The following is a 70751-nucleotide window of genomic DNA, read 5'->3' as shown; positions in this document are numbered from 1 at the left end:
CTCTTGGGTAAAATTCAGAGGTTACTATTATGAAAAGTATTTCAAAATGACTTCTAACTTAAAGCACATTTCCATGGGAAACAAGAGTTTGGATGTCAGAGAAATGCAAACGTGGTCTCTACTCCATCATTTGTTTCGTGTTTGGACATCTGCTTAACCTCGGGATGAACCAGCACTCCTGAGGGTACTGAGCATGAGAGCTGAGCAGCTGGTATAGAGCAGCCAATACAGCATTTTAGTTATCGCGTACTCAATAAATACGTATGCTTCAGGCTTTTTGTTTGCTACTTAGTACAGAGCCTTATCTTCACAATCAATAGAAGACCAACACCAGAACTAGAGTGAAACAGGGAAATGTGGGCTTTTCAAGAGCCAATCAGAGACGAACAGAAATAGTGATAAACAGCATTGTAATTCAGGAAATAAATTGGCCACTGAAGGAAGACACTCTGTCTCCCTCATGCCATTCCCATCACAGTTCTGTGATGGTGGCACACACTGGAACGTCCCAAGTCCAGTTGGTTTCTGTGGTGGCATTATGCAATGATGGGATTAAGAAACTTCTGGTTAGTTGGGTGGTGGTGGTGGAGGCGCACACCTTTAATCCCAGCACTTAGAAGGTAGAGACAGGCAGATCTCTGTGAGTTTGAGGCAACCTGGTCTACAGAGCAAGTTCTAGGACAGCCAAGGTTACACAGAGAAACCCTGTCTCGAGAAAGCAAAATAAAATAAATAGGCTGTTGAAAATTATGATACCCAACTCTACAACTCTGATTCCTTGATTCTGCAAGGCCTTTGTAGTGGGCTAGTACCTAGAATGAAGGAGAAACGTCAAAGGAAAACGCACATTTCAGTTGTACATACCCTCTCCCTCCTTTCCCACATAATCTCAATGCCCCAGCTCTGGGCAGTACTTAGAATAGGGTACACTCATGTCTTACTGAACCCCCACTTTCACATGTCCGAGTTCTTCCACTTTGACATTCCTGCACACAGTTCCAACTCTTGCTATTTTCTTTTAGTTGTTTATTTTTAAAACAAAATACAGCTTTATTTAAAAGATACATATTTAAACTTGGCACTCCATCTTTTATCAAAGGACGAATTAGACAGCCTAGAAGAAGAGCAAATTCACATGTAGAACAGGGAAGGTGGGTGCCAAGTCTTCTATATTTATGGGTACATGAGTGTGAGCTCTATGGTTAAGTTCCTTAGGCTCCAGTTTGAGCTGAAGTCCAAAGTGGCCCAGCTCCCCAAAGACCTGAGGGCCTTATTTTGTTCCAGGAGACAATACCATAGCAATAACATGTTTGCTTGGTTACAAGGACTTCCACAGAGGCCAACAAGGTCTAGCAGGCACTGAATTTGAAAGTACCTAGTATATCTGTAATTTGAGTCTGAGCATTCTTATTTTATAAATCAAATACATGCAGTATGTCTATTATGTGGGTAAGAAGTATCTATTTGACCTCTTTTTCAAAGTCCTAGATAGATTATATTTGGGCCCAAAGTAAAATCATTGCTTCTAGGATAGAAAACTCATTGCTTAAAACTTACAAGCTAAATATATTTGATTATAAACATGTGGTATGCACAGCTTATTCATGTTGCTCTCATTTGACACCCAAGATATAATTTTATAAAGAAGGAATGCTATAGCCTCTACATGATAGGAGCATTATAAACTATAATGGGTCCAGGAAAATGAAAAATTGCAAGCTTTGGAGATGTGTGGGAGCTGGTTCTTCTCAATGAAAACATTAACACCTGACCAGGGCAACTGTAACTTCCTGAGTCAGGTATGGAAACCACGACCCAGCAGAAGCGCTGCGAATGCTTATTGGGATGGCCAAGTGTAACTGCACACGAATATGCCATAAACAGGACGTGCCATTTGCTAGATGTTCCATGTGTCTGAAGATGGTTAAAACTGACCTGGCTAGATTCCTGAAAGCGTGGAGAGGAACGACCAGGTGAGTTTCTTGGAGCACAAAGGTGTCAAAGAATAATGAAAAGAAACTGGAGAGCACCAAGTTCTGCCCAAGGTAAAGCAAGCTACAACCAGCTCATGGAAGTGTGGAGTAGACTTGTCTGGGATGGAAAGTGAATCCCAATGAGATACTTTAAGGCATCTGGAAGGCTCCAGGCTCTTTGATAGGAATGAATAAACTGGTGTTAATAAAAGGACACAGGTCCTTGTGTGTTCCTGAATGGAAATCTCTCTTCATAGAGATTCCATGCCTGTCTCTTAAACAGAGGTGGGCTTAAGTCAATCCTCCCAACTAGCGGCTCTGTGCTGATTTATTTCACACAGGTTTCAGGAGGACATGGTGGCAGTTTCCGATCTTAAAGTTAGAGTGAGCAGTTAAGGTCAACAGCTCTGGGAACTATTACCTCGTGTGATGCTCCTGTTGACTCCTTTCTCTTCTTACTAGACGTGGAAAAGAATTGTCTCTCAACAACGCTAAGCCTCTCTAACAGGGTGGGTTTGTGTGCTGGCAGCATGTACAGAATGAGAATGTCAACATGGTTCCTGTGTATGTATATTAATTTGACATTAAATTGAAGTTGAAGATATATGGTCAAAGAACACAGCACTCTGGAGGAATTTTTCAGGTCATCAGTGGTTCAAGAACTTCAGGACCAAGAATCAATGGACATTGTAGAAGTCTTTCCTGAACCCCAAAAGGAATAGATAGTTAGCTAAAGAAAGGAGATGAAGTCAAGAATTGTCTGCTTTTGCCAGTAGGAAATATGAACACATTTGATCCACAGCACAGACAAAAGTATTTGCACTGAGGCTGTCTCTATTTCATCTCTATATTGTCTCAAGTAACTCTCAAATTTCACGATTCCTCAAACTTTGTACTAGATGTTGAGCCAGAAACAAGAGCAGGCTAAGCAGGCCCTGTTCTCTACAGAACCTCATCACCATGTTCCGTCACTCCCTCTTCCTGGCCTCCCTTCTCTATCATTGGTCATCCTTTCTTCTTGTCATTTTCATGCCGGTGTCACCTGTGAACAGGGCACAATGTCACATAGCCAGACCAACCCATAAAGGTGGGATGGGGCTCTCTCAAATTGAAGTGAATATTTACATTGTATAGGTTTTAAAAAGCAGGGGTTCTGATGTATTGGGACAGATTTACATGATGGCATTCCCCCTTAAATATGTGGTCTTCTTTATATTTACTCCTCTGCTAAAAGCTCCTAGAGAAGGCAGTGTCTTTGTGAAGAGGAGGGGTCAGCGGAGGGTGTGGCCTTGCTGGAGCTAAGGAAGGTGATGAGAAACAGGGGTGCAGAGGGACAATACTTTCTTCTCTAGAAATAGCAGGGAACTAAACCTTCAGTACCATCAGTGTGTGTGTGTGTGTGTGTGTGTGTGTGTGTGTGTGTGTGTGTTGAGTGGAGGAGCTGATGCTTGCCTTATACCCAATAATCAGTAGAGAAATTCTCCCATCAAGGGTCAAGGAAAGTATGTTTGGGAGGATGGTGGAGCATCTATTTGATCATCCTCTTTTCTCTGAAGATTTTAAAGTGGAAACCATGAGGCTCAGTGTTGTGTGCTGTCAGGAGGTACAGTGGAAGTGAAGAACAGGACAGTGTAGGGCATTAAGAACAAGGAAGGAGAAGCAGAGCCCCACAGATGTCAATCAAAAGAGGAAGGAAAGAAGGCACACAGGAAGAGAGGGAGATCTAAAGTAGGCGACCTCGAACTGCAGGTCTTAGTGACGACAACCGATGACAAACTAGAGTAACTGGTTAAAGGTTATCCCAGAGTCTGGTGTCTGAAATGGAGTTTTCGCGTATGAAACCACTTCAGATGATAACAGATTCCAGGGTGTGCCAGCCGCGGGAGTGAGTAGAGGGAAGGAGCTATGAAACATTTCCACGAGTGGTGATTCAGACAAGGAAAGGAGCTTAAATCATCAAGCGTGGATGACGTCGTTCTGGAGATGTCAGTGGATAGAAAGGAGTGCTGTGGGGGTGCCACATTCTTTCAGGGTCAGGGAATAGCCCTGGCACAGAGATCAGCTGCTGACAGCAATCCCAAGTTGTAGAACGTTAGTGCTTAATGTAACTCTTTCTAGAAATGCTTCAATGAGAGGATGGAGGAGGATGGCTTTAGATTTATAGGGAACAAACATTAAGTTTTTATGCACTGATAGAACCACAGAATTAGCAGAGCTGGGTTGTTATTCTTTTTTAATATAATTTTAAATGGGAAATGAGTTTGCATCTTATATAAATGGTAGGTATATTTTCTCTCACTTTACATGTTTTCTTTAAGCCATGCTTTCTGCCCTTGATTTTCTACGAGTTTTATGCTTTCAGTTCTTCTTTGTGTCTGTATAGCCTACATAATATATTTACTATTATGATACATCATATACAACACCCAGATCTTGTGACTCATAGTTCCTAGGAAAACTGAAAGACATTTAATTACTGACTGCAAGCTATATGACTGATGCCCATAATGGGACAAAGTACAGAGCCTTTGGAGTACTCAGCCTTAAATGAGCCGCCTTTATCAAACTCTTCCCTCAAGAGTCCTCGCTCAAGGACCAACACATACCAGGAAGCAGAAAGACTGTAAATCTAAGTGGTGCATGACTAAGGAAATAACATTCCCTAGACACAATAGGACTGAACCACATGTGAACTCACAGAAACTGTGACAGCATGTACAACTTACACAGGTTTAAACCAGACAAAATTCCAGCACTGAGAAGGGGAAGTGGGCACAAAGTCCTACCCCTAGCCAAGAAGTAAGCTGTTTCCACTTGAGAGCTGGCAGGAGAGGGAAATCAGTTTTCTTCAATGGCGTGACTCCGGCCCCATGCCCGACAATAGGTAGCCAATCCCAAAGGGACCCCATCAGATTGATCTGTGGGCATATCTGTGAGATATCTACTAATTCATAGACTTCGGTACATGGGTATGGGGGAGGATCTGGGAGCAATTGGGATGGGGGAAAGAATGTGATTTAAAAAGGGTGTATAAAATAGTGAAAAATAAAGTTCTGTGAATTTTTAATTTTCTGGTTTCATTTTTATAGAGCCATGAGTACATATCCCTAAGGTCAAGACAGTCAATGAAAAAGCCTCAGATTAAGCTAAATATCTCTCTATCCAGGTAGCTTTTACCCATTCATTCTTGTGTTTATTGAGCATATTTTATATGTCACACATTGTATTAGCTGTCGAGATTAAAAAAAGATTAAACTCTAATCTTTGTTCTTGAAAGGCTATGGTCTGATGATAACATAAAGTACATACCATTGCTGTAACAGAACACTGCCTATTGTATAAAAGCCACATAAGGAGTCATTGTTGGTTTTAGTCAACTTGGCACAAACCTAGACATATCTGGGAAGAGAGAATCTCTGTTGAGAAATGGCCTCCATCAGATTGGTTTGTGGGCACATCAATTAATTCTAATTGATGAAGGAGGTCCCAGTATACCATAGGTGGTCTGGGTGGTCTTATCCCTGGTAAGGTGGGCTAGGGCTGTAATAGAAAGACACTTGACCATGAGGTTGGAAGGAAGCCAGCAAGCCCTGTTTCTCTATGGTCTTTGCTTTGGCTCCTCTATCTCGGCTCTGGGAGCTCCTGTTGTGGCTGCTCTCAATGATGAGATGTAACGTATAAGCTAAAGCAAACCCTTCGCCTCCCAAGTGGCTTTTGTTCAATGTCTTATTACAGCAACTAGGACAGCAGACTTCCCAGAGATACCTATGGCTAATTTGCTTCCTGAAATAAGAGAAGTCAGGCAGATATGTGTTAGGAAGGCATCTAACAGGTAAGGGGGGGGGGGCAGAATAAAGAAGAGAAGAAGTGCCACGGGGCAGGGTATGTGGAAGGAAGAAGTGGGGGGCGCATGAGAAAGCAGACAGGGAGTGGATCTGAAGACATCACAACAAGGGTTTAGATTCTAACATAAGAGTTAAATCTACATAAGATAGGAAATATTTTTTTAAAAAAACTGTAATGTTAATGACATGAATTGGAACGAACTTGGGTGAAGGCAGGGAGATTTTAAGATCAGTTTACTCCAATGATGATTTTAGAGACTGAGAAAGAAAAGCACTGGTGTTGAGATAAAAAGGAGGTGTTTAGAAGGTCAAATATAGAACTGCTGACTGGAAAACAGACTGAAGGGGTCTCTGCCCACCTGCGCCATTCCCACACTCTCAGGCCTAGCTTGGATCACATGACTTGAGAGTGCCCAGGTCTCTGCCTGCCTACATTATCCAACTAGGAGTCACTTTGGCATTCTTTCTCAGTAACCACTGAATTAAAATTACCTCCATCTCTCCAATAAAAATGAAAATGTTCTCTGAAGAACTGACTGAGTTCACCTGCCCAGGTCACATTCCCAAACATCAACAATATCAACTGTCAGGGCAGTATGTCCACCTCCCAAACCATATAGATGTTCTCAAATGAGAATTGTCTAGATGAACCCAGGACACAGAACTTGAAAGAATAATCACTAAGATGATCAAAGAATTCAAGGGGTTTAAAGAGAACACAAGCAGCAAACACCTTAAGGATAATAAGAATTAATTCCCAAGTGCAGTTCAAGAAAACACCAATATGAAGCTGGATGAAATGCCAAAGGTAATTCAAGATTTCAAAAGTAAATTCAATAAAGAGATAGAAGTACTGAACAAAATCCAAACAGGAATGAAGATGGAAGTGAAAAACTCTAACCCAATTTAAAAACACAAAGGAAAATCTTACTTATAGAATGGATCAAGTAGAAGATAGAAAATCAGAGATTGAACCACTCAATTAAAGAATAGCATAATTAAAAGAAAAACTCAAAAGGAAAATGCAGGAACTCTGAGACACCATGAAAAATCCAAATCTATGAATTATAGGCATAGAAGCAGGTGACTTCCAGGTAAATTGTATAGACCATATCTTAAATACCATCAAAGAGGAAGTCTCTCCCTAAATTAAAGGACGACTTGTCTATACAAACACAAAAGGCACACAGCACCAAATAGACAAGAACAGAACACTCCAAAGGCATGTTATAATTAAAACACTAAGTATACAGAATAAAGATACTTTGTTAAAAGCTATAAGTGGGAAAAAAAATCACAAGTCACATATAAAGAAAAATGCATAATAATAACAATTTAGCTCTTAAAGGAAACTTTATAAGCCAGAAGAGTTTAGCAGTGCTTCCCAACCTTCCCAGTTCTGTGACCCTTTAATACAGTTTCTCATATTATGGTGACCCCCAAACATAAAATTATTTTTATTGCTACTTCATAACTACAATATTGCTACTGCTTTGAGTCATAATGTAAATATATGTGTTTTCTAATGGTCTTAGTCAACCCCTGGGAAAGGATCGTTCAACACCCAAAGGGATCGTGACCCACAGGTTGAGACCCACTGGCTTAGAGTAATGCTATTTGCATTCTAAGAGACCATCCTAAAGTCCATATGAACATAAAAGCCTATACTACTCCCAGCAAAACTATACGTGGCAGTTCAAGGAAAAAGGAAGACTTTTTGTGACATAAACAGGCTAAAGAAATTCATGTCTACTAAACCATCTCTGCTAAGAACATTGGAAGCAAGGCTTCAAACTAAAGAAAGGCATGAACATAACCAAGAAACTCTAGAAAGAAAACAAATGAAATTATAATTACTAAGATACAAAAGAGAAACAAGCACATAAACAGAAAAGAAAAAGAAAATGACAATTTACACGAGCCTTTCAATAGCAACTGTAAATATTAATGGCCTCAAGTCCCAAACCAAATGGTTCAGGCTAGCTGAATGGAGTAATAAACAACATCCATCTTTTTGTTATCTACAAGAAACTCATCTTACCTTCAAAGATAGACACATTAAAGTGGAAGGATAGAAAAAAGTTTAGAAGCAAATGGGACCAGGAAGCAAGCATCACTATCGATATATCTGACAAAATAGATCTCAGACTAAAATCAGTCAGAAGAAATAAAGAAGAATACTTCATTACAATAAAGGGAATGGTTAACCAAGAAGATATTACAATCCTGATAAATGCACTAAACTCTTGAACACTCAATTTCATTAAAATCATGCTATAAGACTTCAAAACACATATTATCTCCAACTCAGTAATAGTAGGTGATTCCAGTACCTTACTTTCTCCAATAAACAGGCCATCTCAACAAAAAAGTAATAGAGAAACATTAAAATTAAATGACATCACACATCAAATGATCCCACCCAGTATCTATGTAATCCAAACATCAAAGAATAAATACTCTTCTTAGAAGCCCATGTAAATGAGAGGCTGCTACCAAGACAATGGGTTGCTCTTCCCAAACTGGGAAGGTCCATTGCTGAAGACAACACCACACAACTCACTGAACATGGAGAGGGTGAGCTGGTGCCTACATAGAACCTTGACCCCTACATTTTACTGTCTTTGGCATGGGAAGGTACTCTGCAGGCTACCAAAAGAGAAACATAAACACCAACCCAGCCACAAAACCATTGATCTGCAGTCTGTCTTGTCTACAAAATGTGCTAGGGCAGTGGTGGCACAAAGCTTGGGAGCATAACCAACCAATATCTGATTTGATGGAATGTATATCTGACACTGCTTGGATGACCAAGACCCAGAGACTCGATAGCCCAGGGATCTAAGGGAAAACGAGACACTACTGGTCAAAAAAGGGGAGAGGTCACTAAAAGGACTCGTAATGGTTTTCCACTCTACTCATAGAGCAGTGTCTTATTCAGCCATCATCAGAGAAGGTTCCAGCAGCAGATGGGAACAAGGCAGAGACCACAGCCAGACATTATGTGGAGAGAGAATCTAAATGGGTTGTTGTAATCAAATCCCTCCCCTTAGAGCTTAGGGAACCCCTTGGAAGAGGAGGCAGAAAGAGTGTAAGAGCCAGGGGGGATGGAAGACACCAGTAGAACAAAGACCTCTAAATCAACTAGGCAAAGCTCATAGAACTCACAGAGACTTAAGCAGCAAACACAGGGCCATCATGGCTCTGCACCAGGTCCTCTGTGTATATGTTATGACTTTCAGTTTAGTATTTTTATGGGACTCCTGAATGTGTGAATGAGTGGATCTCTAGTTCTTGTGACTTTCTTAGGGCTCTTTTCCTTCTTTTGGTTTACCTTATCCAACTTTGATTTTATTTTATAATATTTGGTTGAAATCTTAGAAACCTGTTCTGATCTAATGAGAGATAGAAAGACGGAGTGGGTCTGGATAGGAAGAGAGGTGGGGTGGAATTGGGAGGAGTAGAGGGAAGGGAAATTGTAATTAGGTTAGACTATATGAGAAAACAATCTATTTCTAATAAAGGAGAGAAAAAGAAAATGAAATAATGTTCAGTCAGTAAGAAAATTAATTCAAAGAAATAGATTTTATTGTTTCTCATACTATTTCACCAAAAACCACTCCAACTGTGGTTAACATATGAGTTAGACAATTCTCTTTTATTTTAGTTAACAAAAGAGGAACATGATAGCTGCTTCCTATTTTTTAAAATAAAATCAGTTAATTTTTACTAGGCGTGTTAAGTACCTTAATTTTACCTTTCCAATCTGAAATAATAAAGTTGAAGTATGCCTTCAAAATAAAAAATAAGAGAAGCCCCATGTAATACTATAAAACAGAGCATTTACTCAGACACAAAACAAATCTCAAAGAATAAATAACAATTTATATAACTGAATATCTTATCTGACCACAATCCAATAAAGTCTGAAATAAACAGAAAAGAATCTCTAGGACTTATATAAACTTGTGGAGATTAAATAGCAGACTACTGCAAGGTGAATTAGTCTAGAAGAAATCAAAATGGATATAAACATTCCTGGAAATAAAGGAAGATAAAGTAACAACATACCAAACCTCTGGGAAACATTAGTGGCAGTCATAAGACAGACATTTATAGCTCTAAGTGCATACATTAAAACATTAGGAAGAATATCATTGAGTGACTTGATGGTGCAGCTAAAGTACTTAGGAGAAGAATAACAAACTAATCCAAAGTCCAGGAGATGAGAAGAAACCATAAAAGCCAGGGTAGAAACTAAATAAACAGAAGCAAACAAACAGTATAAAGAATCAACAAGGGGGTTGGAGAGATGGCTCAGTGGTTAAGAGCACTGCCTGCTCTTCCAAAGGTCCCGAGTTCAATTCCCGGCAACCACATGGTGGCTCACAAACCATCTGTAATGAGGTCTGGTGCCCGCTTCTGGCGTGCAGACATACACACAGACAGAATATTGTATATATAATAATAAANAAAAGATAGCCAAGTTCAACAGAGCTGAGTTAACACAGAGAAAGAGACAATCCAAATAATAAATAAAATTAGAGATGAAGAGAGAAACACCGTAATAGACACCAAAGAAATTCAGAATGTCCTAATGAAATATCTTAAAAACCTATACTCCATTAAGTGAGAAAATCTAAAAGAAATGGGTGAATTTCCAGAGTGATCCAGTCACCAAATCCAGCCAAGGAGATTTCAGTGACCTAAACACACCCAAAACAACAACAAAGACAGAAACAGCAGTCACAAACCTTCTGCCTAAAAAGATCAAGGCCCAGAGAGATTCACAGTAGAATTCTACCAGATTTTCAAAGAACAACAACCAACACTTCTAAAATTATTCAAAAATAAAGAAAAAGAAATAGAAGGTCTGCTTCCAATGCCATCTACAAAGTCACCATTACTCTAAAACAAAAAGTAGGGAAACACAAGAAAACAACATCCCTGATGCAAATAGATGCAAAAATTCTCAATAAAATATTTGCTAACTAAATATAGGCACATATCAGAAAGATCACCTACCATGATAAAATTGGCATTAGACATAGGTATAGGGATGGTACATTATATGCTAGTCAATAAATATAATATATAAATGGACTTAAAGACAAAAATCACATGATCATTTCAATAGATCCATAAACGGACTTTGATAAAATCCAATATGCCTTTTATCCAACTGAAAAAAGTTCTAGACAGAATAGGATTAGAGGAAAACAACTCAGCATAATAAGGGTGTATATGACAAAGCCACAGCCAACAAGATTCTAAGTGGAGGAAAATTTCAGAGCAATCCCATTAAAATCAAGAACGAGACAGGACTGTTCAATATCCCCACACCTTGTCAACATAGTGCATGAGGCCCTAGACAGAGCATTAGGGCAAAAGAAGGAAATTAAAGGAATTCATGTATGATAAACGTAAAATTATCCCTATTTGAGATGATATAGTATCATATTTAAGAGAGCTCCCAAAAATCTACCATATGTCTTCTAAATGGTCAACGCCTTAAGCCAAGTAGAATACAAAATTAACTCATAAAATCCTTCTGTAAAGCCGGGCGATGGTGGCACACGCCTTTAATCCCAGCACTCAGGAGGCAGAGGCAGGCAGATCTCTGTGAGTTCGAGACCAGCCTGGTCTACAGAGCTAGTTCCAGAACAGGTTCCAAAGCCACAGAGAAACCCTGTCTCAGAAAACAAAACAAAACAAAAAAAATCCTTCTGTAAACCAACAACAAAGACTCCCTTTCACAATTATGGCCTCAATAAAGGGAAAGCATCTGGGAATACACCTACCCAAGGAAGTGGAAGACCTCTACAGGGAAAACTTCACATCTCTGAAGAGAGAAAGTGAGGAAGACATTAGAAGATGGAAAGGACTCCCAAGCTCATGGACAGAATTAATATTGTCAACATGATCATCCTACTAAGCAATTTGTAAATTCCATGAAAATTCAATGTAATTCCAATCAAAATATCTATGACATTCTTCATAGAAATAGAAAAAAAAATCTTAAAATTCACAGTGAAGCACCAAAGATCCCAGATAGCCAAAGCAACCCTGAGCAAAAGGAACAATGCTGGAGGATTACCATGAGAGATTCCATGCTTTATTACAGCATTGGAGTAATAAAAACAGCATGGTCCTGGCACAAAAGCAGGCATAGAGACTCAGATATTAATTCACATAATTAGAGCCATGAGGCATTTGCTAAAGATGCCTGTATTACACACTGGCAGAAAGAGAGCATTCAAACAAAAGGTACTGGGAAAATAGGATGCCCATATATGGAAAAATGAAATTAGACGCAAGTCCAACACCCTGCACAAAAATCAACTCTAATGAGTTTAATGACTTTAAAGTCATTTTAAGCCTGCGACTCTGAAACTCCTGGAAGAAAATGTAAGGCTACCCTACAGCATGTAGGTAGAAGGAGGGGTTTCAGAATAGGATTGATTCTATTTGCTCAGGAACCAAGGTCAACAACTAACAAACAGGACCTCACAAAACTTAAAATGTCTTTCCAGCAAAGAAAAGGAAGCCGCAGAGTGAGAAAGAATCTTTGCTAGCTACATATACAATAAGGGGTTAGTATCTAAACCATAGAAATAACTCAAAAAACAAAGAATTAGGAAAATAAAGGGCCCAGTTTAAAAATGGGCTGCAGATTTAAGCAGAACGTTCTCAAAAGAAGAATAAAAATGGCTAGAAATAACTTTAAAAGGGTTCAGTGTCCTTAGCAAGCAGGGAAATGTCAATTACAATTACTTTAAGAATTCATCTTCCCCCAGTCAGGATGGCTGAGATCAAGAAAGCAACTGAACACAAGTGCTGGCGAGGTGGAAGAAGGAGCAGAAAGACTATTAGTGCCAGAGGACAGGGACTCCTGCTGCTAAACAGTGTCTTCTAGATGTGACAGGCATGTTGCACTGTGGGTTTAGGAATATGTAGAATATAGATAGAAATTACAATGGTTTAGGAGAATGCCAGCCATAGGCTTTCCACTAGAGTCAGTGACTTCTCCAGTCCTGAAATCTAAACAATATGCTTAGCTAAACAACCCCGGTTGACATAACAATGGGTATGGAGAAAGTTTCAAAAATCCCCACCCTAGGTGAGCATTATAGGTAACTGATTTCTAACTGAGAGAAGGAGAATCAGTTTTCTTCATGGATAAGCTCCATGATAGGTTAGGTAATCCCAGGCTATCATTCCTAAACATGTACACATATAGACAACACAATTTAACTCAGTATGGTGTGTGTGTGTGTGTGTGTGTGTAACGATAATAATTTTTAAAAGGAGGCCATAAATTTGAGAGAGGTTGGGGCAAAAGAAGGAAGAGTCAGGGATGGACATGATGTAACTATAGTACTCATGAAGGAAATATTCAAATAAACCAATAAAAGTATGTTGGGAAGGAGGAAGTTCATCTTTAATTCACAAGATGTCTTGTGATGTTACTAATTACAAACGCAGGAGAGAAAACAGCGGAAGAGGCCAGAGTGGCTGTTTAGGGAGCAGGAAGAAAATGCCACTTTGGCAGGATGGACCTGAGAGAGCTGAGAACTCTCAGTGGTGGTCTTTGGTAGTAAGTTGGCCTCTGAGTTTGAAAACCAACAGAGTTCAATAAAAGTACAATTTGTATCAGCATTGAGGGGTCTACCAAGGCCACAGGAGCAGCATACCTAGAGGAGAAGAAAATCCAGCACAAATGCTCAGCCTAGAAGGACCAGGAGAGATGAACTTCAGAGTCCCCATAACACATACACACAAAGAAATTTCATTCCCGCAGAACATAAAGGTAGAACCACCATATGACCCAGCCGTCCATTCTTGGGCATATACCCAGAGAACTCCAAATCCTGCCACAGGGATAGATGCACATCCATGTTAATTGCTTCTCGGCTCGCACTAGCAAGGAAATGGACTAACCTAGATGTCCATCAACAAATGGGCAATGGAAGTGAAGTACATATGCAAAACAGAATTATTACTGAGTTGTAAAGAAAAGTAAAATATCCAGTTCCCTCGCGTTCTCCTCACCTCTCCTCTTCCCCCTTTTCGCCCTCCCTTCTCCCCCTACTCCTGTGATCCCAATTTTGTCAGGAGATATCATCTATTTCCCCTTCCCAGGGGGAATCTATAAATGTTTCTCTTAGGATTCACCTTGTTACTTAGCTTCTCTAGGATCATGGACTGTAGACTCATTATCTTTTGCTTTACAGCTAGTATCCACTTATGAGTGAGTATATACCATGTTCATCTTTCTGGGTCACCTCACTCAGGATGTTTTGTTCTAGATCCATCCACTTGCATGCAAATTACCACAGACTAGTACTCCATTGTGTAAATGTACTACATTTCCTTTATCTATTCTTTGGTTGAGGGGCATTTAGGTTGTGTTCCAGGTTCTGGCTATTATAAATAATGTTGCTATGAACATAGTTAAACAAATGTCTTTGTAGTATGATTGAACATGTTTTGGATAGTTTAGATAAAGGAAGGACAGGGACAGAGAGTAAGGAAAAAGATATTTTGATTGAGGGAGTCATTATGGGGCTAGCAAGAAATCAGGCACTAGAGAAATTCTCAACAATCCACGAATGATTCCAGTCAAGACCCTAAGCAATAGTGGAGATGGTGCCCGAACCGGCCATGCCCTGTAGTCAGATTGATGACTCTCTTAAATGTCACCATAGAACCTTCATCCAGCAACTGATGGAGAGAGGGGCAGAGACCCACAGTGGAGTACTGACCAGTGGCAGGAGTGAGAATCCTAGCAAAGAGGTCAAGACCATGATGGGGACACCCACTGAAACAGCTTACCTGAGCTAATGGGAGCTCAACCAACTCCAGCTGTACATGGAAGGAACCAGTATGGGACCAAGCTAGACTCTCTGAATGTGGGTCACAGTTGTATGGCTGGGGCAGACTGTGGGGCGACTGGCAATGGCACCAGGATTTGCCCCTGCTGTTTGTACTGGCTTTTTATCCATTCTCTTTGGATATTCGGATACCTTGCTCAGCCTAGATATAGTAGCAAGGAGGCCTTGGTCCTTCCTTGACGCAATGTGTCTTGCCTTCTCTGGGGAGTGGATGTTGGGTTGGGTTGGGGTGAGGGTGGAGGGAATGGGTGGAGTGGAGGGAGCGGATTGGTATGGAAAATGAAAAAAAGATTGGGTGTTTTCTTTATTAAAAAAGGAAAAGAAAAAAGTAAAATAGTGATGAATTTAGAATTATATAAAGCAATGTCACCCAAACTCAAAAAAATACATACATATGCTGTATAAATGTTATATATAAAAACATCTGTATGTGTATATAGTATAATATTTAAGAAGGAGACCAAGAAAGGGTGACATTAAGTGAAAAGGAGGGACAGAATGCAGGCAAAAGGACACACGCGCCACAAGAGGATATAAAGTAATTGTCTTTCTGGTTTCAACTGTATCATAGCATTTGGATTCTGTGTGGGGCAAGGCAAAGTGCATACAAACGGAACTGATAGTGACAGGAGACGACCCAGTGGGAAGCTTCAGACGGCGATTCCAACAGAAGTTCATGGAAGACGGCAGAGTTCGGGAACGCACACGGGCTGGCTTGAGTGGCTTTCTCAACCCAGCTGCATGATGATTTTATTGTTGGCCTCAGTATAATAAAGCGATTTTAAAAAGTAAAACAGTTTGTTACCTTTGTGGAAAGGAGTAGGTGTTGTTTCCTTATCAACAGACACAGAACCAGACTGGAAGTCACGCAGAGTTGGGTCAAATGCAGTCAGCATGGGGAGAACAACAGGAAGTGATGGAGAGCATCAGGCGGAAACAGCCCCTCAGCCTGCCCAGATGACCGCTAGCCCGAGAAGATCCCCAGTGTTGCCAAATTTCCCGATATTTTAGGAGGAAATACAAGCATGTTGTCTGATAGAAACCTTTCTGGTTATAAAATCCCTGTGTATGGACTCAATAAGGCAATAACATTCATTGAGCACAAATACATATAAGACACTAATGTTGAAATATGGAGCGGCAGCGGGGCTGCGTCCCCAACACCCCGGCCGCTTGGCTAGCTCATGCCCAAAATAACAACACACAAACTGTATTCATTTAAAGAACTGCTTGGCCCATGAACTCTAGCCCTTACAGGCTAATTCTCGCACCTGGACTAGCCCATTCCTAATAATGCGTGTAAGCACCCCAAGGTGCGCTTACCGGGAAGATTCTAGCCTCTGTCCAACCTGGGAGAGCTGAGCATGGCGTCTCTGCTCCAGCAGAGCTGTCGGGTCTCTCCGGGAGCAGAGCAGAGTCTGACCTCACTTCCTCTTCCGCCCAGAATTCTATTCTGTTTACTCCTCCCATCTATGCTCCAAGCCATGAGGCCAAGCAGCTGGTTTATTATAACTTAACCAATGAAATCAACAGATTGATATATGACACTCCCACATCACACTAATCTAGGAGTTTAGGATTTTGCATTTGATACAAGAGACAAAAAGACTTTCTGTGGATGAAGTTCACACTCAATTGCTGAGTACAAACAACAAACGAAAAAAAGTTTTGTATTGAAGCAAGCACTGAAGGAATACAGGGTAGGTATTTGATCTATAATTTTGGAAATTATTTCTATATCAAACAAAATGGCATAAATGGGCCTTACCAAAGCATTTAAATAAAAGGCCTTGGGGGATGTAAAGAGAGCCACATAGACATCTGTTTTCAGGTTCACTGTCTCTGAGTGGGACCTTTGCTCAGCCTGGGACTCTGTTCAGTGAGCTCAAAGGCCAAGAGAGGGAACGGGGTTAATCATGGGCAGGGAGTCTGGGGAGATGAGGGCTGAGAAGGAAGAGAGAATGGGACCACAAGGAGCTGGTCAGTGATTGGGTCCAAGTTTGTGTCATGGGAAGCAAGGAAGTCAGGACACATTAGGAGCTGCAGAGTAACCTGTCCTCAGAATTTAAGAGTAAAAGGAGGGGCAGATACTTCCCAGAGGGTCTCTGCAGTGGCCCAGGCAAGAAAGGAAGGCTGCTTACATAAGATTGCCGTGTGAGAAAGGGGAAGCCTGTCGAATTCGAGCTGTAATTTGAAGGGAGGGAGGACAGTAGAATATTTGTTAGATTTCTAGGTGGGGTATAAAACAAATGGAGGTAGGCAGGAAAGATGACTGCAGGGAGCTTGACCTAAACTGGATGGAGAATGGACGGCCATTCGCCATAGTGGGGATACGGGTGTGCCAAGAAATGGTAAAAAATCCTTTTTCTTCTTTTTCCCCTCCCCCAGCTTTAAAACATCTTTCGGATCTCCAAGAAGAGTTGTCATTTAAGCAACCAGTCCTATGCATTTTCAAAAGTGGTCCAGACCAAACATATGTCCTGAAAATTCAAAGTCTTTGATGCTGTAAGAAAGGATGTCTGGTTGTCCTGCAGGTAACATCTGAGGACCAGTCCCTTCACATGCTCCCGTAGGTCACAGATGGGGTAAGATGCTAGGGTGGGTCAACCCAAGGCCCTGAATGGGAGTGGGGGGGCAAATTGAGATAGTCAGAACTGGCCTCTGGGGCCACCCCTCTCAGGCAGGTGGCACACCTGTATCCCCACTTTGGCAAACTCTTTTATGTGACTTGGAATAATGTAAAGCTTGTGAGACAGGAGCTAACCACAAGCCAGCTCCAACTGGAACCAAGCCTAAGGCAGGCTTTGATCTAAGTAATGAACCAACTCCAGTGTGGCACAGGGCACTGGTGTTATTGAACCAGCCCTAACTGAACAATGATGGCACAAAACTTATAGGCCCAATAGAATAAAACAAAAATTGGACATTTGCAGGAGACCCTAGAAGAGCAAGGTATGGCTGGCACCTTAAGCCTCTGAGATGATATCCATCCACAGGGGACTTTGAGACTGGCCACCTTGTGGCACTGGCTTCAGCGATCATGCATTTCTGGTACATTGCCTTGCTTGCGCATGCCCACTGTCAGCGCTAGCCTCTGGCTAACCCTCTCAAGTAGCTTCTGGGACCTCCCACAATGCCATCTTCCTAGCCTGCCACAGTTGAAGGCTGAAGAACCTCGTGGTGGATGTGGGTCGAGTCTATGCTCCTGAACCAATCTTACCAGAGAGGATTCCCCAATGGAACATTGTAGTATTATCTGCCTAAAAATCATTCCCCTCTTGGTGAGATGTTTGTTTACCTAAGATTACTGCAGCTCTTACAATAGTGTGGAATAGAAATAATAGAAAGGAATGTTTATGGAACTAAACCGAGAATTTTCAAAAGGCAAATCTCATGTGTGACCATCCTAATTGTGAGGGTGTGGATGGCACTCACAGCAAACTGGCCATATTCACTGCAGAAGGAAAGAAAGATTCCTTGATTCCACAATCTTCCTACTTTACCCACGAGAAGAGCTGGTCACACAGCCTAAGGCCCTTCTTCAGGTACAGAGTACAGGCATGATCAATGGTGACTAGATTAAGGAAAACAGTTATTTTGATCAGGGCCATTACCATCCCCATCAAGGCCTAGACTTGAGTTAGCATTTTCCAGTTCATTAAGAAACAGGTAGATCCTGTGTATTTTCCTTTATACTTCACAAGTTAACTGGCTCTCCGAAGAGGTGCCCTGACTGTTTTTAAGGCGGCATTGTAAGAGCCCTCTCACCTTCTGTATAACATGGGAGAGCTAAGAATCATTTGCTTTACATTCTGTGCACTCCCATCATTAGGACAGGAGATTCTTTTCCAAGTTATGACTGTTTTTTTTCCCCCTCTTTGTTCTTTGGCTCTTTGAGGGGCCCACCACTCAGTTCAGATTTCCTCTTTCTTATGAATGCCTGGCCTTAGCTTGGCTTATTTCTAGCCAGCTTTTCTTAAGTCATCCTGTCTATCATTTTCCGCTGGGCTTCGACCTTCCTCTATTTCTGTATATCTTTTCTATCTTACTCCATTGCCGGTTGTGTAGCTGGGTGGCTGGTCCCTGATGTCTTCTTCTCCTTCTCCTTTTCTTGCTCCTTGGTCTCCCAGATTTACTCTCCTATTTATTCTCTCTGCCTGCCAGCCCTGCCTATCCTTTCTCTGCCTGCCAGCCCTATCAGCTGTTCAGCTTCTTATTAGACCAATCAGGTGTTTCAGACAGGCAAAGTAACACAGATTCAGAGTTAAACAAATGCAAGAAAAACCAATGCAACACATCTTGGCATCATTAAAACAAATGTTCCATAGCATAAACAAATGTAACACATCTTAAAATAATATTCTACAACCTATGACTTCATTTGTAAAGTTTTGATTGACGTAACCACTTATGTCAAAATCTCTAGTCAGATGCTAAATAGTGACTGATAAAGGACTCTGTAGTCAAGGTGACAATCTAGAATCTTCTATGCAATGGTTAAGCAATAAACACATCTGCTTCTAGCTTAAAATGGTTAACTGATTGTTTATACATATTTGTGTTCCTTTAAAAAAATGCCTCTCACTAAATGACAGTAAAGGGGCGTCTTAAAGGCACAAAAACACAGGCGAGGAGATGCCAGCCAGACCTGTGTTGAAGGGCGTACTGAGTTAGGGCAGAAGGGAAAGCTAAAATGTTACAGTCTGCAACCAACCACTCATGGTGCAGGATGTTAAGGCCCCAGGAAGAGGATGAGGGATGCAACTGAAACTAGGATCACCTGAAAGTGTATTTAGAGTGCACAGATCCAAAGGACCCTCCTCCAATGCAGTGTGTGAGTGACCTTTCTGTCTCAACGGGGTAGGGAACATGAAAGGGGAAAAAAAGACTCAGAAACACTGAAACTAGAAAACAGAGGGGAAAAGAAAAGAAATAGAAGTGGTGGATGTTGAATGCCAAGGTCTTGATCATTTTGTTTTAGGATCCAGGATTGTTGGCATATACTTACTTCTCTGTTCACTTAGACAGGACTTTGGGAATTCTGTTTCTAGAGAAGTGAGTCTGAGTTAAAATGTTTTTATATGATTATATACACAGTCAGATTTCCGGCCCTAATAGCCCTGCACTTCGGCTCATCAGGGAGCCAGTCTTAACCACATAGCCAGCACTTCCCACCAGCTTTCTGGATAGTCAGTTACTTTTTCATAGACAGCAAATCATGGAGTGTTAGACACCTGAGGAAGGTCCAGCTTGAAAACAAAGGGCCAAGCTAACAACTGCAGACCCAAAGGAACCCAGAAAATAGATGACACAGAAAGGAAAGATAACACCCGACTACCAAAAGATATAATTAATCAGAGGTAAGATAAGACATTTTGTATATTCTAAGGACAAATGTAAATGATTGCATCTCCAGTCAGGAGCTGTGCAGGGCCACACCTGTTCCTTTTAGAACAGTCGTGCAGGAGAAGCATAAGGCATCAGGAGATGAGGGTGGTAGTTACAGAGGCTCCAAAACCTCCAGATATCGTCTCCCTGGGAACAAGCCTAACATAGGAAACCCGAGTCCAGGAGGGGCATGCAAATGACACCCAAACCACAATACAGAGTCAGCATTACCAAAGCTGAGGTGCTAAGTTAGGAAGCAGGGGAAATTGGTTTTGGTTGTGCCGTTCCTGACAGAATGATACAGCAATTGTAAAATCTGTGTACAAAGACTGCAGCGCTGTGATGGCTAACCAGGCAAGGTCCCAAGCTAGAAGGGCACACGGCGCCCTTACCAGTGTTTCTCACTTCTCTCTTCACCCTGTCCTCTTGAGACAGCATGGAGGTCTGCTTCTTAGATTGCAAGAGCAGAAATTAGGGCAAATACACTACAGCTGGGCTGACTGGGACATTGAGAAAGAGCCCAGCGATTCAACAGTTTTGAATATTTGCACAAATGACCTAAATAATAATCTTTGCCAGAGAATAAATTCTACTGGGGTGGAGAAAGAATGAGGACAACTGGATTACATCAGCACCATTTGCCTCTCTTTGGAAAATCTGAGTTTTAACAGGTTTATTCGGTCTATGTCTTGACAGATCATGGGACCATGGGCAGGTCCCACTTGGTATCTGAAATGTTTATGTCAGACACTGCCAGTGATGACTGCCTATGAATTATGGGGTATTTACTCTAAGTTAAGCAAAGAACCAGATGCTTGATGCCTCTTATTTCTTTTGGTCTTCACAACACTGTGAGATCGGGACTATGCTCCTGCCTATTTTATACCCAGAGTGGCAGACAATGGGCCACACAGAAGGCAAAGGAAGTGTCGGTGTTAGAGCCTGTGCTTTTCTGAATCTCAGAACTCTGCCCTGTGCTGCATTGTCTTTTATCATGGGTGTGTGTGTGCACACATACATGCACGCACACACACTTACTCCCTACTCTCTTTCACACATACACACTCACCCCTCCCCGCCTCTCTCTCTCCTCTCTCTCTCTCTCTCTCTCTCTCTCTCTCTCTCTCTCTCTCTCTCTCTCTCTCTCCCACACACACACACACACACACACACACACCTTCCCCCTCCCCCCACAGACTTGAATTTTCTTGCCCTTCTCTGTCTCTGCTTTGGCAGGGACAATCCACTAGAGTCTCATAAAACCAGGCCCATTGAAGAAGCATTTGCTCATGCAAGGTCAACATTACACTCCCACTTGCCTGGAGACTCTCTCCCCAAGCATACCAGATGCAGGCTGAAGTGGTTCTGCCAGGTGGACATGTTACATCTTATTGGCTGTGCTAACCAAATAGTGCTGAACCTGAACCTAGTGAAAAATAAACAAATCAGCCCCGAACTTCTGTAGCATGCTCACACCTTAATTAGTAAATTCTTGGTAAATAAAACTAAAAGCTGATGAATTTGGATACTGAAATGGCATATTATTTATGCAATGATATATTAGTCAGCTGTTAAGGAAAACATAATTATGAAATTCGCAGGAAAATGGATGAAGTTATAAACAGTTCCCAAGTGAGGTAACCCAGACCCTGAAAGACAAACACTATATTTCTCTTAAATGAACATGTTAGTGTTAGCAATGTGTGTTTTATTTAGAATATTCACAGGGGTTAGGTAGCTAATAAGGGACCAGGAAGGAAGAAGGGGTTTTCCAAGGAAGGAGAAATAGAGTGTTTTAAAGGGATAAACAGAAAATCAGAATAGGAGGATTAAATGGTGTGTGTGTGTGTGTGTGTGTGTGTGTGTGTGTGTGTGTGTGTGTGTTGGTAAAGCAGGGAATACGGAGAGGGACAACCCACACTAAAGGTCTTTTGAAAAGCCAGATGGAAAGATGGAAACCTACTACTGTGGAAGTTCCCCTTGTGTCATCCTTACTCTTCTGGCTTTTTGAGGGGTCCATCACCCAGCTTCCAAATAAATCACCCATCGAGGCTTATTCTTAGTTAAGAATGACCAGCCTTAGCTTGGCTTGTTTTTGCCAGCTTTTCTAACTTATATTATCTCAAATGCCTTTTGCCTCTGGGCTTTTTCCTTTACTTATGTCTATATATCTCACTTCCTTCTCACTGTGGTTGGGTGGCTAAGCCCCACCTTTTTTGTTCTCTTGATTTCCCCCACACACACACTCCTTGTCTTCTACTTCTATTTATTCTGCCTGCCAGCCCCACCTGTCCTTGCTCCTGCCTTGCTATTGGTCATCCAGCTCTTTATTAGACCATCATGAGTTCTACACAAGCAAAGAATCACAGCTTTACGGGGTTAAACAAATGCAGCATAAACAAAAGCAACAATCTTTACATTATTAAACAAATGTTCCATAGCATAAACAAAACTTGCACACCTTAAAATAATATATATTATATATACACCATATGATATATATATATATCACATACAGACACACACACATATAATTTTAATGGAGTTACCATATGATGGGAGAGACAATGCTTCAACTGGACATCCTATGATACCTAATAAAACCCCCACTCTCAGGACCGCATTTACATCTTTTGAGTTGTTAGACAAAGGAGTCCTATAGAGTCCTTCAAATTCACAGGCATTGCCGATGCTATTAGGTTGCCCTCCACAACCTGAGATTAGGACCTGACTCTTGAAGATACCACATTCATGGAGACATTGAGCATCACCCCTACTGGTTAGCATTCATAGTGTCGAAAGGTACTATACACGCTACTGTAGAAGAAAACACAATCATTGATCCCATCCAACTATGAACCTCCTTTGAGCTACAATAGCAACCTGCCTACTGGACCAATAGTGGCACAAATGTTATGGGAGAATGAGGCCAAGAACCGGAGACTGGACAAGGGAAGACCTACTATAATTATTCTGCTAAATCAGTGGTTCTCAACCTCCCTAATGCTGCAACCCCTTAAATACAGTTCCTCATGTTGTGGTGATGCTCCCAACCATAAAATTATTTCTGTTGCTTCTTCATAACTGCAATTTTGCTACTGTTATAAATTGTAATGTAAATATCTGATATGCAGGATATCTGACATGGAACTCCTGTGAATGGGTCCTTTGCATACACACACACATACATTTGTTTTCTTTTCTTTTCTTTTCTTTCTTTTTTAGAAAAGAGAAACACTATGAAATGAGGATATAAGTGGAGGGTTCTAGAGGAGTTGGGGAAAGGGAAAGAACATGACCAAAATATATTGCATGAAAATTTAAAAAGTAATTACAAAAATAAAAACTCCTCTCTTCGTCTTACCATCTTTTGCTTGTATATTATGAATTCCAACTTTGTGGGTTTTTGGGGGTGTATGTGTCTGTTTCTTGTTTTTTTTTTTTTTTCTTCCTTTTTATTTTGGTTGTTGCTGTTGTTTTTGTTTGTTTTCCTGTTGGTTTTCTGGAAGAAGAGAGGGTGTAGAGTCAGGTGGTTGAGGAGGGTGGGGAATCCACGATCAGATGTATGGAATGTTTCTTCAATAAACAAGAAGCAGGTGTGCTCATCTGTTTCTATTAACTTCTAGAAAACATGCCTCACTTCATTTGCAGTGCAGAGCAGCCTAGAATTGCAGCTGTGTGACAAAAAAAAAAAAAAAAAAACTCAGCCCAAAGGTCTCGTTTTTGTTGGCTGCTTTCAGATTCATGAGGGAATACTGAAGGCCACTAGGAAGACACAGAGAAGGTTCCTAGGAGGGACTGAGAGATGCGCACGTGTGTGTGTGTGTGTGTGTGTGTGTGTGTGTGTGTGTGTGTGTGTAGGACAGAAATTGGCAAAGTACTCCATTGTGACCTTTGACCTGGGAGACTTCCTGGAAGAGAGAGGAGAGGGTGGAATGTCCTGAGACCTTCAGGCTCTAAGCTGTTTAAGTGGTTTAAATTTCTCAACACCTTTGAATGCCAGTGGCCTCCTTCACCTACAGAATGACTGAATCCAGCTGACCCTAAGGCAGCCTTGTCTTTCAGGAAATTGTAATATCCTCTTCCGTTTTACACCCGCTCCCGGTACTGTTGATTCTAAGGTGTGACTTCAAGACTTCCCTCTGAGTTTCTGTTTGCCCTCTCCCTGGATAGCCCCCCCCCACCCCCTTAAGATGGGTCTCTCTAGCTCCAGCAATGTCTCCTACACTTCAACTCATGCTGTGCATTTCCTTAAACATGCTGCTGACACTTTTCATAACTGTTGGCAGAAAGCCAAACTGGTGATTTCGTCCCTCAGTTGCCTCCCGGGGTTTGGAATAAGGGTCCTTTTACAGCTGCCTCTTCACCTTACACATGCTTGAATTTTAGAGCCACCTTTCAGATTGTTTAGCTTCTGTTCAGTTGTCAAATTCTGTGGACTCCTCCTTCAAAATGCCTTTGGTCTAAGCAAGAACGGAAACCCAAGGGTTTGTAATAATAATGTGAGGTCGTCTTTTTAAAGAATATCAGGTTTACTTCTTTAATATAGATTCATCATTTAAATATCTGAAATTAAGACATTTCTGTTCCCTGGTGTTGACCTCTGAACTATGGTGCTGTTGGAGTTGCTCCATTTCCAGAATCTGTGCAAAACTTCCAATTACCCAGTGCTTCCCTGCAATAGCTCAACAGTCTGCTAACTCTCACGAGCAGCTTGTACACACGAGCTCCTCAGATCTTCTAGCCTGACTCTCAGTCCTGCCCTTTCTGCGAGCTGGTCCTGTTTGGTAGAATCAGTGCAGCCCTCACAGGAGCAGACTGTAGGACTCTCACCCCCTTTTCTCAAGGGGTTGAGAAGAAATTTCCTAGCAGAATCTGGTCACTGTAATATTAAGTTGGAAGTGTCACCCCAGTCCCTGGCTTGGGAGCTGCCTTGGGCCGAACTCCATCTCCAGGAAAGCCCACCAAACGCTGACCCCTTGCCCGGAAAAGCCAGGACCACTCACACAGGCTATTTATGCTCCTGCCTGAAAAAGGAACATGTGGTTGGGTTTTGCATGGTCTCTATATATCGAACTCCCCCATTCCCCCATGCTCTCTACCACCAGGGAGGGCTGCATTTATTAAACGGGGGCATCTTTGATTTGGTCTAATCTGGTCTGATTGGAGTGATTATGTGTCAGCAGAGAGGCTCATCTTAAGATTTTTCCTAACAGTCAATTCTTAACTGTACAGATTTTGGTAGAAATAACTATTTTGTTCTCTAACCTGTGAAATATTGATATCATTTCTGCTTTCTGAAGCTGTGCTGGTGAAACGGTACACACATAAAGCAACAGGAATACAGCATTTAAAATAAAATACACTAAGTTATAAATTTGAAGGTTTTGTTCCTTTCATAGTCATGCTTACATTTTAGTGCATGGCTTTTTCAAATTAAGTAAGTGAGTCATGTGATACTCTTAATTCTTTCCCTCCAGAGAGTTGTAATTATTTGGGTATTGACAAGCATTACTTAAGGGTCCAGCCATTATTTCTTCTACTTGCTCCTTTCAAAAGAACTTATTCCTGAGAACAACCTACTTTAGAAAGTGAATGCTTAGAGTAATCGGTGTTGCTCTAAGCTGGGTCATGAACATATTTTTTGACACTTTGCTGAGCCCATTGTTCTATCTAGAAAGAAAGCTACAGTGTTCATTTAACACACATTTAGAGAACTCTTTCAAAGATTTCCCAGAGCTCCCAACCTGGTTTTGACTCAATCTACCTATGGTGTGGAGGCCAAAACTGCAGGTCCATGTCCACCTTTGTCTGATATCAGAGAGTTTGGAGATTGACAAGCAGAATTGCCAGTCCCAACTCAGGATGTGACTGCTTGGTTCTTTTGAAATTAAGATAGCTTGAAGCCATCCTGACAGGTGGGCAGGATACTTCTGCTCCATCTTTTGTGACTATGAGGTCACCTAGGGAGGCACAGTCTTCAGAATCCATGGCCTATAGCAGTTTTGCTACCTAGACAACACAATACTAATGATTTGATGTGTCAGAGTGATAAAAGGTTTGACTGTGTGAGTTAACCTTAGTATCATGTTAATAAAGTCTTTTGTTGCCCCCCCTCCCTTTAGTTGGGCATAAAAGCTGTGGAAACATAAACATGGGAGATTTCAGTAATCACTGGAATGAGCTCCTGGTATTATTCTGTGTTTTCTCTCTTATTATTTTTATGTGTCTTCATATTTTTTACTTATATTTCTTCAATTCCCACACCCTGACCCTGGCAAGAGGTGATTTTGCCAAGGCCGGTCCTTGACACTACGGCCTGGCAGAATAAAAGTGTAGAATGACATCACAGAAAGCTCTGAGGAAAGACATGAAGGCCCCACTGATACCGCTTCTCAGTCTCTGCTGGGCCCTTACATAGTTAAGGAATGGCACACTTTTTACCATTGAGTATCAGAAACATACTTGATGGCTTTAAAGCACACCACATTTGTAAGATTTTTAAATTTTAGGATGTTTTTGTTTGTTTTTGAGAAATGATCAGTTATACAGACCATGTTAACTTGGAACTTTTAAGCCTTGAGCCCTAAACCTCTTGCTCAACCTTCCAAGTTTACAGGCGTGAGTCACTACAGAATGATGTCAACTCCAGAACGTTTAAATACTGTTAGATTTCAACAAGCGCCTATAGGAGACCCTTTCCTATAATCTCTGCATTGGGCAACATGGTGTTTGGTGAACTAAGTAAGCATGAATCAAAGGATTTTCAACAAATTAAACAGTTGCGGAAAACAAGATTCCTCTTCAGAAGCTCACACTACCCTATAAGGAACCATGAGCAAACTTCAGGAAAAACTATCAGCATAGGGTGTAACAAACTCTCACAGCTGGCCCACCATCAAAGACAGAATTTCAGCTGAGGGGCTTCGCCAGCCAGGTACAGCAGCTATGGGAGCAGATAGTTCAGACCAGGACTCTGCTAACCAGAGCCAGACACACAGTAAAACTTCAGAGCTCTTCACTTGAGGAACTGCAACTTCTCTCTCTCTCTCTCTCTCTCTCTCTCTCTCTCTCTCTCTCTCTCTCTCTCTCTCTCTCTCTCTCTCTCTCTCTCTGTGGTATCACCTGGATCAGGGGCTTCACAAACCAGGTTGCACAGTGACACACCTTAAATAATCCTAATTCCTAGAGCTGTTCTCAAAGATGTTCAGCTTGTCCTGCCACAGCTTCACCCCCCGGATTATTGTTATTATTTTCAATGACTTCAGGTGATTCCAATGTGCGGATCACTTATCATTGGCTATTTTGCACAGCCCGAAACAAATCTTTGTCTTAGGGTCTACTACATATTTCTGAATTTCACTTTATAGCAGGACTAAATCCTAAAGTTAGAATTCAAAACGGGTCCTTGGTACATGACCTGAATAAGGACTAAGAAAGCAACTCTTCACCCAGTCAAGATCTAAGAGCGATCAGTCAGGCTCCCTACCTCTGTTGTTTGAGAGGGCTCTGCCAGACTGGCCTCCAGCTCTCTTTTAGTCTAGTCTCGTCTTCTTGGCTCATCTCTTACTTTCCGTTTTGACACCAAGGAGAGGCCATGAAGACAACATTCTTGTGTCACCGGTTCCCACCCTTCATCTGACATCTTGCAGCGCAGCTGAAGCCACAGAGGACCTGGGTGTGCCCTGTTTCTCCGCTCCCACCAGCCCAGAAATTCCACCGCGCCTACCCCTGCTTTAGAAGGCACATAGTCCCTCTCCAGACGTAACTCCTAGCGGGTCCACCCCAAGGCTGGGTCCCCAGGGTGACGCTCAAGTCCCGGCCCGCCCACGCCAGGGAGGGAACGCCCTCTGCACGAGGCCCGCCCCACCCATGGTCACAAGAGCCCCGCCCAACCCCGCCACAGACGCTCAATTAACCGCGGCGCGAAACAGGTCCAGCCGCAGTCGGACTCTCTCTCACTCTTACCTGGGGCAATGGGCTCAGGGACTCGGTCCTCACCACTGCCGCCGTCACCGCTGCTGCTGTCCCTGCTGCCGCTGCTGCTGCTGTCCCCCACCGTGCGGGGTGAGTGGCCCAGAGCTGGCAAAGACTGAGCCTTGGCCGGCCAGGCGCGCGCATGCTCATCAGGCATTGTTCCCCGTAACCGGGGGACCCCGCGAGCAGGTGCCCTTGGCCGGCCGGAGGGATGGGTGTGGAGTGCTGGACTGTCGGGGCTGCGACTGGATCCCTCTACCCGAGACCAGGAGAAAATTAAAAGAAAGAGCTGTGTGCGAATCTCCAGCCCTGTTTCGGGTTCTTTAATTCTTAAGGTGGAGGGCAGATGGCGGACGGACCATCTGTGCCCATGAGAGTCCAGCGGCGAGCAGCGTCTGGCAACACACACTCTGGTGTCTGAACTTGCTAGCCACGGTATCGGCGTGGATTTTGAGGACATTCTGAACCTCTTCTTTAGGGGGACGAAATATTTACTCTTCATTTAATTTTGTGTTGTGTTGATGAGAGCCTAGGCGTTGCAAGTTCCTGTTGGGAAGGTTGAGCAAGGGGAGGAAGTAAAGAGTCATTGCTGCTTTCCTTATTCCAGGTGTGGGGAAAGAAAATCTCGGGGGGTGGGGAGTTGTCTACTTTACCTCTGCTCTCATCTTCCTAGGTGACTGCGGCCCACCTCCAGAAATACCTAACGCCACGCCAGAGGTGGATGGAAAAACCAGTTTTCCCCAACAAAGTTTTGTGGTATATTCATGCAATAAAGACTACCAAAAAATTCCAGGCAAGCAAGACACAGTGTTCTGTCTTGAAAATGGTCAGTGGTCGAGCCCGGACACATTCTGTAATAGTAAGTTCTTCATTTCTTTGTAGAAATGGGATGGACTGTGTATCTCGTTGAGGTTATTTCTACTCCTCTTTAGAGTGACTGGTAATTGATAGTTTTCTGGCATTATTAACCCCCTGAGTGTATGTGTTGGCAGTTCACACTCCAGCTAATTGAAGGCGGTACTTCCTATAGTAGGTTCTGCTTCTTCATTAAGAGTTTTTCTTTCTATGGCACAGGCTAATAGAGAAAATAAATGATAGGTCCTGTTCAGGGAGTAAATTATATGTGAATATATTTGGCAAGTACCTTGAGACACACACCCAGGTGATCTGCCTTCTTCAACTTCATTTTGTTACGTAGAGAGTACAACTCTTGGGAGACATTTTAAGATCTTACTTTTAAAAGATCTGTTGTACATATATAGCCCTGTGTTAGCTTTAAGATACAGTGTGTAGGTGATTCTGGCGTATCTGAACACAGTGCAGGGATTCAGAACTGGGTGGTGTCTGCCCACCCGGGTTCCCTGGTGTTGCCTGCTGCCTGTTCTCTCTCTATAAGCCTGTGTAGCGTGTTCCTCTGCTAATTGCATTGGCATTTGTAGCTCATTAGTCAGGGAGAGAGGAGTGGCCCTCAGGGCTTAAGGTATTAGTGCCCACTACTTAGGCTTTACAGACACTGTACATCGAGACTATGCTAATTTTCTTTAAAAAGTAATCTACTAGCATTAGTTTTTTTTAACCATATTTTTTTATTTTTTGTTTGACTGTATTTTGTTCAGGCTGACCTGAACTCATGGACTCTCAAAATCCTCCTGTCTCAGCCTCTCAAGTGTCTGTAATTATCACCAACCTGGCTCCCCCCCCCCTTTCTTCTTTTTACACTATAAAATAACAATAAAAATAAAAGTATAGTCTGATAAGAAGAGGACTAGCAACCTACACACTTCCTACCAAACATTATCTACCCTGGGTGTTTAGATGTGCTCCACCCTCATGAATTTCATGGACCCCGGTTGCTAACCCCAGCACCAGTGCAAACATGTTAGTAAGAAATTACATTAGGATGGCTGCAGTGTTGCTAGGCAACAGGAATAGTTAGCTCCATTACATACCTGCAGGAACCACATTTATGTATGTGGCCCATCATGGATCAGAATTTCATTCTGTGGATGCAGAAAAGTAAAGATAAAAGACTGGATTGCTGCCCTTGAGCGACCTGAATTGGGAGAAGCTACAGTAAATTCAGAATCATTCAAAACGAACTCTTGAACCCATACGTGAAAGAGACTTTGCAGTTGTATTTTCAGCCGCTATGGAAGGCAAGAAAGCATCAGCCTTTACCACGCTTTAGAGTTCGTAACTCTCCCTCAGTATTGCTTCACCTAAACCTTCAAGTCACCCCATGAATTATGGATGTGGGGACTCTTCTCAGTTTCAAAGTTGAGGAAATCTTCTACCAGAAGGTAAATAATATGCACAGGACCAGAATTTCTTATACCAAAAAGCCAGGCTTCAAGCTTGGGCCTCGGGACATCTGAGCCACCGTTTCTTACTCTTTGCCTTGCTAGAGCTCATTGCTCCAGCTGATTACACTTGGTGCACACTTGATGTACAGCTGGTTCATCTGTTCCTCGCTCCCAAGGGCTGCTGTAATATTCAATGAGTAAGTTTGTGTAGAACACTTAGGAATATTCAATAAATATAAGATGTTTTTATTCCTATTATTATTAACATTTAACGGGGAAATGAAGACATACATGTGAATACACTTGTATACTGCAAATACCACAGTGATATTTATTTAAAAACGAATATATAAAGAGGTAAGGATCCATACCAAAATATAAGTAAATAGCTAAATGAAACTGGGCTGGTTTAACTTCCAGATATTATGAGATGTCGATTATTTTATAGTCTGTGTTGTTCGTCTTTCTGACACTTTGTTATTCCTTTTAGAAAGCTGTAATGCTCCAACAAGAGTGACTTTTGCATCCCTCAAAATGGATTATATCAATTTGAATTATTTCCCGATTGGTATCACTGTGGAATATGAGTGTCGGCCAGGATATCGAAGAGTAACTTCACTGTCAGGCAGTTCAACTTGTCTTGATAATTTAGAATGGTCCACAGTTGCTGAATTTTGTAAAAGTGAGTATAATTTGAATAACTAATCCCAATCATCTGTGTTTGTGGAAAATCTCTTCCATTTGTGCTGGAAATATATGTATGTATACATGTGTGTACATATATATGTATACCTATATGTACACAGGTGCATATATTCACATATATACACATACATATTGTATGTTTGTGTTGGAAATACACACACACATATATATTATTTATATATAAATGATTCTTCAAATAATCATGTTTTGTTTTTTTTTGTTTTTTTTTTTTTTTTTTTTTTTTTTTTTGTCTTTCAAGACAGGGTTTCTTTGTGTAGCTTTGGCTGTACTGGAACTTTCTCTGTTGACCAGACTGGCCTTGAACTCTGAGGTCTGCCTGTCTCTGCCTCCAGAGTGCTGAGATTAAAGGTGTGCACCACCACTGCCCAGCTGAGTGGTTTTTTTTAATTAGACAAATGTTTACATAATAGGAATACTTACAGATTTCATGTTTACTTAAGATTACCTCAAATGACGATACACTCTAAGTATGTTGCTTTTTTGAAGCCACAAATTGAATATAAAATAAAAAAATGTAAGGGTTAGAAATATCAGTGGCTTAGAGAATGATTTTGGGTATGTCTCTCATATTTCTTTTTTCCCGCTGTCCTAAGTTATAATTAGCAAGTAAAAATCATGTAAATTCAAGGTGCAGATTATTTCATAAAAATATCTTTATTATTTGTGTGTGTATGTTTTTCATGCATGCATGTATGTGTTCATAAGTAGGCGCTACATAGCCCATGCTGTCCTCTCCCTCCCTCCCCGCTGACTTTTAAAAGGGTTCTGTCTCCCTCTTATCATCCCTGAGAATACAGGGGTGTGTCACTGTGTCCAGCTGTTTACGTGGATTCTGGTGACCCAAACAATAAGCAAGCACTTCATTTGCTGAGACATTTCCCCAGGCCCTTAATGTTCTTTTGTATTTGCTTCTGTGTGTACAGGTTTCTTTTTGCTTGTGTGTGTGTGTGGGTGTGTGTGTGTGTGTATACACACTTTTATACCAAAGGACAACCTTGGATGTCATTCTTCAGGTACTGTTCACCTTATATCTAGACAGGATCTGTCATTGGCCTGGGGCTTGCCATGGAGGCCTGACTGGCTGCACAGTGAACCCCAGGGCTCTGCCTGGCTCTGTCTTCCAAGTGCTTGATACCATGGCCAGCTTTTTATGTGTTTCCCGGGGATCAAAGTCAGGTGCTCGCCCTTACATGGAAAGAACATTACCAGTCCAGCCTTCTCTCTACTTCCTCCCCCATTTAAATTGTGTTTAAGTTCAGATGGAACTCATGTGTTTCTCTGCGGTATTCTCATACCTTGTCTTATTCCGCTCTCACTGTCTCCCACCTTCCTGCTGGTTCCTGACCCCGGGTCTCCTGTCTTCTGCTGTCACGTTCCATGTAGACCTTTCCTTTTCCTCATCGCTGCTCCCTTAGGACCGCGTCTTCCCCACTCACTGTTAGCCTTGTGTGTGTGTACACGGATACATGATTTCTGTTACCACTTACCCCATTAACATAGTCAGTACAGTTAGACTTGTGTTTTACTTATGTCTAGTAATTGAATGAAAAAAAATGTTCTTTTTCTTTTTAGAAAAATCATGTCCTAATCCTGGAGAATTGCAAAATGGCAATATCGACATAACAACGGACATATTATTTGGTTCAGAAATATTCTTCTCATGCAACACAGGGTAAGTTTCATCACACTAAAGCTTTGTGTTTAATTAATGACAACAAATTAGGAGTTCAGTAGACACTGATAGATTTGTGACCTGTTCACTAGTTGGTAGCAAAATAATCCCCCAGATGAGAGTGGGGTGATATGAACAGTGCATAGAGATGCACATGCATGTAAATATGCATAGTGATGGACACGCGTGTAAATGTGCATAACGATGCACACGCATGTAAATGTGCACAGCAATGCACACACATGTAAATGCGCATAGTGATGCACACACATGTAAATGTGTATAGTTATGCACATAGTGATGCACACATATAAATGTGCACAGCGATGCACACACATGTAAATGCGCACAGCGATGCACACACATGTAAATGTGCACAGCGATGCACACACATGTAAATGTGTACAGTTATGCACATAGTGATGCACACGCATGTAAATATTCATAGTGATGCACACATGTAAATGTGCACAGCGATGCACACGCATGTAAATGTCAGATGAAAGCTATGGAAAAGAAGTGGAAAGACATAATGCCTCTCCCAAAGAACCCTTGCCACAAGCTAATTGTAAATTTAGTATTAGTAATGTGGGCTAGGAAAAGAGATTTTTATACTTCTAACATTTCTAGATTATTAGATTCCAATACGTATGTAAATCTAAATATGATTAGTGAAGAAACCATTGAAATTTGTCAACGATACAAAATTAATAATCCTTAAAGTGTTCAAAATCAAGCCAATTTTAAACTGACTTAAATGTTAATTTGCATCTGAGTTTTCTGTATGCAGACACACTGTTAGGTCGTGGGCTTAAAAATGCTGAGTGTGAAGACGCCCTCCTAATAGAAGGTCGCTAAGGCTGTTTTATATCTGCGTGTAGAACAAGGAATTTCTTTAACTAATGCCATCAGCCTCTCAGGCAGTGGGAAACTTCAGTTCATTTCTGTGTCTCCAAGCTGGGTCGCCGCCCTCCCTCCCCACTTTATATCAGAGGGAGGCGGCACTGAGTTTACTGGGTCCCGAGGAATACATGGAATTAGGGGAGAAGGGGGCCTAGTGGACTAGAGGAGGGTTGGAAGAGGGAGGAAGTGCCTTTGGGGCTGATCAAAACTCCTGACAGTCATGTGTAAAGTTCTCAGAACATCTTAGAAACAAATGAAGCAAATGCATTTCCAACTTTAAGACAGGGAAAGAGGTAGTAGCGCTTTGCCACTGCCTTTATTAAACAGAGGTTCAGGGGGGTCAGGAGTTTACCGTAGTGTAAGCCCTTGGCCACGCTACACCATGAATCCTTTAAATATAAATGCACTCTGTTATTCATGAAGCCTGTTCTTTTAGAATTTAGAATAAAGGGTTTCATCAATCATGATTTTAGAAGGTTTTTTTCATGTAAGTATTTTCTATACAGTAAGTTAACAGAGCATTTTGCATGTCTGGAAGTCTTGCCGTTTCAATATCATTTCCGTGAACTAAACAGTTTTCTTTTAAATTTTAATGGATATGCTTATCAACTGTCATTTTGTCTCCATCTTCTGGTATACTCAATCTTTTAAAATGATGTTCTAGAGGATGAAAAAGACCAGACGTAAGTATCTGAATATAGCAGCCTTCCTTTCTCCTTTAGGTACAAGCTAATTGGTGTAGACTCTGCCTTCTGTTACATTACGGGAAATACTGTCGAATGGAGTGACCCACTCCCAGAATGCGTAGGTATGTTCCCTTTTTAAAAGCCTGAGTCCTCACATTGTGGGGCCAAAGGATTAAAGAAATCAATTATTTTTCATTTAAGAATTATTCACTGTCTATATTTGTGGTACGGCAACTTTCCAGTGTCTCTACTAATGACAGACTTCTAATTTATCAGCTATGGGAGTCCTCCTAAAGCTAGCTCTTAGCATTAATATCCTTAACTACAGGATAATTTCGTTAAGAATTAAGAACTGACTTTGGTTTATATTATACTTGGTCATTTGCTGTCTAACCATTCCTTCTAATAATCAGAGAAGCAGGAGAGCTCTCAGTTTCATGGAAGGAAATGACCCTCAGAGTCCCCACGGTTCCATCTCTAAAAAGTGTGTCACTTCAAGGCATTTAATCTAGGTCTTTTACCACAAATGTTCCTCCTGTAAGACCCAGTGTTGCCTACCTGAATCTTTTGAGAGTTGGTTGTCAGCTGAGATAATTCTCTAGAAGGTTTTAAAGTAGGACGTTTTTATCATTAGAGGAATCCAGTCACCTGTAGGTCCATTAGAGACATGGCTCTCTTTAAAAACTGAGAGACGGGAAATGCATGCAGTTTGTTCATTTGTTTGAGGGCTAGGTTTCTGGTCCTCAGGTATGCTGAGGCCACTAAATCCCACTAAGCCCCAGACATTTTTAAATAAATGTAGACTTCATTCCTTTGATACTTAACTTACACCTGTAGTGATGAGGCAAACAGGCCTGCTTTTCGTCCTGCCTGGCTCATGCCTAGCTTTCCACCTGAAATAACAACACACAAATTGTATTCATTTAAACACTGCCTGGCCCATTATATCTCGCTTCTTCTTGGCTAACTTTCATATCTTGCTTTAACCCATATTTAGTAATCTGTGAATCACCATGGGGTCGTGGCTTACCAAGAAGATTCTAACCCTCATCCATCTTGGGCTGGAGCTTCATGGCGATACCTGACTCTGCTGTCTTTCCTCCCAGCATTCTGTTTTTTCTTCCCCCCTACCTATGTTCTGACCTATCAGGCCAAGCAGTTTTCTTTATTAATTAACCAATGAAACAACAGATAGATAGATGACCCTCCTACATCATACACCTTCTTCAAATGGCTTCTAAAATGTGTGTGTGTGTGTGTGTGTGTGTGTGTGTGTGTGCGCGCGCGCGCGCGCGTGCGTGGTGTTACTAGGAGGAGGGAAGTTGAACAGACAGTCCTTTGTGGACTGACACTCTGTTGGAATCAGTTGCCGTGAAACAGCTCATAGGAAGCCTGCTGTCAAGGAGCCCACTCCCGTCACACCCATCGTGGGCCCACCCTGCTAACCCACCATGTCATTTCCACTCACTACCATCGTTATTTCCCACTCATAGTAAACGCCCTTGTAACGACACTAAAAGATGAGGCCGAGGAGGAGCTGGAATACATAGCTTGTTGGCCCAGACAACCTGGCCTAAAGCCTGGGTAGGAGGTTTCTGAGGCTGAAGCCAGTATTTTTGTGAGTAGATGTTGCCGTAGGGCCACAGAAAAGTGCCCGTCAGGAATGGGCCCTAGTACAGAAGTGTTTGCAGAAAGCCCACTTCCTGTTTGTGTGCACCTAAGCAACAGGCCTGTTTTCTTTTTGCTCTTTCTGGTGAACACCCTTGTTTTCTTGACTCTCAGCCACCTCCCCATTGGCAGTTACTGATAGCCACATTCCCCTGGAAAATCCCTTGTACCTGGGCAAGCCAGTGTTACTGCCTATTCCTGTAACCCCAAGTGTGAGACTCTATTTTTGATTTCCACATTAAATTATTTTTTTAAAATTTTGTTTTGACATCACCTAAAGAAAAACTGGAAAGTATATTCTTATTTTTCCACAAACATAGTATTTTTATTACTTATTTGGGAATTTCATACAATGCACCCCGATAACATTCACTTCCCATTCCTCCCAAATCTAACCTCCCACCCATACAGCCCTCCCCCTCACAAAACAAAAAACAACACCCAGTCCAATTTGTGTTGCCCATGTACTTGCTGGAGCATGGCCAGCCCCTTAGAGGAGACGGAGTCCTCTGAAGTGTAGCTCTTCACAGTTGACTGGAGGTGAATTGTTAGCTGGTGGCAGTTCAACTGTGCAGCCTTGGTACTTAGATGGCTGAGGGTGCCTGGTCTCCATGGTGACTCTGGTCAGAGGAAAATGACTTGAGCAATGATGGGCACATTCAAGGATCGTCTTTAGTTAAATGCCAATATGGCATGGGTAGGGGGCAGTCTTGACTGAATGAAGCCTCACTCTTGGGAGGACCTGCTTTTTCCTATCTCACTGTTGTTACTATATTTATTTCTTTTGAATTAATTTCAGTTGGCTGATGGTACCTACTTACCTTTGATCAATGCTTCTCACTATGACTGTCTTCCCAGACTGTTCTCTTTGTTTTAGCTTCTTTAAGGTGTTTTTCTTTACTACTTCCACAATATGTGGAAGTACTTATTGTGTCTTACTCCCTTCTGTGTTTCTTCAATAGCATTTATTTTTCTCCATCTGGACTCTTGTAGTGAGGACTACTCCCAACATTATTAAGACCAATGTTTGAATATTAAAAATGACCCATGGCCCCAAAGCTACTGTTCCCCTTCCTACACAATTTTCAGGCTCCTGGATACTCTGGCACACACACACACACACAAAAAGAATGCAGCAAATCCCATACATTCGAGCCACGTCTACCATGAATGTAATGCTGACTTCTTGTTCTTTGCATAAGAAATGAGCACACTACCAACAAAGACTGCCCTCAAGAATGAGAGCTAGCAGAAAGAACCCAGGAGGAGGAACAGGCACAGGGGATTCTTGACGTTTGAGTATGTCCTGTACTGCAGGAATTGGTGGTATGACAGGCTGTCACTGGACACATTCACTAGTCCTAATACATACTTCAGTTAGTACAAGAAAGCCACAGTAGGGCAGTGCCCAGCTTTTAAATGAGGGGTCCGTGTAGGAACCTCAGTAGGTAGAATCCCAGGGTTAGAAAATGGGCTTTCCTTGTACCTCATTACTACTTCATTTATAGTCTGCCCAGGGTGATGCTTCTGAAACACAGATGTTCCCTGTCTTTTCCTTCTTCAAGCTTATCAGAATGTCTGAGCACTTAGAGATATAGTGGCGTTGAAGGCAAATACTATCTGCCTGCTTTTTGGCACTTAGGTTTTGCCTTATTTACTTTGCTGAGTCAGGATCTAACTGTAGCCCACGCTGGTCTCAAAGCACAGTGCTATGTGACAGTTTCTCCTAGCATGCTTGGACTGGTCCAGTGGGTAGTTCCTGCTTAGTTTAAAATGTATCATGAATTTGCTAGTATCCTATGCCTGCTTAAATACATTTAAGGCAGTTTAATTTGATGTGCACATGGAATTATATTGTTTTCTTGATCCACTTAATGATGCTAAAGAACACGAAACCCATTGGTTTTGCTATTAGGATAACTATCAGAAAGGGATCCTTTTTTACAGTATAACCATGACAACATAGCTTACACTTTATTTATTTATTATTTTTAATTGAACTGGTTGTAATTCTGCCCTGTGTAAGGTCTCAGATAATCAGTCCTCCCTAAAATCCCTTTCCCTAGATGTAAGAATGTAGGCACTTGTCAGCGTCCCTTCTGTGCTAAAGCTGAGCTCAGAAAAAAAAAAAAAGTTTATTTTAATTTTTCAAAAATGTTAGCATCTTTTAGTCTCATTTATAAAAACAGTTTTTTTCTTTATTTAAAAAGATATTTCTATTTCTTTAAAGAAATTAGTTGTCTAGATCCACCATCAATTAAGAATGGAGAAATGCGAGGAGAAAGTGAAATTTACTTATATAGACATTCCGTCACCTATACATGTGCCAAAGGCTTCGTCCTGGTTGGAAACAGTTCCATTTATTGCACCTTGAATGGTGATCAAGGAGAATGGAGTGGCCCAGCACCACAGTGCATAGGTAACGTGTTATATTCGCCTTCGTATACACACTTTCTCACTTAGTGTATATTTATGCATACTTACTGTTTGGATGCTTTTTAAAACAAGTAAAATCATGTGTTATTTAACTCACCAATTGTATGAATGGGGCCCCTTGTTCCGGCTGCCCGGCTAGCTTATACCCGAAATAATCACACAGAAATTGTATTAATTAAATTACTGCCTGGCCCATTAGCTTTAGCCTCTTCTTGGCTAACTCTCACATCTTGATTAACTCATTCCTATTAAATCTGTTTATCATCATATGATTGTGGCTTACCGGCAAGTCTTACCTATGTCCGTCTCAGGCAGAAGGTTCATGGCGTCTGCCACACTGCCCTTCTTCCCAGCATTCTGTTGTGTCTACTCCGCCTATCTAAATCTGCTCTATCAAAAGGCCAAGGCAATTTCTTTATTCAACCAAGGAAAGCAACACATAGTCAGAAGGACTTCCTACACCAACCAATCAACTAAAAAGATTTCTGGTAAAAGATAGAAATGTAAGGTACGTGCGTGAGGGTGGGGGTTTGGCGCACACCTTTAATCCCAGCACCTGGGAGGCAGAAGCCTGGTCTATGGAGTGAGTTCCAGGACAACCAGGGCTATAGAGAGAAACCTTGTCTTGGAAAAAAGGTAAAAATGTCTCTTTCCTCTAAATGATTGTCAGAATTCAACATCCTGTACTCTTTGAGACACACTTGTAATTAATATTTACCAGATGCCCTGGGCCGCAGGCTCATCAGTTGGGCCTTGATCCATTTTCAGTGTTCTTTTTGTTGTCTCTTGTGGAGCTTTGGGGTAAAGGACCACCTAGTGTAGAGAGTCAGTCACTCACCTGGGTGTTGCCCTATTCCTAACATCAGAGACCAGGAGCCAAGCTGCCTCTCCTACCAAGCCCAGTAAGACTAAGCATGCATGGAAGACTAACAGAGTAGTGGGGTCTCTGCAGAAAGTCAGAGTGCGGCCCAGGTTCCTGAGGTATAGTGACATTGGCCTGTTGTCTTAAAACCTGTGCTTTGCTATCTCAGTCACTCTATCTCAATTGATCCTGAACCTGAATCTGAGTGCAAAAACTGGCTGGCACTCATTCAGAACTTTGGGTATAGAAAACTAAATTCCTTTCAATGTACCCAAGGCACCATGCAGAGAAGGGTCAAGGCTTTGTTTAATAATCAATGCCGAACCCTTAGACACTTTACAGTGAAGGGTGTTTCCTTTGAATGACCTCCTGCTTCTGGTGTCTTGTTTAGAAGATTAATATTAGTACCAAAAATATTGAATGGACAGAAAGAAAAAGCAGAATAATATATAGTCATCATTGGAGAATTCCACATACCTATTCCTATAACTAAAATATAAAAAGGAAGAAAAAAGGAAAAGATCACTAAGAAGAGAGGAGAGTGAGCCCCAGTGGTTAAAGTCAAGCAGATTTCATGGAAGAGTTGAACCCCATAATGACAGACGATCAGTCCTTTCCAGGACACAGTTACCAAAACTGACCGTCTGCTGGCCTCAACCCTGGTGTCGTATTCATAGCCTTCTTCCTGACCACAGCAGAATTAGATTGGGCATCAGTTACAAAATGCTAATTAGGAAGTTCCCGGAAACTGTAAACTCAGTGGGAGTTTATAAATACTTTTTATTTGAAATAATAATTTAGTGAAACAAAGGATAATTTATACGTATGTATGAGGGCCTTAAAACAAAATAGCTGGTACAGAAAGGCAACTTATTCCCATCTCACCATCACTGTGTGACGGCCTGGGAGAATCTGTGCTATGTGGCAGGGATTTTGAGCAGCGTGTGACATAGATTAAAAAAAAATAAATAAAAGCAATGAAAAAGGCATATACCACCTGAACCTTAGAATCTTGTGTCTAGTGGGCAGGACATCATGGCAGATATAACCAGTTGCTTCAGGGACAGGCATGCATGAGTACAGTAACTTACTTAGACCGTCCTCCATGGTGATGGCATATAATCTGCCTGGAATTTTATTATTTTACATTTTTTTGTTAGTGTATTAAAGTTGGCACATATTTATACCACTTTAGGGGGATATTCTGATGATTTAGAGAGAATATGTAGTATATTGATCCAATTTGCCTGCCCTGTTTGTACCCCCATTGTTTAGCTGAGGCTGACAAATCTAAGAGAGGTCAAAGATTTTGCCCAGTCCAGCCCTACTTAGTGCTTCCTGGAAGGGGCTGGGTGAAAGCTCCCCAAAGGCAAGCAAGGAGGAATAAGTCTATGCATTCACTAACACATTCTGAAGACAGTGGACAGAGTAGCTGATGGCATCGCTTTTATAGAAAATCATTCTTTGTTCTTGTTATAAGTAGACGAAGATAACTTTGAGGAGAAAATGGAGAGATGTGTTGTGTGTCACATGGTAAGATGTTATTCCAACTCTGTGGTTTTTATCAACACAGAAGAAAAGCTTAAAACCTGCAATATTGTATTGGTGTAAATCTCTTTAGTCATATTTGGTATAATTAATCCAAGAAAAACTGATGTAGCTTCTAATTTCATTTCTTACATATAAGACTTTTAGGCAGTTTTATAAAATCTAGGACTCACTAATTGAGAGAAATCTTGAAATATTCATCTTTCAGGGTCTGACTTATTTTACCTAGTATACTGGTTTCAGTTGTCTCATGTAAAGTGAGGCTGTGTGTGGGAATGCACAGGACCAATGGGAGATTGAGGGGGTGGGGAGTATTATCAGAACACAGGTCATATTTGTCAGATTATTGTTATGAAACTCATTGCTATGTACAGTAATATGCACTAATAAAAATGACACAGCATTGTGAGGGACATAATAAGGACTGATTTCCTAAAAATCTTGTCTAGGGGTTTGTGGGTGGAGAAAGAGAATAGTCATTGAGCAAGGCATGACTTGGAAAGCTTTACTTGGTCAACAATATTTAGCTACTTTTTAACTTAGCATTGTTTTCTTACAGAGAAATCCAAGATCCCATCAACAACTCCAAAATCAACAACAGTTACTGTTCCAACTACAAGAGTTCCATTAACATCTGCGAAACCAACCACAGGTACAAGAGGTCCACCATCATCTCAGAAACCCACCACAGTTAATGTTACAGGTATAAGAGGTCCACCATCATCTCAAAAACCCACCACAGTTAAAGTTACAGGTACAAGAGGTCCACCATCATCTCAAAAACTGACCACAGTTAATGTTACAGATACAAGAGGTCCACCATCATCTCACAAACCAACCACAGTTAATGTTTCAGGCACTAGAGGTCCACAAACATCTCAGAAACAAACCACAGTTAATGTTCCAGGTACAAGAGGTCCACAAACAACTCAGAAACCAACCACAGTTACTGTTCCAGATATAAGAGGTCCACAAACATCTCAGAAACCAACCACAGTTAATGTTCCAGGTACAAGAGGTCCACAAACAACTCAGAAAGCAACCACAGTTAATGTTCCAGGTACAAGAAGTCCACCATCATCTCAGAAACTCACCTCAGTTAATGTTCAAGGTACAAGAATTCCACCCAAACCTCAAAAACCTACCAAAGCAAATATCCCATCTACAGAAGACCCACTGACACCTCAGAAACCCAACACAGCAAGTGTTCTAGCAACAGACGACCCACTGATACCTCAGAAACTCAAACCAGCAAATGTTCTAGCTACAGAACACCCACCAATACCTCAGGAACCCAACACAGCAAATGTTCTAGCAACAGAAGACCCACTGATACCTCAGAAACCCAACACAACAAATGTTCTAGCAACAGAAATCTCTTCAACCCCACAAAAACCCAATACAATAAATGTCCTAGTTACAGAAGACCCATCGACACCTCAGAAACCCAACATAGCAAATGTTCCAGCTACAGAAATCCCACCAACACCTCAGAAAACTAATACAACAGTTGTCCCAGCTACAGACATCTCATTAACTCTACAGAAATCCATCACAGCAAAAAGTTCAGCCACAAAAACAGCAACAGCTCAGATACCCCACTTATCAAATTCTGTATTTGAGAAGAGCCCACCAATAGCTCAGAATCCTACCGCAGCTAACTCTTCTGCTGTACAGACTGCACAAACAACCCAGAGATTTGCCACAGCAAAATCTTCATTCACACAGAATCCTCCAGCCACACGAAAGCCCCCATTTCACACCAAGGGTCACCAGATTGTTACACAAAGATTCACTTCTGCTCGTATTACAGCAACACAGCGTGCACCTGCTACCAAGACAACCACACATCATCCAATAAGAACAACTAAAGAGAAAGAAAGGTCTACCTCAGGTGAGCTGATTTTGTTCACGTTTCCTGTGTGCAGGTCTAATGTTTTGTGGTGGGAATTTAAGACTGCAGGGTTCCATAGTTTCCAACTGATTATGGTTACAATGTCCCTAGTCGTGCTTTGACGTCATTACACAATATAATAAAGATGTTGATATGGTAGACGTCACTACGCAATATAATAAAGATGTTAATATGGTAGTTTTGAGTTTTGTTAGGCTCTGTGGAAAGGGACTTGAGTGTCTGACAGTTTTTGTTATGGGTTTTTATTCTTGTTTTTTGAGACAGTCTTATCATGTAGCGCAGGATGATCTTGAACTCTCGATACCCACTGTCTCTGCTTCCCAAATGCTGGTATTACAGTCCTGTGCCTCCACTCTTGGTTTGGTAGTTCTTGATCATAGATTATATTGCCATTTATTTTCTATTCAAGCTTTTCAAACTTGTTTCTTGTCATCAATTCACATGACAATAAATGTAAATATTTGTTTTGGCATTCTAGAATTGTCATGGCTTATATCAACATTGGCAACTGTCCAATAGATTCAAATATTAGTGCTTATGCTGACGTAAACAATATATAATTGTGTTTATTATATGTATATATATATGATTGGTTTTTTAAATTATGAAAGTTTGTATAGATGACTAATATATACATCTATTAAGTTGTCAGCAATTGAATGAAAAGTTAAAATGTTTACTTTTATAACTGTATTCCTCTCCCCTTTTATTTTTTAGGTGGTGACCATCTTATATATGGTAAGTTTGACTCTCAGGGAGTTAAAAGAAATTGCCATCACTGTGGGAGGCCTAATCAGTATCTGTGGAAGAGAATTTTATCTTTTAACTGTCTGAGGAAAACTATAAAGATGCGGTGTTTATGGGCGCCGAAGGGAAGTTGGGTAAACGCATGTTACCAGCGTGTTTTGTGGACACCTTTAGGCACCCGGTATGCTCCGTCATATTCCCAACAGTGTTCTTGTTCTAAGGAAGCCGTAGGACAGCTTCAGATCCTTTGGCCAGTCAGTCGGGTAGCCCTGACCGCCCAATGTGTCAGTATGTTGTCTTAGGGACAGAAAAAGTATAAGAGCAGCTGTCAGTGCAGTTTCTATCCCAAGAGCTTTATAATTAACCAGCTCTTGTTTAAACTCTTGATCTAAACTCCAGTTTTAGATAGTCCAGATGTGACAGGGCTCAATCTTGACGCCAGCTCCCTCCACTTCTGATAATCGTTTTCAGCAAAGTTCTCTTAAAATATATTCTGTCCTGGGTGGTGGCGCACGCCCTTAAACCCAGCAATCAGGAGGCGGGAGGCGGAGGCAGAGGCAGGAGGATCTCTGAGTTCAAGGCCAGCCTGGTCTACTAGAGCTAGTTCCAGGACAGCCAGGGCTACACAGAGAAACCCTGTCTTGAAACACAACAAAACCAAACAAAACCAAATATATGTTCTTAATGCTGATATAGTCAATGAGGATAAAAACATCTGTGTTGAATTTCCCTAGCATTTGTTCAGGTTTTTTCTTTGTACAGTTTTGTTTACTGCTATTTATTAACAAGGTCAACAAACCCCTGAACAAAATGGTAAGAGAAATTGTTAAGTAGCAATATAGCAAAGTAGCATCCTGAAGTAATGTGCAACTGAAAATACCCGCTTATGAAAAGCTGTTTATTTTAAAATTGTGTGCTTGCCAGTGATGCCCCTATTTCATACATGAATGTGACAGCTAAGGGACATGAACCTGAAAGTGGAGACGTAGTTTCTATTGTTACTTTTACCAGTGTTTGCTACTCTCGGTCTATGTTTAAGCTAAGTGTTCATTAGAAATAGCTCAGCAGGTGGGATTGCTTGTATTCATTTTATATTTTATATAGAAATAAATATACTCTAAGCTAACAAAAAATCTTCTGATTTAATGCTTTGTAGAAGTGGTGAGTTCCACGCCTGAGTTTCTGTTACTTACTCCATGGTCTTTGTGGAGATTTGAAATACTTATTATTTCATATGTTTTAGATAAATGTAATTAATATAAAGCAATTCAGGCCTTGCATATATCAGGCAAAAGCTCTACTGATGAATGGCACCCCTCATCTCTTGTTCACACTTGCACACACTTCTTTTCAGGAAACTTTCTTTAGGATATGTTGGGATCTACCTGTGTTTTGACAACTCATTCCTGCAGTCAGATAGCTGGCAAAAGTGTTACTTTATAGATTTACCTTTGAATCAGGTCATTACCTCCCGCACTGCAGAGAGGTTGGTTATTCCTTCATTCTTTTTCTTTATAGACACTTGGAAGTGTTTTTCACTTAATTTGTAGTGGGTGTACAGAGAAGTGAGTGTCCCTGGGAAGTTTTTATGTGTATATATCATTACACTTTATCCCTGGGAAAATGCTTTTGTGGGTTATATGGTAATATACAAGAAAATTTGCAATTTCCCCCTCTTAATTCCTCTAAGTGAATGTAGAAATTATTAGATCTTCTTAATTTGCCTTATAATTGCCACTGGTGTGGATTTTAAAGGTTCTGACACTGGCTCTGCCAGGGTCAGTCCCCGCCCCATCTCTGTCTTGTCTTCCTCTGCTAAGAATCTGTTCAGGCATTTTCCCCCTGATTTATCACCACACATGAAATACTAATTCCATCCACACACTGTAAATCAGTTTATTTTATCTATATGCCTGTACCTTTTGCATATATAAAAATTATTTTCCTGTATTTTTTACATATATAAAAATCCCTTTTCCAAATCTAACCTCTGAAGTCTCAGTTGTTCGTGATGGATCACATCTCGTGCTGCTAGATTCCCAAGTGAGACGCTGTGAAAAGATGGGCTTGTGACAAGCACCATATAAGGAACATCAGTTGGCAGAAATATGTCTGACTTGATTTTTAGCCAGGAAATGATAGTCTGTATATTAATTAGAACCTCACCTGATATACAGTTTTTTGAATAATTCCACATATTTTAAGAATTATGCATATATTATTATTATTATTATTATTATTATGAGTGTGTGGGTTTGCACACATGAATGCAGAAGTGTTGGATCCACTGGAGCCGCCGTGAGCCACTCATGCGTGTTGGGGACTGAACTTAGCTCCTCTACAAGAGGAGTGCTTGCTCTCCACTGCTGAGCTATCTCTCCAATATATCTAATATTTCATCCAAATGTTATGAGCCATCAAAATTGTGGCCTGAACTTTGGGTTAAAAGTAAGGTTTTTATTGTTGTAATGCACAACAATAATAAACAAAAATCTCGATTATTTGAGCATAGACGTGTTGATTCATGCTTTAGAAAGAGCTTTTCATTTCTGCCACCCTGACATTCAGGTTCATGTTTCTATTTTCTATCTTCATTTTTTTCTTCAAATTCTAAGTTAGACATTGAAGTGATGAGATTAATAAGAACTTGTGAGAGGAAGGGAAACTCAAAACTTTTGAGCAATCCGGATTAAATTGTCTTTCTCAACTAATAGTATGGGGCTGGGGGATCAGTTAAAGAAACTGTAGGTGAGACGCTGTGAAAGTCCCCCTGTTGTGGGAATCACTGATTCTTAAGTTGTGACACATCCGTCTCTGAGTTATTAGACGTGTCAGCTTTGCTTGCTATTCTCTTGTCATCTGCCGTTCCCTTCGGAGTACAAATCAAATGAGTGGAGTCTAGGGACGGAGAGCAGGGCAGAAAGGGAGGAAAGGCTGATGCGAGGGGACAGCAGGTGGAGCATTTGCCCATCGTGTGCAAGACCCCTCCTTCCATACCCAGACCAGAACCCAGCAAACAGCAGCAAACCAGGCTATGAAAGTAGTGGGGTGCTTACCAAATTCCCTCTGCTGTTGTTCCCCCCAAAGAGCTCTTGTAGTAAGGTAAATCCCGAACCTAGATGGGGTTGTGTGTGCAGTGGCAGAGCCCTGACAAGCATACACTGTAGGCAAAGTCAATGCTGTTTGCTCTGTAGTCCCCCAAGCATCTTCCCCGTGGGGGACACCATGTGTTGATTATGAGTTCCACAAACGGCCTCTTTATAAAACATATATAGTTTTTCCCTGAGGTTCAAATTATTTACCTACCAAATGTGAGGGAATTCCCAGGTACCTTCTAGATCTAAATTTGCATCTTTTGTCAGCACCTTCCACCGATTGCTAAGCAGAGTGCATAAATTGGAGCAAGGTTATGTGGACACACTGCCCATTGCTCCCAGTGACATCAGGCCCTACTACTGAGGCACTGAGACAGGTCAAGTAATTTACTTGTTTCTCCTTCCAAGAAGACAAGTGAGTGACGTGCAGTATCTATTACTGGATGTCTAGCATGAAGAACCACATGCAAAATGCAATTCATTTCTCCTGTTTATTTCTGACCTGGCCTTCTCACTGCTGTGTGTTACCATCCTGAAACTCCAGGGTAGGTCATTGCTGGTTCTTCTGTGTTACCAGAGTTCCCCTCTCAAGGATTTGTTGCTGCAGATGTTGTAATTTATATCCCAATGCTAGTCATTTTTAGCACTATGAAAATTTAGGGTGAGAAGAAATTTTGATGATTTAAAAAATTTATTCTTAGTTCTTTTTTTTTTCCAGCTAGGTTTGAATTTTGTGTTAGTAAATAGCTGCCTTAGCTTGATTCTTTTTTTGAATGCTGTCTTTTCCCTATAATTACTACCCTGAAGGGACAGCCCTGCCCGGTCCCCAAGTATATTTAAGGATAGCAATGACATTTCAAAGAAAAATGACTGTAAGGTCAAAGTCCCTCTTCACAATACATGAGCGATTTGCTCCTTTTTTGTCCTATTGAATGTAATTTATGGTAATATCTGTGTATTGTACAGAAGTGAAGAAATCCAGGAAAAGCTGTCTCATTACATCTTTTTTTTTTTTTTTTTTTTTTTTTTTTTTTTTNTTTTTTAGTTTTTCGAGACAGGGTTTCTCTGTGGCTTTGGAGCCTGTCTTGTAACTAGCTCTGTAGACCAGGCTGGTCTCGAACTCACAGAGATCCGCCTGCCTCTGCCTCCCGAGTGCTGGGATTAAAGGCGTGCGCCACCACCGCCAGGCTGTCTTATTACATCTTGAAATTACCTGTGATTAAGCAATTTTCCACCATAGAACGTAGGTATGAAGTGTAGCCAACCAGACCAGTTCTGAATTCTGGCTGCCTGCCTGAATCCCAAGTGTTCTGTTTACGGGCTGGGGCTTGGAGTCGTTTGACCTTTTCATCTTTTAGATGGTAAAAATCCAAATCTCCCTCATGGGTTTTTGAGGATTATCACCTGCAAAGAGAATAAAAGAAAGCATACGGCAAACATTCAAATGTTAGACATCAGCAGAGGAAAAGCCAGTTTTATTTGAAATATCTGATGTGCTTTGAATGTACATACTAACTGTGAATGTCATGGTTGGCTCTCATATCCCGTGGTCAAGTGGAGTAATTTAAATTCATCCTATTTTATTTTGGAGGTTTAACTACTCAGAAATAAATTTGTGTACACTTGAGTTACTTCTAAACTGACTTAATTTCTGCCTATTTTAATCAGTTAATTAATTAGAGTAACTATAATGCTGTTACTAAATTGCCCATTTTAATGATTAGCTCTGACTTTTTTCTTTTTACCCTCTATATCTCTTTTTGTTCTCATTAATCTAAGAACAGTATTTAAGTATCCATGCTTTCTTTTTTGTTTTGTTTTGTTTTACGCGTATGGGTGTTTGGACTGCATGTAAGTCTGTACACTTCATGCCATCAGTGCCCACAGAGACCAGAAGAGGCCATCAAGTTCCCAGGGACGAGAGTTACAAATGGTTGTGAACTATCTTTGCTGGGTATTAAGCCCAGATACTCTGGAAAAGAAGCTAGTGGCCTTAACTGCTTCATCTCCAGCCTGTGTGCATACTTTTATTAAAGGTTTACAGATTCTGATTTAGCTGTAATTACTATACAAGTTCATAGAATGAGCTTAGGCATCTGCAGATTTTTAGAATCATTGGGGTTTCCTCGAACCAGTCTCCCACATCATAGCAGATGCCAAGCGATGGCTGCTTTTAAAGGAGCAGTATTTTCTATTCTTCCAAAACAATGTATATAAAGTGTATGAATATTATTTAAACCACTAGAGGAGTCCATCTTTTGTTAAAAATATCTCATTATTAGGTCTTGGGATATTGCGGGGTGAGCTGAGAAAGGCAAGTAGTTTTCACAGGCATTTAATACCAGTTAAATATTCTATATTCTACAGTAGCAAATGCATTAAGACATAACTTTCACAGAGCATTTGAGAATGTGATTCAGAGCGTAGCAAAAATGGATGCAATCACATGAAAAATAAAGCTGCTGGTGCAGACGCCTCGGCCAAAGTCTCCGACAAGAGTCACTCACCTGCCACTCGTACTGTCTGCATTTGCCCCGGCTTTCTGTTTTTATTGTTGTCGAGTAATCTGATTATAATAATTATCCATCTGTAGAATGGCAGCAGTTTATCCACACCCAGAACTGGGCTTTTTGTTTGATAGCCTGCTATGCCAGTAGCATAGGGTAAATTAAATATTTATCCTGGAAATAGTTAACGGTGAACCCATCTGAACTCATTTTGTATATGTATATATTTTAGAAGCCTCCACAATAAATAGTAGGTTTCCATGTGGGTTTAAGCCCTTCCTCTACTTTGCCCTCCCACCACCTGCCTCGCACCAACTCCTGATATACCATTTCATCTTGTTTGTACTCATATATTACAATTTTTAGGTTATCATAAAACCAGAAATACTTGGGAGAGGGAATGGTGATACTTAGGGCTTAGTAAAAATGATTTTGTTAAGGCAGTTTCCACCATAAATGGGTTGGCTTATCTTGTGTTTTTGCTATTTGCTTGGTGACTTTGAGACTTTCCAGTGTTCCAGAAACATCCATGTTAAGATAAAGGACTATTTATAGATTGTAGATTATGTTTTTATTTGAAAATAGCTTCATGTAAATGTTATTGGGTGTCTTAACCTCTTGGAACTTTCCTCTCCCTCACATGTAGTGTTCAGGGGACTTTGATTGACTCTTTAATCTCAGAGTGCCTTCATTGTCTCTAGCTTGGCTGCTAAAGAACCAAGCGTGGTCGTACTTTGTTTCCATAATTGCTGAGGCATACTGAAGTCAACTGACGGCTCTCTATTCCCTTTGACTTCATCATGTTAACCTTTGTTTTTTGAGTTCTTAATAGCCAGTTCTTTTAGTGTTTTATCACTTAGCAACCCCCAAAATTAATGTTTATCATCAGTACTTAAAATCATTTTGATTTTAATTTTTTCCTTTTACTTTCAGGGCGTACATGTTTAATAACCTTGACAGTTTTGCATGCGATGGTGCTATTACTCATTGGCTAGTTGGCTAAGCCAAAGAAGAGTCAAGAAGAAAATATATACAACCAGAGGGAGTACTTCTAGTTTGTTAGAATGTCCAGGACGAATGGATACAATAAATTGAATAGTTTTCTTTGTTTGGCATGCTATCACTGTCTTTAAGCTGTGTTAGGTACGTGAACAAACCAAGAAGAAAGGAGTTTGCTTGGGCTGGTATTCTTGATACACATAAGTATCTCGAATTTATTTCAAAACTAGAAAATTCATAACACTGAATGGTTACTTTTCTAAAGGTATGGAAAAATGTGGAGTTTTTCTTGCTTAGAATGGGAGTTTGGAGAAAGGGAAATCACTTCTTTTTCTTGATCTATCATATTATTCCAGCTTACAATGAAAACAGAAAGCTAGACATACTAATGAGACTGCAAAAGTAGAATAAAGACCCTAAACTAAATCTTCTTTCTTCTAAGCAAAATTGCCACAGAGGTGGAACATCTTAGTTTAACCCTTTACCTGAAGTTGTTTTCATTTGGACTTTCCATGAATATGAGTTGACAAGATGTTATTAAGGAAGAGCATCCTAACGAACCAGCAGTGGGATGGGGAATGTAGCTCACTGGGTAGAGAGTTTGCCTACCATGCATAATTGCCTCTGTTCCTTCCTCAGGGCACATCTATAATCCCAGTACAGGGGAGGAGAAGGCCAGAAGAGCGTAAATTCAAGGTCATTCTTGTTTACCTAGTGAGTTTCTGTCTCAACAAACAAACATCATCGATAGATGGATGATAGATGGATAGATAGATAGATAGATAGATAGATAGATAGATAGATAGATAGATAGATAGAAAGAACATTGAGCCTTTGGATGGATGATAGAACATTGAGCCTTTTGACTAAGTTGATAGCATAGAAAGAGGGGCTGGTTGAAGACTAATCTCTCAAACGTACAGATATGAGTCACTACTTTAAAGAATAAGCTGCAGTTTTGTTCTCAGGGAAATCCTTTCTTGTTTTGTTTTCTCCTGTGAAAAAGCCTTAGGAAGGTGTCCTCACTGACTGGTCATAAATAGTGTCCAGAGCTGTCATAACCGCTACATGAAAAGATTCTGTAATTTTGCAGTGATATGTTCATAGCCAAATTGTAAATCTTATTCTTTTGTGATATTAAGATAAATCTATTTATACTTATTTATATTAGTGAACATCTTGGTTTTAAATGTATATCAAGATATGTAATAAAAAATATTTTCTTTAAAATAGAAATAAATAAATAATCACACTTTTGTCTCATGTAATATTTGAAATTTCTTTTCTTAAATGTGATTTTTTTTTATTTCTAAGAGATTCCTTTTCATCTTCTTAAGTAGTAAGGATGTTGTCTTTTGATTATCCTCATGTGAATTATTTTTAGCTCCTTTGAAATTGTACTTTCTCGGGCACGTTGTCCTCTAATATTTTTTCTGTTATTGATTCACCTAAAGATGACCACACTAACATATAGGCTTTGAATATAATCTTATCATCTTCAGTTGTATTTTAATTGTAGACTGTTCTGTAATATACATGCAGTGAGGCTATAAACAATTATGAATCCATTGCTTCGCCTGTATTCTTTGTCTTGATGTTGAAATACTTTAAAGCAAGTTCCATATGCAAAGACTTTGAACATGCAATTGGAGCAAAAGGTGTATGTTTCTATCAAGGTACCATCATCAGAATTGGTTTCTGGTGGTAGGGCATTCTTTAAGCTGTCCTAAAAGCTCATGTCCACTTATACCTGCTAGAATAGCAGAAGCTACAGTGATTGGGTTGTGCAGACACTTCTCAGAGCACCCATGTGCACACACTATCTTACACTAATGCTGAGGTTGTCAATATAAACACAGCGTAATGTCTGTGCTCAAGTCACTTGTAGTTTAACAGTGAAGGGTTGTATACTTACAGAGTAAGAATATAGATGGCAGTTTTACTACGTCTGTGCAGGATAGAATACTTCAGCTGCAGCTTTGAAATGGATTGGTGGTGGGGAAGGAGGGATTCATGGTCTGATTCTGAGAGATAAGTCAGGTTGTAGGTGGAAGCTGCTCATTCATTCCTGGCCATCCAGGACCAAAATGATCACATAAAAACTATATTAATTGCAATACTGCTTGGCCTAGTAGCTTCAGCATCTTTCTAGCTAGCTCTTATATCTTAAATTAACCCATTTCTATTCATCTGTACATCACCACAAAGTTGTGTTCTACTGGCAAGGTTCCACCATCTTTCTCCTTGGGCAGCCACATAGTGTCTCACTGACTCCGCCTACTTTCTCCCCTATCTCTGCTTGGAATTCCCACCTTAACTCCTGTATACCCTGTGATTGACCCAAGCAGCTTCTTTATTCATTAACCAAACACAGTCCCAGCATACAGAGGGCAATGTCACATCAAGGTCATCGTGGCTGGACTGTGGATGCTGGCACAGCATGATGGGCTCAGCAGCAGACTACAGTGCACTGTGTGCTCACTTTATGGTGTGGAAAGTCCTTCTGTACATGTGCTGCTTTTAGTGGTTAATAAATACAGAAGCTGCTTTTGGCCAATGGTTTAACAGAATATAGCCAGGCTGGGAAAGATATAGAGAGAGTAGGCAGAGTCATGGGGAAGCCAGTTAGCCTCCACCAGAGACAGATGTTCAAGAACTTTACATGGTAAGCCACAGCCACGTTGTGATACTCAGATTAATATAAATCGGTTAATATATAAGGGTAAGCCAGAAATATACTTAAACTAGTGGCCAAACAGTATTGCAAATAATATAGTTTCTGAGTGATTATTTCGTGGTCTAGGCAGCCAGGAATGAACAAACAGCTTCCAGCCTACAACTTTAGGAGTAAAGATTTTCAATTCCATGTTTTGCAGTTCTACCTGATCAAATTGAATGTTAATGGGGGTATGTTTACAAACACATAGTTAAGATATTGAGAAATACTGAACTTTGGCAATAAACTTTTGGATTTTTTTTTTTGAGGCAAGATCTCACTGTCAAAGTCATGCTCTCCCTGCTACAGCCCCCTGAACGCTAGGATTACTTACATTTAATACTAGATCTGGCTTCAGCCATAATATTTGAATACCCATGAACAAAATAAAATTGAACATGATTATGTTGCAACACTTCACACTATTCTCAAAATTACTAACAACCTTATTTGAACACTAATTCTTCAAGCATTTCACTGCTGTTTCTTTGAAGAAGTCTGTACAACAACATGGTCTTGTTGAACTTATGGCATGAGGACACCATAAATAATGCAACCCATTTTCTTATTTTTTTTTCTTTAACTAGTCTTAGAACTACTATGCATCACCATTGTGAATAAACTATATATAAAGTTGCTAATATTTCTATTAACTGTGTTACCTAACTTTTCCCCTCTCAAGGACTTGTTGCTGGTATTCTAGCGATTAATAGCATAATTATAGTCAAAACTTCTTGGACCCTTTATAAATCAAACAGAAGCTCTGACTTGTAAGGAAAGAAGAGGAGGGATGCCCCGGTGTAAGAAGAGAGCAAGAATCCACTCTTTCTCCATCCGTCCACCCTGTTTGGGTGGGTGCTCAATGGATTAGATGATGGCTGCCCACATTGTGAGGTTCATCATCTTTATTTACACCACTGCTTCAAATATTTATATGGTCTAGAAACATTCCAAGACTCACCCAGAAATAATGTTTTACTAGCTCTCTGGGAAGCCCTTTTTGTGAGTACTAGTTTGCATATGAAGTTAATGATTATCACTTATACACACACACACACTCGCACACCTGCCTTGAACATACTAGAGAAATTGAGGAACTCAAGATTCTTATTTCTAAATGCCTTTCTTCAGTGAACGAAATTAGGATTCCTTGGAGAAATAGTTCTTTTCAAAGTGGAAGCAGGAAAAATAGGTGAGTACGAGAGATCTTCCCAAGTATCAGAAATGAAGGGTTTTTGGAAAATGTGTACTTTAAAATAACAGTGACATGTTCAAAAGACTCAAGACTCGGCATGGACAAGCCCCTGCCAATCAAACTTGAGATGCTGCAAGCCAATATATTGGTAACAGATGATAGCTTACGGAATTAAAGAATAGTTTGAGTGTACATATAAATGAACAAGTAAAGATGTGACTCTCCTTTCAGCAGAATTCTAGCTAGTGTACGAAGGAGTTAAAGATTTAGAAAAATAAGCAAGGGCAGAATCACAGCAATGATGATTTCAGGCAAGAATCATCCATGGATGCTAGAGTTACCAGTGAAAATCAGATGCGACATCTGATCCTTCTGTAGTTTTAATTTTTTATCCCAGAGGACTTAACTCTTACACATGACACTTCTACTTACAAGAAGTTTCCAATATAAAAACTTGATATTTATTCTTTTAACCAGGTGATCATTGTGCCACTAGAAGTGGGTAAGGTATCAGGGCTTTTAAATATGTCAAATAAGACCTTGGCTTCTTTCCTATGCTATTGTCAAAAATTCAGAAGTGAAAGAAATTACACAAATAACAGATTCAAATTCTGAGGAAGCTTCAGGAAAAAAAAAAGAACTTGGGGAAAGTCTACAAAATATTTGACCTGCATTTTCCCAATGCAATAGAAGAGTTAAAATAAGTTAATTAAAAAAGAAAAGGGGCTGGGATGTGGCCCAGATGGTAGAAGCCCTGCCCAGCATTCTGGACAGGGTCCAAAGGGGGAGGACCAGGGATGGAAAAGAAATAGATAATGAAAGTAGGAAAAGAATCAAAAGCTAGGGACAAGAGGGCTGCAAAATCTGATGAGCCAGGCGAGCAAATTTATTAATGGCACCTTTTACACCCCTCAAATGGGGAAGCAGAAATCAAACCAGTGAAGAGCATCAGATAGCAGAAACACAGGAACTTGAGATAGCTCAAGTTCCCCTTTAGTGAGGTACATTCTGGGTTGGCAAACAAAGCATTTGACACACACATACAAGGGGAATGTCAAGTACTAGTTTCTAGACTACAGCACCCTAGCCGGGCCACTGGCACCAGTACACAACTGACCTTGTGTGGTATGATCCTGGCTAGGAGAGGAGCAAAATGCCCACATTCATCATCAGGGCCTCTGGGCAGTCTCCACTACTGTCCAGCCCCCAACAGGTAGAGTTCTTGTCTACCAAGCATGAAGCCTTTGGTTTATTTCTCATTACCATATGAATTAGGAGCAGTGGTACATAAACACAGGAGGTGGAGGCAGGGGCATTAGATGTTTGAGGTCATCAGTTACATAGTATGAGGCAACTGGGTACATGAGAATGTTTTTCTTTTTCTATGAAAGTAGGTTGGGGGTATGGGGGAATGAAGCAAGAGTGAAGAAATCCTGGAACCCCTAAGCTAGATTGGGGGAGGGGTGAACTAAAACTCAGACACATAATGAAGACAAAATAATCAGTATCAGTGGTGTGGAAGAAGATGGCACTCTAAGGTAAAGATAGTATGGTTAGCAACTTTAATGTATTTAGTGCACAAATTCATGAAAAGGCACAGATTCTTAATCCTTGTCCAATAATCAATACAAACCCCAGATAGATCGCCCTGCATTAATTCAACAATTTTTTTTTTTGAGATAGGTTCTCACCTAGCAGCCAAGGCTGCCCAATACCCACTGTGTAGTCAGGACTGGCCTTGAACTGTCGGGAATCCCAGTTCTACCAGCTAAGAGCTAGGACAAGAGGTGTAAGCTACTGTACTTAGCAAGAATTGAAATTTTATTTAAAAACCTAAATCTAGATTTTCTGTGCAAAGCACAGAAGTTTAACCAAGAAAATATCAACAACTAGAACAAGCCCATCACAAGCAAAGAGACAAGGTCACACCTCCGCATCCCTCTCAGGCAGGACCATTTCTTAATGACCAAGCACTCAAATATATGAGCCTGTGGTGCCATTCATTTTCAAACCATCACACCATATGACCAGGTACACATCTTTTGGATACATAACCAAAGGACTTTGTGTCCTACTAAAGAGATACTTGTTCACTCTTGCTTCTTGCTGCTCTTCACAACAGAAAATGGAAACCAGTAAGCTGTCCATCAACTAATGGATTGATAGTGAAAATGTGGTACATATATACAATGGACATTTACTGAACTGTGAAAAAATTAATTACAATTGCAGTTAATGAACTGAGCCAGAAAATAACACATGGAGGTCACACCCACCCACACCTTAAATGACAAATGCCTCATCATTGTCTAATATATGGATCCTAGCTCTTTATCATTAGATTTGTGTGTAAAAGTGAGAGAAATAAAAAAAAGAGGTCGAAATGACTTATTGTCTTGGCTTAAACTGACCTTACTGCTTAGGCTAAAATGAAAAACACTTCAAGGAAAAAACAGAACACATAACAAGGGCTATCTGGTAGAGACTGATCACACCTGGAATACTGTTGCCACAGGAGTAGTGAGAAACTGACCAATCAGAAACACTTGTTTATATTATGCTTCATTTACATACCCCAAGGACAGACTGTAACAAGCCAATCAAAGCCATGCTCATATCCATACTTCATTTGCATGATGACATCATTCTTTATTAATTTTGTACCATTTTTGTAACCGATTGCTGTTCTCAATTAGGTCCAAGTATGCAAATTAGGTGAAAAGTAGAGGTCCTCTGAGTTTTGCCTATGAAAGTCCCTGCAACCCTAGGAAGGAAGCTGCTCCTGCCCTCTCTGCATTGAGAGTGCTGGATGAGTTCTGTGCCTGGCTCGTGTTGTGCTTTGGAATAAACCTTGCTCTTGCATCCAAGTCTCGGACTCTGGTGGTCTCTCTAGGACTCAAGGGTCTGGACATAACAAAACTTGTAGTAGCTGTAGAAACCAGGACCAGAAATAGACCACGGGGAGAGAGGGCAGTGATCTTAAGAGAAGGATAGCAGCGCAAAGGTAAAATGAAGGTGGGAAAACATGGACCTCTGAAGCCATTTCTGACAACTCAGTCTCAGCAGTAATGCTTCCCCTGTGCCCCCTGGGAACCAAGGACCTAACAGTTGCCCACACACGTACTGAAATGTTGGGAACTTTCAATCATCTCCCTGAGTCCTTGTGAATGTTCGCCAAATAGAACTCAGTTATTGAATAGGGGCAAGATAACCCTTAGGCGTTGACTCACTGACTGACGTTTTGACTTAGGCCCTGGGAAAGGGGCAAAGTGACCCTCAGATGTTTTCCCTTGCCTCATCTGATCTGCCAACCACTCTCCAGCCAATTATTGGTAATAGCCCTTTTGAATAAGCCAATCATAATAGTTAAAGAACAGCCCCCAGACACTCCTTCCTTCTGTGGTGTTTCCCCTTTAAGACTAGCCTGTACCAGCCATTCAGGGTCTTTCCTAGCCTCCCGAATGCTGGAAGACCCTGTAATAACAGAATTAATAAAATCCGCGTGCTTTTACATCAGCCGTGGAAGTAAGAGAACATCTCTGGGGTGGGGGAACTCCTCCTCCTCAGTGATTGGACTCTAGGGTCCAACAACCAAGAGGTTAAAGTGGGGAGACAAATGGGAGGGTAAAGCAGGTGCAACTTTAGGAAGAGTTAAATAACATTTGAAATGTTTGAAAAAGTCACAAGCAAGTCTGCTAATGTATATGTATTCTAAAAGATGTAACCTAAGTAAAGCTTAATTATAATTTCCCTACTTCCTGAATATATTACCAGTAGCACAGACACTGAGAGCAACAATAAATAAATGGGACTCATAAAACTGAGAAGTTTTTGTAAGGCAAAGGACACAGTCAATAAGACAAAATGGCTGCCTACAGAATGGGAAAAGATCACCAATTCCACATCGAACTCCAAAATATACAAAGAACTCGAGAAACTAGATATCAAAATACAAAATAATTCACTTAAAAATGGGGTACAGATCAAAACAGAGAATTCTCAACAGAAGAATCTCAAATAGCTGAAAGACACTTAAGGAATTGCCCAACATTCTTAGCCATCAGGGAAATGCAAATCAAAGTGACTCTGAGATACCATCTTACACAAGACAGAGTGGTTAAGATCAAAAACACTGATGATAGCTTATACTGGAAAGGATGCAGAGTAAAGGGAACACTCTTTCATTGCTGGTGGAAGTTCAAACTTGTACAGTCACTTTGGAAATCAGTATGGTGGTTTCTCAGAAAACTGAGAATTAATCAAGATCCAGAAATACCATTTTTTGGGCATACACCCGAGAATGCACACTCACACTACAAGGACATTTGCTCAACTATGTTCATAGTAGCCAGAACCTGGAAACAACCTAGATGCCCCTCAACTGAAGAATGGATCAAGGATATATGATACATTTCAGTGGAAAAAAAAAGCAAGGACATCTTGAAATTTGCAAGCAAATGGATGGAACTAGAAAAAACATCTTGAGTGAGATAGTCCAGACACAGAAAGACAAACATGATATGTACTCACTCATAAGTAGGTATTAGACATAAAGTAAATGATAACTAGTCCAGAATTGCAGAGAAGTTAGGTAACAAGGAGAACCCTAAGAGAAACATACATGGGTCCCCTGGGAAGGGGAAATAGACAAGAACTACTGAGAAAATTGGTAGTTGGTGGGGAGGGAAGGCAGAAGGGGAGGGGGACAGGAGAAGGGAAATGAGAGGAAAACATGAGGGAACGGGATGAAGTACGATTAATAAAAACTCAGAGACAGAAATTGGGGTTCAACCTGAAGGTTACAAAAGCAAAACCGCCAGCACTGGCTATTATCTTGACCTCAGTCTGAAAATGGTGATCCTGCCTCTAGGAAACCTCAGAATGAAACTGTGACNTTTTTTTTTTTTTTTTTTTTTTTTTTTTTTTTTTTTGAGACAGGGTTTCTCTGTGTTGTTTTGGAGCCTGTCCTGAAACAAGCTCTTGTAGACCAGGCTGGCCTTGAACTCACAAAGATCCGCCCGCCTCTGCCTCCCAAGTGCTGGGATTAAAGGCACTTGCCACCACCGCCCGGCCCTGCTTGGTTTCTATGGCAAGTTAGTGTGACTACTGGGCTTAAAGGTGTGTGTCATAGCTGCCTAGCTGCCTGGTCTGTAACACTGGACAGTGTGTCTATTTTGCTTTTCTGATCTTCAGGAAATCTTTATTTATTAAAATGAAAATGAAATGCCACTACAACAGGATACTCAAGAAGAAAGAAGGACAGAGAGAAAGAGCAAGGAAAGAGATATCTTGGTTGAGGGAGCCATTATGGGGCTACCAAGAAACCTGGCACTAGGGAAATTCCTGGGAATACACAAGGAAGACCCCAGCTAAGACCCTAAGCAATAGTGAAGAGGGTACCTGAACTGGCCTTCCCCTGTAATCAGATTGATGACCACCCTAATTGTCATCATAGAAACTTCATCCAGCAGTCGATGAAGCAGATGCAAAAGATCCACAGCTAAGCACTGGATTGAGCTCCCAGAGTTCAGGTGAAAAAAGGGAGGAGTAATAGTAAAAGCAAAGGGGTCAAGACCATGATGAGGATACCCACTGAATAGTTGACCCAAGTTAGTGGGAGCTCACTGACTCTGGACTGACAGTGGGGGAGCCTGCATAGGTCCAAACTAGGACCTCTGAATGTGGGTGACAGTTGTGTGGCTGTGGCAGTCTGTGGGGACACTGGTAGAGGGAACAGGATTTATCTCTAGTGTTTGAACTGGCGTTTTGGAGCCCATTCTCTTTGGAGGGATGCCTTTATCAGCTTAGATATAGGGGGGAGGGCCTTGGTCCTGCCTCAAAGTGATATGCTAGACTTAGTTGACTTCCCATGGGAAGCCTTACCCTCTCTGAGGAGTGGATGAGGGTGGGGAGGGTGGGAGGTGGGGAAAGTGGGAGGAGTGGAGGGAGAGGGGAAATGGGATTGGCATGTAAAACGAGAAAAGATTGTTTTAAAAAATAAATTAAAAAGAAGAGATCATAACTTAAAAAAAAATATTTACCCTAAATCTGGGGCAATGCTCCCTGCAGACTAAACAAGACACTCAGTGCTGGGCATGGGTACTGCCTTTCAGGTTGTTATTTGGGGGGGGAGGATTCTAAGAGATGCCCCAAACAGTGCAAGATTCCACCATTGCTTTTAGCTGCCTCCTATAGTTTTCCTGAGTTATCTTGCATGGCTCTAATAGATCTCTTGCTGGAAGAGGCCAAAGTGTTATTGGGAGCTCACCAGAGACCACCCCCAGACACATTGTATAGTCAGTTGAAACTGACTGTTTATTTATTGACTTATTCCAACTGGTTGGAACCACACCCAAGGTTCAGGGATCTAAGTGTGGCCCCAAGTGTCCAGAATGCAGTTTTTAAGGGCAGAGACCTCGTCCAGGCATCATGCTCAGCAGCTGTAAGGGGGAGGGGTCACCTCACAGAGTGAGCAGTTTGAAGCAAGCAGTTTTAACAGAAGCTAAGATAAGCTGGTAGCTGGGGGAGGTTCTGCCCGCACAGGCAGTTTTGACAAAGGCTCAGATAAAAGTTAGCTGGGACAGCCTGACCTTTGGTTCATAGAATAGAGTCGGGCAATTTTCCATGGGATGCTCCATCAAAGGAGATCAGATTCTAGTTAAACCCGAAATAGTCTCAGCAAGAAGGCAAGATGGGGGAACCTCTGCACTCTCTTTCTCTATTACATGGGAGACACCAGAGGTTAGACTCTAACCAATGTACTTGCTAGAGAGTGACCAGGACTAACAGAGCAGTTTCTTCTTCAGTGACAGGATCCAGGGAGGAAGAACCAGGGATCAGAAAATAAAGAAGATGGGAAAGTTTGGGAGCAGGAGGTATTGGGCAAGCTGTCTTATGCTGATCAAGCTCATTAAGAAGTACGGTATCTTAGATATAGTTTGAGGGGGAAAATGGGACAGAGTGAGCAGGAAACTATCACCCAATGGGAGTTAGTCTTTAGTAAGCTAATTAAGCATGCTGCACAAAGGGAACAGGATGTCTCGAGTCCATCACAGGCAGACACACAGCAGTCCTGGGCCTGACGACTCCAGTCTCTTTAGGGGAAAGCTGAGGAATCCAAGTTCTCTTCAGGACCCAAACCCTAACCTTGGAGGTCCTGGCCCCAGCCCCAGGCCAGACCTTGCCAAGTTTGCCCCTGGACAAGGGAACTAATGTTCTCTTTGTCCTTTCATCAGTGCTTCTGAGAAAGCCTTGATCAGCTCAGCTCAGAACAACACAGAGGAGCAGCGTCAACTGGGCAAACAATGCCCACAGTGATTCTGAGGGAAACCACGTGTTCAGCCACACCCAGACCCATCCCACCAGATAGCCCAAGTGACAAAGGATCCTTAGGGATTCCCCCTAGTCCCTAAGAAATCCCCTAACTGACCTTAGCATGATACAGAGCTTGGCTATTTTTGGCCACCTGCTTCATCTTAAACACCCCCAGGAAAGTAGAGCCCCAAAAGAGAACAGTAAGCAACAGTGTGAAAGGAGAAAGTGGACGAGGCTTTAAGAGGAGCAATGCATTATTCAGGCGTGAGCATAGGTTGCTGGCAAGACAGGCAGGAGACTCACAGTCATCAACCAGAGCACCAAGAATGCAGAGAGATTTGCCCACGTCTGTCTGTGGGTGTCTCTTGCTCATATTTTTGTTTCTCTAATTTTTCTCCCGACACTGCTGGTACTCGATGGTTACAACCTTGTGTCGTTTTGTTTTTCATTTCTTCCTCCATTGGATTCCTCCTTACAATTGTTTTTCTACATCATTAATATAATAATTAATAGATTAATAGATTAATATAATAATTAATGTATAATCACTGTTTCTTAACAATCCTATGACACATCCTGGAGAGCAAGATACAACAACGGCTCTAGAGTTATTGGTTGGCGTAATCATGTTACTCTCGCTTAAACCTTGTTTTCTAATCTGGTAAAATTGTGTTTTCTAAGGTTTACAGTGTTTCCAAATAAACTTCTAATGGGGAAGGCATCTGGCCTTCTCCTACTGCAGTCAATCTATCCAAATAGAGTGAGTTTGGGGAACCTCTCAGGTGGGCTTGTACCCCTGATTAGCATGGGAGAAGATGCAGAAGATTAATTATCACATTTCTGCTCCTTAAATCTTTCCGGGACCACAGGTGGAAGTGGAGGGCATGGCAGGAGGGTAGGGATGTGGAGAGGAGGAAGAGACATCAGATGACCATGTAAAAGAAGATGACTGACAGATTACATGTAACAGGTAGAGCGTTTCTGGGAAAGCCTGCGATTTGTGAAAAGTGTGGCTGCTGTGTAAATGACGAGCCCACCCCTTTCTTAGTAAACTGTACTTCAAAGCTACAGGAAACCCTGTCTTGAAAACCAAAACAAACAAAGAAACAAACTGTCATTTGTGTCTCGGGGACAATTATTCCCCCTGGACACAGTGACCTGGAAACTTCAGTGGGTGCTCATCCACCCCCGACTCAGATCCCAACTGTAACGCAAGGTTGCACACTTATAGATCATCACCAGGATGGTCTTTTACTGCTAAATCAGCCACAAAGGGATCAGGAATTGTCGTTCCTGAATTACCCATTGGCCGATAGATGGCGCTATGGGACCATACCGACTTTTTCCTCTGTTGTCTGGGGACTGAGACTTTATTCCAGCTAAACCCTTTCTATTAAAATAATAATAATTATTCCTGCGCTTTTTGCGTTTCCTTCATTCCTCTTTTACTATCTTTTCCTTTTAGAGGAGGAATAAATTGTAGCCTGGAGACAATGAAAAGGGAAGGCCCTCAAGGGGCTGGGATTTCTCTGAACCCCTCAAGCTGGGTCTTCAGAGGCCAAGCATCCCCTAGTTCCATTCTATTCACATGCTTGATGCAGATACACGCATAGATCATAATTTAGCCTGCATCTTGTCTTTATTATTGTTTTATGATTTTTGTTTTATTACAACATATAATATGTAAGGTAGTTGTATTATTGTATTCATATCTTCACCTTTGGAATGTTTGTCAACTATTGTCTCGAATGAATTGTATTCAGAAAATGTGTTAAGCCACGAAAAGCTTAATGATGGGGACTCTAGACTAAAGTACATCTAACGGATATTTTTGGTCTTACCATGACTTATGAATCCTTCATTAAAGGTGCGGGACGATGAAGGAGAAAATTTCAGTTCTAAAATGCTTCTGACGGTGCCTCTTGATGCAGGAGCTAGGTGTACGCAATGATAAAGAGAAATACTCATGGTAAAACTATGGTCTGGGTACATAAACAAAGAACAACGGGAACACAATGTGATTAACAGCCAACAAGACACCAGCAAAGGTCTTGGACCGCTCACACCTCAAAGGACAGTGAGTCACTATGCTGCAGGCAGAGCTAACAGCCAACAGCCAGGGTCAGTCACTGCTGACCAATCAGATCTCAACAAGGGCGAGAGGAGCATCACTCAGTTCCCTAAGTGGGAGTGCCCCTCCCGCGAGAGAAGTTTGTAATCATCTCCCCGACTGCACTAGGGGAACATCACAGAGGATGGGGCCTTTAACTGGTGGGGCCTAAGATGCGCTTGGAGGATTAACCAAACCCAGAGAAATGATATCAGTCTTTGGTCTGTGGAAAACACAGTTCTCATGAACAGCCAGCCACTCGCAAGGGCCCGGAGGCAGCCCCCGCTTCGAACCCTGTGTGCGACTCTACTGCTGGATTTCTGCGCCATATCTGTAAACTCTGGGCATGTCCCTCCTTTTCCCGCATTCCTCACTGGACTGGAATATTCCCTAATAAAGACTGCCTTCGCTTCACTTCCTGAGGTGTGTCCCCATCTTTTAATTCTCAGACTTCACTGCCTCAGGTGGACTTTCCGTGACTGTTGAGCTTCTGGTGCCTGAGTCCTTGAGCCAGGCTCTCCTGCGCCTTGTGTGAACATCCTCAGAGACTTCTTTCAGCTCTGCTCCTGTCGCTTGTCATCCACGTACTGAGGTATAGAATTCGGGCTGCCTCCAGGGGTTCATGTGATTCTCCTGGTAAGATGCGATTCTATGAAACACTAACTGCTGGAAAGCAGTGTGTCTGCAGGAACTCTCCAGGACGAATTTACTTCCTGTTATGTGGTCCTGTGTGCACCATAAAAATCCTATCGAGGTCTACTTTTGGCAGCTGGGAAGGTGGTTAGGAGCCAAGAGGCTGGCAGCATCCAAAGCCTGTGGAACACACTCCCTGGATGGGCTGGTACTGCGGTCCCTGCACTGTTCAGGGTGGGACAGGGTTTGCATGCTGTCACTTTGTCGTGCCTCCCTGAACATCACTAAACGCTAATTCACGTAAATGTATTGGGCGGGGACGCTGGTTAGTAGTAGAAGGTCTAGGGACTTTCCGGTTAATCAGTATTCATATTTATCAGCCAGATGTGAAGCATTTGCTCTTGGGATTTCAGGAGCATGTAGTCAGTCTTTACATAGTCTGCATGGTTTTCCATTCTCTTAGAGTGTAAGTTGAACTTTGTCATACTGTAAACACTCTCGGCACCATCTCCTGTTCTCTGCTCCTCCCAGTTCCTCAGCTGAGTCCATCAAGATAGATCTCTGCTGTACCGCCTCCTCTCCCTGGAGGCACCCTTGCCACCACTGCATAGCTCCTCTTCACCTGTGATGTACAGCTAGGGTAGCGCCCGCTGAGCGCATCCAGGACAGCCTCGGTCTTCATTGTCTTGCAGGCTGCAGCACAGCCCTGCCTGCTCTCTTGTTCCCTGGCTGCAGGTGAGTGGGGGTCTGCTTCTCTTGCTCCTCACCCATGTTTATGCCATCTCTGCTATTCCCGGATTCACACACAGAACCTGGATAACACGGGATTCGCGCATAGAACCCGGACATCACCAGATTCAAACACCGAATCTAAATTTCGTCACCAGCTTCACACATGGAACCTAGATGACGTCACCGGATTCACTGAACCTAGCACCTACCTAGGCAGTGCCTATTTAGGCAGAGAGAACCTGCTCACTGCTCAGCACAAGAGCATCCGCCAGTACCAACCTGTGAGTCCTGTGGGAGGGACTCGATCAGATACTTGGGCCCTGGGTCCTCCAGGATGGTGAAGACACAGCTGGCGAAGATGCATCTCAAATGCCCATGGCCAGAATCCGGAGTCCCAGCTGTGCAGGGCTAGAGTTCAGAGACGCCCTCCAAGAGACACAATCACATTAGAAAAACTAAGGCAGCACACACTTGCTAGCTTCAGGCTTTCAGAGAAGGCGCTGCCCACCAGTTCAGCCTGGCATTGCACTCTGGCTCCTCCAGAGTTTGTAAGACGCCCCTCCTCTGCAGAGGGCAGGAGAGAAGGGGAGCTGGAGAGATGGTGGGGACCGATTGCCTCTCAGGGTGCCTCGTAATCTACATTAGCACTCAACTGCGCTGCCTCTGGCTTATCATTTTTAAAAATTACCCTTCTTTTCAATTTTGCACCTGAAATTTGCGAACAGTTTGATTGCTGTGTTTCAGCAACATTAGAATTCTCTTTTTTGTTTTACTATGAGTATTACGTTTGCATGTGTGTCTGTGTGTGTGTGTTTGTGTGTGTGTGTGTGTGTGTGTGTGAGTGCAGGCACGTGTGCCGCAGACCACGTGGGGAGGTCAGAGAGCAAATTTTAGGAGCAGATTCTGGGCTCAAAATCAGGTCCTGGAATTTTGCGCGGCACTACTGAACCATCTGACCAGCTGTAGACTTTCTGAAAATGCACCGCATACCGCTTTGGATGCGGCAGGCAGGCACTGATGCAAATTGTAAAAACATGCCTGTGGGCAGTTAACATTGGATAATTAGTTTCTTTCAACCTCTGTTCATAACAACAGTACATGGACAACAATGATTATGTCCGGTGTGGCTCAAAGTGTTTTCATCCCTTCTCCATCCCGTAGATTGCTGCATTCCATCCTCTGTGCAGAACCCAGTGATTACTCTGGGGAGGAAAAAACAAATGGGCAGTAACTTTGACAAATGCCAAACTTCTAAAAACTTTGCAGGTAAAGCTTCTTGCAAAAACATTTTTCAAATTGATTCCTGTCACTGCTGTAATTAAAATATAGCTACAGCTTTAATGCCCAATATGAGTGTTATTCTCACCAAATCTTTCTCTCCATGATTAACGCTCACGAACCTCACACTCTAATTGAGATTTATCATCTGTGTTATAAACATATTGGTTGCACATTGCTTCCCTGCTCCATCATCACATCTGGAATAGCCTGTGCTCAGCTGATGAGCTTGGAAGTGCAGAGCTGCCCCCTCCTGATATCTCTGCCCTCCCCTCTGCTGCCATCAATCACTACCAGCAAAGCGAGTTCTGTGGGGACTCAGTGTCCAGCACAAGGCAGAGGGCATCACCTTCTTACTTTTGGTGATTCTCGCACCAGTGGGAACCAGCTGCTCACCTGGCCAGCTAGAGGGGAAGAAAACCAGTTTGAACCCAATTCTGTCTGACTTCTCCGTTCTGCCTGCCCTGCTTCAGTGGGGTCACTAGGAACCAACTTCAGTCGTTTGTCATTCACACCCCTCAAGCTGGCCTAGAATTCACTAGGTAGCTACAGGTGGTGCAACCTCACGGCCATTTCTGTGTGCTGTGGTTTCAGATGTGAGTCTATGCCCAGCTTGCCACTCACTGTTTATTCATAAACATATATGTTCATTTCTTCCTCAAAGCCCGTGGAAGTAGAAGACCAGCTACTTTCTTATATTAAGACAAACAGACATGCTAGTTTGAAGGAAATAAGAAAGTTTTGTTAGTAAAGGCAAGACCAGACTATCATAATGAGAAATTTGATTACAAAGAATCAAATGAGTTGCCAATCAGAGGCCTGAGAGTGTCCTGCCAACGGGGGCAGGTAAAACGGGGGCAGGTAATGCACACATCTGTGCACTGGAGAGACGGGAATCAGAAACAGCAACTCATAGAGCTTTGGCACAGCAAATGATTTATTCATAGGAGAATGTAGACAGAATACAGAACATAGGCATAAACTTCTTTTTTACCCTTCTGTATTAAACTCTATTTTATGGCATTAGGTCTGGAGCCTTAAGAATAATGCGTTGTATATACATGTAACAGACTCTGGGCTAGATTGCGTGTGTCTGGGAACTCATTCATATTGCAAGCCGGCATCCAGATTTTATTTGCTGTAGCCACTGGCATGGACTTAATGCCTGCTCAAACTGCAACGATCTTTTAAACTTTCTCATTGGACTACAACTCTTTCTTCAAAAATGATTTATTTAAGAAAATATTATTTTTCAATTATTAAAAAAAACTAATTTTGTTTTGTGTGCAAACACAATGATGGGGAAGGGATGAGGTAGATAGAGTGTCTTCCTTCCTTTATTTCCTGAATTACAATGCTGTTTATCACTATTTCTGTTCGTCTCTGATTGGCTCTTGAACAGCCCACATTTCCCTGTTTCACTCTAGTTCTGGTGTTGGTCTTCTATTGATTGGGAAGATAAGACTCTGTACTAAGTAGCAAACAAAAAGCCTGAAGCATATGCATTTATTGAGTACGCAATAACTAAAATGCTGTATTGGCTGCTCTATACCAGCTGCTCTGCTCTCATACTCAGCACCCTCAGGAGTGCTGGTTCATCCTGAGGTTAAGCAGATGTCCAAACACGAAACAAATGATGGAGTAGAGACCACGTTTGCATTTCTCTGGCATCCAAACTCTTGTTTCCCATGGAAATGTGCTTTAAGTTAGAAGTCATTTTGAAATACTTTTCATAATAGTAACCTCTGAATTTACCCAAGAGACCCCAGAGATGGGTACAGGAAGAGCCAAAGAAGGGACGGCAGAAAAAGCCCAGAAAGCTGGAAACGGTGTTTAACACTGTAAGGGTGCAGCACAGAAAGTTACATTTCATCTTTATCTTCTGTTCCTTTCCCAACCCTAGTTACTGATCTTAATTATGTTCTCTGGCTCCTCGCTGATACCCCCAAAGAGGCAAGTTGTTCTGTTCTAAGTTAGGTCCCTTAGATGCTTTAGATGCAATAAACTGTCCAAATATCTTCAAATCCTTTTAGCCATTCTTGTGTCCTCCCCCTACCCCTGCTCCCCTTAACCCTCCTCCCTCTCTCTCTCCCTCCCTCCCTTGGCAATGTAGGCAGGGGACCAGTTCCCAAGACTTGATTCCTTAATGAATGGAAAGCTACAAGCCCTGCCCTTGGGGAGCACCTGAAGCCAGCTCCCTGCAGCTTCTAAGTTCATAGTTGCTGACCACCAAGGATACCTGGCATTAGAAGTGGCTGCAGTTTTAAATGTCAAATCCTCTAGGAAAAGACTGTTTATATCTTTCTAGAATTTTTCTATAATTTTTAACTCCTGTTGAGCCACTCTTCTTTACACTGCAGCTTGTTCAGAAAGGCTGAGTCAGCCGGAAATGACATCCTAAAGAGCAGACATTCTGAGCTGGTGGACCAGAGAAATGACACCTAAAGAACAGAGATTCTGAGTTGGTGGACCAGAGAAATGACACCTAAAGAACAGACATTCTGAGCTGGTGGACGAGAGCCTCCTGAGCCTTAAAGCTGTTTGGTGCTGGTGATTGTCTGTTCCACACAGAGCTCTGTGCAATGTAGTGTGCACTTACGCCCACTCAGGTTCCGAATGGACTGTTAGTGTTGGGGACTCATACACCTCATTGCATCTGAACACCCCAAACTCTACAACATTACAGACAGTACTGCATCTGGACTTTTCCAAATTCTGCTCCATCATACACAGCACTTCACATAGGTTCCCCCAGACTCTATCGATCATATACAGCATTGGATCTAGACTTCCCAAAACTCTACCACATCACACACAACACTGCATGTGGGCTCCCTCAGATCCCCACATCACACAAATCACTGCATCTGCCCCCCCAGACCCCACATAACACACTGCACTGCATCTGGAGTACCCCAGACCTCCACATCACACACAACACTACATGTGGGTTCCCCAGACCCCGCATCACACACCGCGCTGCATCTGGGCTCCCCAGGCCCCATTTCCTACTATATGATGTTTTTTTTTCTTTTTCTCTAACACAAATACTGACCACATTTTACATCTCTTTATTTATTTGTTTTTTTGTTGAGCATACACTATACTGCTGACAAGGAAGGCACCAGGTCTTATTACATTACAGATGGGTGTGAGCCACCATGTGGTTGCTGGGAATTGAACTCAGGACCTCTGGAAGAGCAGCCAGTGCTCTTACCCTCTGAGCCATCTCTCCAGCCCCACTTTTTATATCTTCTGGGCAGAGAAATGATCCATTTTCTCATAGCTCAGTATGAAAAACTATGGCTTACAGTTTCCATCATGATAGAAACTGATTAATAGCCTAGTCCTAACATTTATAGTACCCATAATTCCCTGAGTGCAGGCAATTATTCCTTTACAAACCATTTTTTTAATGTTTAATAAAGCTAAGATATGTCCTTGTGAAATCTTTTTTGCACTCTTCCATTTGGAATTCACCCCTGACTGAGTTTTCACTCATGTAGCCCCAAAAGTGCTGCTCTTTCAGCCAAGTCATCAAAACCAAGATGGTTCAATTTAAAAATAAATAAAACCAAGTGAAATCTTCAAGTGCTCGGCATTCCAGAAGTTCGAATGCTGTCCTAATTCTCTATGAGAATGACATCTAAATGTAGGGGGAAACTCAAAATTATGTATTACATAATTACTTGGATGTCATACTACTGGTGTTAAATGAATTTGAAAAATGTAAAGGATAGCGGAATTTTTTTAAAAAGTCATTTCTAATTGACATTCAGTGTTCTGCTGTCTTTTCTCCCAACATTTTGTCCTTTCATTTTTACTTAAAATTATACTATAACTATAACAAAAACTCTTAGTCATTTCTCACTGGTCAGCTTATATTCCTCCTCCTCTTGTTGGGCAGTCGGGTTATTTCTAGTTTGTCAATGTAAATGAGGAAGGGACACATGTCATGTGCACCTCTGCAGTATTTGAATTATTTAATTGAGCGATCCCTATCTTACCTCACATATGAGAAAATCAACACAATGGATTATAGGCATGAATGTAAGTGCTGAGACATTAGAGCTCCTAACAGAAAGCACTGAGGAGAGGTCTAGAACATTGGTCTTCACCATGATTTCACGGACATGATTGCAAAAGCACAAGAAACAGAGGAGAATGGACATGGGAGAGTTCCAAAGCTTAAAATCTGCACATTAAAAATGAAAAACAGCCTATAAAGTGCAAGAAAACTAATATTTGCAAAACGACAAATATTTAATGACATGTTCCTATCCAAAATCTAGAAGGAACTCCCAAGATCCATGTGACAAAACAAAACCATGGAGTGTAAGACCCTCACCCCTTATTCTCAAAGGGGCGAGAAGAAATTTCCTAGCAGAATGTTTTTCCAGGAAGATAGTGGCCTTCCCCTCTCCCACCCAGGAGATTCTGAGCACAAGGTCACTTAGCTCAGCCCAGCCAGCCACCTGGTACAGGCTGATAAAGATGGCCTAACTCAAAAACAGTGGCCTTTCTCTAAAAAGAACAAGGAAAAGCTGACTTGGGAAAATGGGAGGGAGCAAAAGTTCTTGCACCCATGCCAAAGCAGCTTCAAAGAGTCTCTTTGTAGTTATGCCTTTA

General features: G+C 41.6%; 1 protein-coding gene across 4 annotated transcripts; it reads left to right on the top strand.

The window, feature by feature from the left end:
- Positions 1-27910: 27910 nt before the first annotated feature.
- Cd55 (CD55 molecule (Cromer blood group)) lies at positions 27911-51713 on the top strand. 4 transcript variants are annotated; one of them, XM_050147751.1, is made up of 10 exons: positions 27911-28167; positions 28751-28936; positions 30871-31062; positions 32679-32778; positions 34404-34489; positions 38266-38454; positions 41441-41584; positions 42695-42775; positions 43514-43534; positions 50079-51713. In XM_050147751.1, the coding sequence occupies exons 1-10, from the start codon at positions 28077-28079 to the stop codon at positions 50138-50140; spliced, it is 1152 nt and encodes a 383-aa protein (XP_050003708.1). In that variant the 5' UTR covers positions 27911-28076; the 3' UTR covers positions 50141-51713. The 4 variants fall into 4 exon arrangements, with proteins under 4 accessions (XP_050003708.1, XP_050003706.1, XP_050003707.1 ...); XM_050147748.1 differs by having other exon boundaries at positions 27990-28167; positions 41441-41533; XM_050147749.1 differs by lacking the exon at positions 38266-38454 and having other exon boundaries at positions 27985-28167.
- Positions 51714-70751: the final 19038 nt, after the last annotated feature.

Source organism: Alexandromys fortis, unplaced genomic scaffold (assembly GCF_014885135.2).
Source record: "Alexandromys fortis isolate MF-2015 unplaced genomic scaffold, M_Fortis_MF-2015_v1.1 scaffold_58, whole genome shotgun sequence".
Classification (NCBI taxonomy): domain Eukaryota; kingdom Metazoa; phylum Chordata; class Mammalia; order Rodentia; family Cricetidae; genus Alexandromys; species Alexandromys fortis.
Note: the sequence above shows the minus strand (reverse complement) of the source record. Positions and strands in the feature narration are given on the sequence as shown.

Coding starts and splice junctions, on each gene's coding strand:
- Cd55 (XM_050147751.1), top strand. CDS start 28,077: ATGGGCTCAGGGACTCGGTCCTCACCACTGCCGCCGTCACCGCTGCTG. Junction 31,063..32,678: donor AGTTGCTGAATTTTGTAAAA/GTGAGTATAATT, acceptor TTTTCTTTTTAG/AAAAATCATGTCCTAATCCT. Junction 42,776..43,513: donor GAAAGAAAGGTCTACCTCAG/GTGAGCTGATTT, acceptor TTTATTTTTTAG/GTGGTGACCATCTTATATAT.